This window comes from Panicum virgatum, chromosome 1N, assembly GCF_016808335.1.
Source record: "Panicum virgatum strain AP13 chromosome 1N, P.virgatum_v5, whole genome shotgun sequence".
Taxonomy (NCBI): Eukaryota; Viridiplantae; Streptophyta; class Magnoliopsida; order Poales; family Poaceae; genus Panicum; species Panicum virgatum.
Genome location: NC_053145.1, coordinates 66,006,376 through 66,074,344, shown reverse-complemented (window position 1 = coordinate 66,074,344; position 67,969 = coordinate 66,006,376). Strand labels below are relative to the sequence as shown.

The window sequence follows — 67,969 nt, the reverse complement described above, 5'->3', positions numbered from 1 at the left end:
CAGGAGTACAAATTAAAATGTGGCAAATAATGATAACCAACCAGAGGACGTTGGTGAAGAACACACACCATAATGTTGCCCGTGAGGACAATGCAAGATCCAAACGGCCAAATACTTGGGAATCGAAAGCTGGTGCAGTTAGCAGGTTCAGTATAGAAATACGTGGCGTGTATAGGCATACATGTGAGTAGGACCGGCTGGGGCAATTATCTAAGCTAGTTACATGGTGTCTGGTGCTTGTTCCCTTCCCCGCACCAAGAATAGATCGAGCATCTCGCTGCCCCAATAATTGCGTCCTTGATCATTGCGTTAGTTGTCACGATTCCTGTGCTTCATCACACGCTGACCTTAAGTCTTCAACATTATAATACTCCTAACCGCATTACTATACCAGTTGCAACAGCATTGTATTGTTATTCCTTGGATATGGATTTGTTTTGGGCAACACGTGTCGACCTCACAGGTCCCCCAAACAAGCTTCGTTCTATACAATTATTATTAAACAAGTCCAGCTACAAGGCAACCAACTGCTTATACCATACGAACAGCATGACAGAGCAACAGACAACAAAGGTGAATCCAGTGTTCCAGTTCCTCTAGTTACAGCAACAGTGCAAAGAGTCCATCCAACACACGCTGTGTGATCGTTATACAGTGCAGAATTCGCGACACCAGGATCAACATACTTTGCATTCAGGAAAGTGAGTTCACAAAGGTATAATATACTGCATCGTAAGTCGACCGGTACATCAATTTCCAGCATGTTCTTCAACACACCAAGCCAACATACGGTTTCCTCGGGGATGCTTCTACCTGGTCAAGTAATAAACCAGCAGAAAAAGCGCAACGAATGATGCGACCAGGGTTCCCATCCTCCGACTTGATTTGGTCTTGAACACCTGTATCATGTTCATTTAGACATGAATCGTCTTATAATACAAGGGCCGGATGGACAACATATTATTTGTTTCCCTTGTCGCTTACCATCTTGAATTTGTCTACAGTTCCAGAGAGAAAACCCCTTGATGTATCCATATCATTCCCCTGAATCAGGCATGATGGTAAGGGAGTAGGCATAGTAGATTCAGATCTTACAGCAACAACAAAAAAAAAAGGTTGAATGCAAATACCATTCGGTCTAGCATTCTGTTATGAGTCTCCACCTCCTCATGGATGTCACCTGACAGCTACAAGCAGGTAAACAAACTTCAATACCCAACGGATATAATTGTCTACAGACCTATCCAGATTGACAAATGCAGAAAAGATTCCTGAAGCAAGAGTAACCAAAACAAGCTCAACATAGTCAAATGGAAGGGATGCTAGAAATTCATAGATTTGAGCAAATCACCATAAACTGTGAAGACACTACTATTAATCATATTTGTTCATTTGGAGCGGCCCAGATATTAGACATATGTAGCTCCTAATGTTGGGCACGTCTACTCTGGCATTATATAAGCAACATTCAGAGAGACAAGACCACGGTTACAGCACAATTATGAATATCATAGGGCCAATCAAATATCCAGATAGCACTAATGCAGCCACCAATGTCATTGCAAGGACCATCAGTCAGATTCCTTCTTGGTAAATTGAAGTATAAAACTGATGCACGAAAGTTATGCTGAACTACTTTTCAATATTTCAAAACAAAATGGTCCAGGGAGGCACATGGTTGACAGCGTGACATGACTCAGTGATGAGTCCCATATCTACACTACTATCTACCAAAGTTTCAGTGCAGAAAGGGACTAATTTAATATAATACTAAATTGTCTTAAGATACATATTTTAAGATCTTATCTATGCAAGACAGCTTGAACTGGTGCATGAAATATAAGTGAATTGCGAAGATTGTTCCTTCACACAAAATCAATGGAATTAGAACATTAGAATTAAAGTGGCGCAATACCCGCTTAAGAATGCTGACACGATCCTGCAGTCCATCAATAGCTCGATCATTTTCATGTTCATCTATCTCATGGGAAGAATAGGATGTTGCTCGGATTCCACCCTCCTCAATGCCATCGAAGAGAGAAGTTCTGTTGCTTCGGTAGCTGCAAAAGGTGCAGAAAATAGTGCTATAAGAATTGATACAGAATTGATCGGTCATAGATGCAAACATAATTTGTAAAGCCAAAGAGGGGTTCAGAATATGCACATCAGCACATGCAAATTAAAATTTCCAAAAGGAATTTCATCTTGTCACAATGGAACATTTAACATAGGATGTAGATATAAAAATAGAATCACACATTATTACTAGCATGAAAGGATTTAGAAATATGTTGAAGAAGGAACTAACATTTCTATGTTTTCAACTTCGCAAGTTCAAAGATTATGAGCACATGATCACCTAGGTACATGTATCAAATCTAGGAATAAGGAAACAAAGGCGTATGCTTACGCATTTGATGAAGTAGCTGAACAAATATGTTGAAATAATTAAAACTATAAGCATATAAACTGAGAGAAACATATATGCTTCCCTACAGGGTCCATACTTCTGAATTTTATCTCTAACTTTGACAAAGGTCAGATCAGCTAAAAAATAATCAATATCACAATGTTGTTATAACTTATAAAACATATCTGACCCATAAATTGGACACGAGGTACTTGCGTACTTTGATATGAAAAAACAAACAACATTTCTATAGGCCCATAACACAAAACAAGTCGAATCATTGTCTGCTGAAATATTTAGTACAACATAAAACTACTATAAACTAGTGCAAAATGAGGAAAAGGAAGCAGAATAAGAACTAGGGCTATGTAACAATGCAGTCAGTTGGCCACCAACCATTCCTAAATGATCCAGAAACTGATGCTCATGTGAGCATGAATATATCTGTTCAATTCATCAAACAAAACAAATGTCCACTAGTTGCCACAAACTTAATCCACAAACCGAATACCAAAATTTCAACATTGCAATTTAGCTATATTGCTCCAACAGATCCTTTTCATCCCCTTCCTCTCGTGGATTATTTGTAAAGATGCAGGATTATGCACAATTGAGAAGCTTAGGAAGCTTGGGATAGAGATAGAGAGGGACAGAGAGAAAGTTGAACAGAAAGAGTTTTGACCATGACACGGTGAGAGTCTAACATGGCACCTAGTGTTTTTACCACCCTATAATCATTTCTAAAACAATGTATGATTTGAACTATTTTTACTTCCCCACAAGACTGACAGGATATCACTATCTACTCAGTACACCCACTACCACAGTCCACAACCACTTAAGCTTGTAGCAAAGTTTCAAGCTGTCATGACAGAGAAATATCAGCAGGGTTAAACAAAGAAAATCATTAGCTTCAGAATATTAGTCTAGAGTCCAAGTTACAAATACATTGGTCTGTTGGGATAGATAAGCACAGCAAGTCAATAATCATGTGAAAATCAACATCCATTTTGTATAAAGCTGTATTCATGAACCTCTACCAGCAGTACAGATAACTTTAAGATGACAACTTGTCATTGATGATATGCAAGCACACAGACAAATGCGACGGAGCTGAGGAAATGAAACTATCCTATATGAGAATCAATTAGTCTTTGGTGGGAATTCCTCAACCATAACTAAAAAACAACAACAGTAACTGAATTATCTAAATGGGAGGTACCTACACAACAGCACTAATCACTCATCTCAATCCCTAACAAACGCAGTGTACTTATCGCACTAATCACGTGCCGCTCTACCCTACAGCACTTTATGATCCCTACGGTGAGACAGCCACATTGGTTTCTCCTAGCAAATCGCTCGCGCCCGTCGACCCTAAATCCGAATAGCATCTCACAAGATCCAAAGCTCAAACCAATAAATAGGCGGAGAAACTTACCCTCTCGGGTTCATGGCGCTCGTCTCGATTCGAATAGTGCCCCCTGGCTGCAGGAATCAAACCCCAAACCTATCAGAAACGAAGCGCCGAAGATTGCCCCAAAAGCGCGAAAAATAGAGGACAATGGATGTACGACTGTGGCCTGTGGGGGATCCGCGGGGGGAATCCAGGGAGCTCGCCTCTCGGTTGATTCGAGTCGGATCGGCGCGGATTTGGGATTCGCCGCGCTGCGAGAAGCGGAAGCGAAGGAAGGGGAGGAAGAATTAGGGAGGAACACCGAACACCGCGTCGCCGACGTGAGATTACAAGTAGTGGGTCAGGATCCTTGGTCAAAGACACGGGACCCACTACCAGTGACAGGAGCCGGTACTGATAGGTCCCTGTCGGCCGTGAGCACAGGTGGCAGCATCTCGAGAGGGGAGGTGACGTGGGGTGCTTCGATCGGACGGCCGGCGTCGACTCCACGCAATTCCTCCTCCCCCTCCTGTTTCTCTTGCCGACGCGGGATTTTCTTACAGGAGCTGCCGCCGCCGCCGCCGGTGACCGCCTCGCCGCGTGAATCGCACGGAATCGCCGGCGTGAGATGGCGGTCTCCTCCGCGTTCGAGCCCTCCGCGGAGATGGAGCGGTTCCTCTGCGAGCGGCTGCTGGACGCGGACCAGCCCATCGCGGAGCGCTTCCGGGCGCTCTTCTCCCTCCGCAACCTCCGCGGGGACGCCCCGCGCCGCGCCCTCCTCCAAGGTCTCACCTCGCTCCACTGCCTCATCTATGCTACCCCTCAAAGCTTGGTGGTCGGTGTCGGCGGTTAGTGGCGGGCTGTAGGCTCCACTGCACGAGGGTTTGAAGGCTTCGGCAGCTTATGGATTAGTTTCAGCAGCAGATTTTTAGTCCCTAGAGCATTCCCGAACTAATTGAGTATATACAAGGTGGGTTGTAAGTAATTCACTAATATGATTGCAGCACTATTGGTCCTAGGCACTTCGCCGGTTTAGCTCCAAATTTCAGTGGCCTCACGGTCTCTAGTAGTGCTGAGGTGATGAACTGATGATACTACAAAGATTTGATTCAGATAGATTCTTTGCATTATCCATCGAACTGATCTAGACAGGCTGCACTAGCTCACTATCTGCTAGCATTAGTTGTCTAATATTAATTATAACACCAGTTTTAGGTTTAGGCTGAGTTTCAGTGGGTAAAACATCAGCTGACACCTATTTTTTTGGGGGGGATATATCCATAAATTCTGCAAAATTTAGCACTTACCACCTACCTCTTTGTAAGACTTACTAGAAGTATGGCATCTGATATATTTGTTATGTAGAGTGCTTATCAAATTTTTTTTGTATTGTTTCATTGTGTGAGGCTATTTAATAATTATTTCCATGTAGTACATTTAGTTTCCAGAAACTTCTGATACCCTTGGCTTTTTGTCCTTGTTGATGTGTATAGTACTGTGATTTTGTTGTTTACGCCTGTTGTCAACAGTGATCACTTATAGACAATGTCTGCTAGATTTTAATAAAAAGGACGTACCCAGTGCCACGGCTCCCGCACTGTGCGTGGTCTGGGGGAGGTTATTAGCGGGAGGTCTTTCCCACACACCGTGCAATGTGTAGAGACCACCGCTCGAACCTGTGACCTCTCGGTTCACAGGCGGCAAGCACTACCACTTGCACCAGGCCGCCCTTTTGTCTGCTAGATTTTAATGTCTGTCAAAAAAATTTTAGTCAATTACTGAAAAAAGAAAACTGTAAGTGGCACTTCTTTGCTCTTCTAAGAAGTGAAAAGCACATTAAGGGCCTGATTTTTAGCCGTGTAGTTTCAGATTTTTGCAACTTAGTGTTTGAGAGATCAAACTGTAGGGATTAAGAGAACCTGACATATTTTCTACAATGTTCAGCTGCAAGGGATCCTTCTAACTTGCTGACCCATGAGGCTGCATTTGCACTAGGGCAGATGCAGGATGCTGAGGCTATTCCCGCATTAGTGGCAGTTCTCAAAGATCTTTCTCTACATCCAATTGTACGCCATGAGGTAGTAACTGAATTTGAAGTTACATTCTGCTTATGGTGATTGGGTGCCTATGTTGAGCAATTGTATATGTTTATTGATTAGGCTGCCGAAGCTCTTGGAGCTATTGGCCTGGAAAAGAGCATTCCCCTGTTGGAGGAAAGTTTAACAGCTGATCCTGCTGTGGAGATACAAGAAACTTGCGAGCTGGCACTAAGACGGATAGAAGAGCAGAAGAAAGTTAATGGGGCTGAGAGTACGACCACTTCACCGTATCTCTCAGTTGATCCAGCACTGCCTGCGAAACATGGACTTTCAGTAGACCAATTAAGGTATTCCTTTTCAACTTTCAAGGGGTTCTTACATGTGTCGATTGTATTTTATGTACATGGCCTTTCCACTGTCAACTTGGTGGAAATTTTCCAGGGATCTTCTCCTCAATGAGCAAGAAAGTATGTACGAACGTTATGCAGCTCTTTTTGCACTTAGGAATGATGGTGGAGATGTTGCTGTTTCTGCTATTGTTGCAGCTCTAGGCGTCAAAAGTGCTCTTCTACGGCATGAGGTTTCCTTGAAATTTAGCTAATCCTTGTTTGCGTCTCTTTTCTACAATCATGAATCAGGCAACACAGAAAGTATCCTTTAAATTGTTCCATTTTTTTACTCAAAATTATTTCTGAATTCTAAAAGGAATCTGTTTGTTAGTCCATGACTTGTGTTTTAAGGTTCTGATAGTCTAGCTTATTATTTGTCATTTACACTTGAAAATGTGAATTTTAGCATGATCAGCATAATCTGTTGAGATGGAGTTGAGGACAGACCTTACAACCTAGTTTTTCTATGTACGTAGAATGTCAACTGGGTTGTCAGTTGCACCTGTCTTGTTGCGTTAGAAAGGACAAAATGACAACATCCAGTTACAATTTATCAATTTATTGGCACTAGGATCATCATGAAATTTTTCTGCTATATTTATTTAGCAATGGAGTGGAAATCTGGTGTTTCCCTTTTCTTGAAAGATATCAGGGCAGGATACTAGTATTTGTGTTGTGAAACTACTTCATATCTAGTGGGCACGTTGCCTGATTTATCGAGGTCATAATATCATATTCCTTGAATTAAGTAATTTTTTATCTTGTCATTTCAATGCCTTTGGTTTTATCCAATGTAATGCCTTTTTCTCTGTATTCTTCTGCAGGTTGCTTATGTGTTAGGTCAGCTGCAAAATAAAGCCACTTCAGATGCACTTTCTGCAGTCCTGAAGGATGTCTGTGAGCATCCAATGGTCAGGCATGAAGCTGCTGAAGCCCTTGGTTCAATCGCAGGTAATTAACTGCAAGTTTTGGTATAATGCCATTTACCAAGTCCAGTCCATGCATAGACATTGTATAGTTACCTGAGATTGTGGTTTGTTGTGTTGTAGATCAAGAAAGCATTACGCTTTTGAAGGAGTTTGCAAAGGATCCTGAGCCCATAGTTTCGCAGAGCTGTGAAGTAGCTCTCAGTATGCTCGAGTATGAGAGATCAGGGAAGTCCTTCGAGGTACATTACATGCCTAGATAGCCACAAAGAACTATCTGTCAAGTAAGACCTTTCAGGTGAATTTAAACCAATGTTCACTTTCCATGCAGTTTCTCTTCCTTCAGACTCCTCATGCGCTGTAGGAGCTCTCTCCGTTGTTGATGCTACTCAGTCGAGCCACAAGTGCATAGGCTCCTTTTCATCGACGATCACTATTGTTGGGGCGACTAAAAGCTTGGTTAACGTAAATGCACCAGTTATATTTCCATGGGCTTTGATGGCACTCTATCCTGATAGGATTTTCTTTTTCTTTTTGTCAATCGCGGTATGGAGGCTGAAATATTGAGCAGCTGAAGAGAGCAGGAAACAACTATGTAATCTATAGAATAGAAACTTATAAAGTTGGGCAGTTTGCATTTTTCTGCCAATGGTTTGTTTCCCATTTATATACTTGCGATAAAGAAAATGGGGTTGGCACCAATGAGATTCTGCTTGACAACAGATAAATTGTGCGGTCTGCTCCTTTAACGAATGCAGTGGCAACCTCGTAACCATTCATGTAATGGTGCCTCTTGCCTCTTACGAATCTCCAGCGCCGCATTTAGACAGCAAGTACTCGGCATGTTGGTCTGTGATGTTCACATATATTTCCTCTGTTTCAAATTATAAGTCATTTCAAGAATTTTGGAGAGTTAAAGTTTTTCAAGTTTGACCAAATTTATATAATAAGATAATAACATTTATGATACCAATTAAGTATCATTAGATTCTTTGTTAGCTATATTTTCATAGTATACCTATTTGATGTTATAAATATTTGTATTTCTCTCTATAATTTTGGTCAAACTTTGAGATGATTTGACTCTCCAAGATTTTTGAAATGACTTATAATTTGGAACGGAGGGAGTACCATGCTAAGTTTTTTTAGTTTGGGAAAGCCATTGAAGTTGTCAGGGAGCTTCAGAGAGACAGAAGTAAGTTGGAGGCGCTGCAGCCTGCAAGTATGAACCGTCACTGCTGGCACCAAAGAGGTGACAAGGAAAGCTGTATGGTTCCAAACTAAATACAAATGCGCTCTCTCGCTCGATTGCTGATGGGGGTCCTATCTCGTGGAAGATAGATAAGCCATTCATCTTTAAAACTCATGAGGTCTAAATTAGATTCAATATTATCTAAAAATATTTCAACATTTTGACATAATGGATTCAACATCTCTTATAAACTATTTCAACATTTGGATATAATAGATTCAAAATTTATTAAGCCTAGGTCAACATTTTTTTTGAGGGGGGCGGGGGCTTCTCTCCGGACTCCGACGCCGGCGGCAGCGCTCCCCACGGCAGCCAGGCGCGGCGGAGAGGCGGCCGGCCGCGAGGGCGCAACGGCGGCGGCGGTGCAGGGGAGGGCCGCGGGCGGCGCGGAGCACCGGGAGCAGGCGGCGGCGAGCGGAGCCGCCAGGAGCAGAGGTGGCGGCGATGCACGGGGTAGGGGAAGGAGGAGGAGGCCGGGCTAGGGGCGCGGCGGCGCACGGCCGTCGGGGCCGCGGGGCGGCGGCGCAAGGCCGCGGGGAAGCCCCCGGCGATAGGTGGCGGCGGGCAGTGGGAGGGAAGAGGGAGAAGGAAGAAGAAGGTGGGGATTAGAGTTTAGGTGGGATCCAAGGGTTGCAGTTGATTTGCACGAATCTCAAACACTGGAAGATATTAGAAAAAAAAAACTTCCGGAAGATATATAGGTTCCACGATTGTTGATGACCGAAGCAAAAATCCAGGCCCAAAAACAAACACCTGGATTTTGGCCCGGCCGTGTTCAATTCCTATGGCCCATTCGGTTCAATGACCTACCTGAGGCTGAGCTCCTCCTCCGAAGCCCACCAAACCAAACCACCTGTCATGTCTTCCGACGACCTCTTCGAAGGCCTTCCTCCGCCCGCCGCCGCCGTCCCGGCCTCCCTCGCGCCGCCACCGCCTCCCGCGCTGCCCCCGCCGCCGCCGCCGCCGAAGCCCGCGCTGAAGAGCTCCCTCAAGCGGAGCAAGCCCTCCTCCGACACCACCACCTCTCCCCCTCCCGCCCCCGCGGCTGCCGCGCCCGAAGCCAATGGTGAGATCTCTGCAGCTCTGCTCCATCACCTCTTGTGCTTCCCAACCTGGAGCATGCTTTCGTTTCTGCTGCTCCTCCCGTCGCATTGAATTGGAATTGGAAGCCAGAATAGTTTAATTTAATTGGCCACCTTTGAGTTGACCTCAGGTGGAGTAGCACATTAGGATTCAGCAGCAACTGGCCTGTAGGAGGCCTGAATTGCTGGCTGCATAGCTCGATTTACGAGCTGGACCACGCAGAGGATGGGATTTGTTGGAGTACTCCAGTACCCATCTCCCAGTCCCAGGATGAGCTTAATGAGGGCAAAGGGGGTGACATTTGGATGGATGGATAGGTATCTAGTGGCTTGAGATTTTTTTGGTTACTAAGGCAGGCAGAATTGCTTAGTCCTGGATACTACCCTAGGTCTCATGTAAGTCTCAAATCGCGATAACCTCCTAGTTTTGCTTTTGTGCCAGGATAATAACCAGGAGCTTCTTTCTCGCTTTTTAGAGCAAAAATATTGTAGGCGTATGCTAGAGTTACAGATGCACTTAACTCAGCCAGAATGTTCAGGAAAATTGTAGGAATTTGCACTCTGATTGACTTAAGCAGAGGCACCTGCGTGAATTTTGTCATTACCAATTCCCAGATCCTGCTCACTGAGTTTTTTGCTCTGTTACTTGCAAGAAGGCACCTATTAGTGATGCCATTCCTTGTACTTATTCTTTGTTCCTGTATTGGTATATGAAATGTCTGTATGGTCTCTTCTCAACTATTTCTTGTTGTAAGCAGTAGAAAATAAGCAAACTCCTTTTCATGTTTTCTCGCAGTTCCCGAGAAACGTCTTCGGTTCAGAACAACTGTTGATGCTTCAGAAACACAAATACTTGAGGCTATGCAGAAGATAACTTCGCACATAGGGAAACCTTCTAAATTTAGCAAGGCATCAAAATTAGCTCTGCAGCTTATTCAAGCTGGAAGTGTCAAGCCTGGGACAATCAACCACTTCTTTGCCATACTAGAAGCTGCAATGTCTTCCCCAGGAGCATGCAATGAGCCTTCTGTACGAGCAGATTACCACGCACTATTCAGTGCTGCTCAGGATGCGACAGAGGTGAAGTTTCCACTGTCATTAAAACAAATAGTTGTCTAGTTATGCGAAGTCAGTACGTGATGCACTTACAAACTGCGATCAATGTGCAGTTATTCAGCCAACAGCAGAAAAATCAATTCGACATATGGGTGCTGCATGCAGTGGTGGCCAATGATCTTTTCACTGATGACAGTTTTGTGGTCAGTATATTTTTCTGAACACACATGTTGCTTATCTTGTCAATCTAAGTACTATAGTTAAATGTGACTGATGCATTAGATATGCAGTCAGACTAGCCACATATTCCGTTGCCCTATGCATAAACCAAGGGTTACTCATCTGCTTTCATTGTGTAGTTCTCCAAGGCTGTTGGAAAGATCAAAGATGCCATCTCAGCTCTGCCAATGGCAACGGCAGGTGATGACAATGATGAAGCCGCAGCTATTGCAGCTGCAAGCAAAACTGACACGACGACAGATAATAAGGCAGGTGATAGTGTTCCAACTGCACCTTCCAACTCTCTGCCAGATGATGATGCATATGCTGCAGCCTCAGGGTCAGGAGAAGAATCGTCTGATCCTTTTGGTTTAGATGATCTCCTTGCAAACAAGCCAAAGAAGTCTGAGAGAGCTCGAGAGAAGGATATTGCAGCTCTGAATAGAAAAGCAGATGAGGATGATTCAAAGAGATTTCTGAAGTCACAGAGGGAGGCCCTTCTGAAATGTCTAGAAATAGCTGCTCGGCGCTACAGAATTCCATGGTGAGTTATCTGGAAAAAAGAAAAGAATTGCACCATCCATATGCTTAGGGCTTGTTTTTATATTGTTTTATATCATATCTTGCTTGCCAGGACGCAAACTGCCATTGACATCTTCGCGAAGCATGCTTACGACAACGTGAACCGGTTCACACTGCAGCAGCGGGATGCGATCGTGAAGCTGTGGAACTCAATCAAAGAGCAGCAGATCCGACGGAAGCAGGGCAAGTCGGTAAGTGGGAAGCTTGATGTGAATGCCTTCGAGTACCTCCAGGAGAAATACTCCCACGAGAAGATCAGCATCCGTCATGCTGTTGGCGGCGGCGGCGAGCGGCGGGCGACGCAGTGGCTCGGCTAAGTCGGCAAGCTGATGCCTTCTGATCCTGCTACTCTGTGGCGTAGGGGCGTGCCCAATCTAATGTTTGGCCTGCAGAAAACTGTAACATTATTATCTGATTGAACTGAATTCAACAAGGACGGCCATCGCCTGATCCGTTGGCTCCGTGGATTTCGGTGTAGAGTGTGTGATGTATATGTATACGGGGATGACGCGAGAGTTCCTTCGCTTCAGTGACAAGCTTGCGGCCTTGTACTTTGTTTTTCGTATATGAGTTGACATGTCCATTCTCATGATCTCATTCGCATCTGGTTTGTGAGCTGTTGTGACTGAATGTGAAAGCTGTTGTGTTGATCTGGGTGCATCCCCACGAGTTGCGTTGTTGATGGCAAGCATGTGCACGTGTGGGTGATTCTTTTGCATTCTCGATTTCTCATTCAGGCGGCAGGATCGCTTGATTCTTTGCGTCGTCTCCTCGTAACTGCAAGCTTGATTGACTGTTGACAAATGTGCCTGTGCTTGTAAACGTGTGATATTGGCAAGGTAAGCCGTCCTGTGTTTGAATATAAGCAGGGTTTGGTAAGCTGTGTGCCTGTTCACTCCTTGGATTCCAGAGGTTGGTCTGGTTCCCTTTGCGAGGAGCAATGGTGCAGTGACAGTTGAGGCGGCAGTGCGCTGTCGGTGAAGAAAGAAACATCCTAAGCTAGGGCCAGCAGGTTTTCAGTCTCAGTTGCCACATGTAATGCAATTGTTTCGTTTTCTTGACCAGTGTCCCAGAACTGAAACAGTAGTAGTAACTGCCTGGCAAGAGAAACCACTGAAAACTAGTGACGAGCATGCAGAAAACGAGACGAGAGGAACCCGGAGAAGTTGCTTTGAAGAGGCAGAGGCAAGCAAACTGAACTGAAAACCAAGGAAGGGGGGAGCAGTAGAAGAGGCCAAAATGAGATGAGACGAGAAGGTGAAGAGGAGGTAGTAGGAGCTAGTGGTCAAAGCCTCAAAGGCGACGATTAAGCAAGCAAGGCCGCAAGCAATGAAGTAGTACTACTGTACTAGTAGTAGCACAACACAAGGAAGAATCCAGCAGCGGCCGGATCGGAGCGGCGGGCAGGTGGGCGATCTGGCGAGTCAGCAGTCATCGACGAGACGAGTGCGGCCGTTCGGCGCGAAATCATTTGTTTATGCCGCCGGGCACAATCACGCACTGTAGTACGTCGTACGTGCACAATCACCTGCAATTTTTTTATTTTAGATGTTTTGTAAAAAAATTTGTGATGGAATCTTATTAATTTGAAGTACTAAATGAAGTACATTTACAAATTTTTTTGCACAGATGGGTTGTAAATCGCGAGACTAATCTAATGATGCTAATTAATTCATGATTAATTAATAATTAGCGGATGGTTACTGTAGTATCGCTGTTGCAAAATCATGGATTAAGTAGGCTCATTAGATTTGTCTCGCGATTTACAACCCATCAATGTAAAAAGTTTTATAAATAAACTCCATTTAGTACTCTATATATATGTCGAAATATTTAATATGATGTTTTTTTTGTATTTACGGGTTTATGGAGTGGAAATTAAACATGGTCTTTATAAATAAAAGAACCATCACATCGCTATCGATGCATCTCCTCCTTCCTTCAATCCGTCCCGTCCATCCATTTGTAACAATCCACTGAACATTGATGTGATAGCAGTACTCCGGTACCTCACTGGAAGCAACCGGTCCGATCGGTATTCGTAGGTCCGATTGGTGTGAAGTAGCGGACCGTCCGCGGCCACCGACGGACCATCTGCAAGTCAGAATGTTCGGATATCCGAACGTTCTGATATCGTTCTACTGGTAATTCTGAAGGTGCGGAGCATTCGCGTCCCATGTAGAGATCATCCGTAAGTTCGAACATCCGAACGTTCTGATCTGTTCACAGTGGAATTCGACGATCGAACATTCGAATCAAGACGCGGACTGTCCTGACTGTTCTAACCGGTCCAATGCAAAATCCGAGTACAATTAAAATTTTTTAAAGATTTAGATACGTAAAATAATTTTTTGTGAAGCAAGTCCTCTCCACCCTATAAATATAAAGGGTCACGGCTCATTGAAGACATCTAATCGACTTTATCAAACCCATTTATCTTTTTACTTTTTCTCTTTGCCCTAAACTTTTTCAACCTTTCTAAAATTGGAAACTCTGGATTCCACAGCAAAGCAGCAAGGAGTGCTGCTGCGGGTGCACGTTCAGTGCCCAAGTATTTAGCGTGATACATTTTTGCGTCAACACCCATATAACCACGTCCTCCTCTGTGTTTCATCAGTCACCACTGCAACTTAAACTTTTTTTCTTGCCAATTAGCAGTACTAGTCTATCAAACTATGCTCCCGCACGACGGACTAATCAAAATTAATATAAAGTTGAATCTTATAGCTTGTTGCAATAGATTTTATTTTATATCACACCTCCATATGTGTTTGATATATATTTAATTGAACCATTTACTTATAAATTGGTATTCTTGTCTCTTCTATCACACATGAGTATATGGTGACACATATCGTGGGTATTATTTTTATATAAACAATACATAAATAATATACTAATAATAATAGAAATATTAGTTTAAAATTTATATTGGTGCATTTAATACTTTGTTATAATTATATAATTTGGATTCCGATTTAGAGGTTATTTTATTTTTTATTATAATATAGCTTTTATTATAATATAGCTGGATAATTTATATGCAAATTTAGGGGGTTGTTTGTATTATTTTTATAATAGCATAGGTGAGTAATTTACAGGAAGACTCGAGGGTTATTTTAGTCTATTTTTATAATGAAACATCCAATTAGTAATAGTAAGATAGAACTATATATTTGTTACCGGAAATGAAGCCACTGTATTTGAAGACCATGCCACACAACCAAAAAACTTCTGAATCTAAGACTAGATAAAAATCAAACATTATCCAAGACTATCTATTCTAGCTGACGAAGAATTTCTGACGATGAGTGTGGCTTCTTCATCCAAAGCCAAAGCTAAAGCAAGCCGAGCAATGGGCTCTTTTTCTTCAACACAGCATTAACACGTTTGTTCCCTTCGAACCAGACACCCAGCCCTACATGTACCATGTCGACCCTGGCCTTCCCCTCCTCTTCTTCCTATAAATCCATCTCCTCTCGAGTTGCACCGGTAGTAGTAGAAGTCCACCACCACCACCACACACACACAGTTTGCGCGTCGTCCTAGCTAGCGAGCTAGCTACTGCTGGTGACTAGTGAGTGATCGATCGAGACCGACGATCGCCATGGCCGGAGCTACTTCTGCTAGTGGAGGAGCTGCCGCCGCAGCCGCCGCCGCCCCGACGGGGGCCGGGTCGCCGTGCGGGGCCTGCAAGTTCCTGCGCCGCCGCTGCGTGCCCGAGTGCGTCTTCGCGCCCTACTTCAGCACCGACCAGGGCGCCGCGCGCTTCGCCGCCATCCACAAGGTCTTCGGCGCCAGCAACGCCTCCAAGCTGCTTTCCCACCTCCCCGTCGCCGACCGCTGCGAGGCCGTCGTCACCATCACCTACGAGGCGCAGGCCAGGCTCCGCGACCCCGTCTACGGATGCGTCGCCCAGATCTTCGCGCTCCAGCAGCAGGTCGCCATCCTGCAAGCCCAGCTCATGCAGGCCAAGGCGCAGCTCGCATGCTCGCCGCCGGTCAGCAGCCACCACTGGCCGGCGGACCACGGCAGCATCACCGCCCTGCTGCGCCAGGACACCGCGTGCAGCGCCAGGACTAAGCCCGGCGGGCCCCTCGACGACTGCTTCATGCCGGAGCTCATGGCCTCAGGCTTCAGGGACGACGTCGTCGCCGCGCAGCATTGCGCCGCCAAGGCGGACGCCGGCGACCTCCAGTACCTGGCGCAGGCCATGATGAGGAGCCCCAACTACTCCCTGTAGAAGCGTAGAATATATAAGGCCATGCTTATCATTTTGGAGCCATGCCATCTCACACTTGGCTAGCAAGTGCGAGAGCTAGAATTCGGGGGAAAACAAAGGAAATTAACTTCTACTCCGTCCTCTCCTAGTGAACTCCTTTTCTTTTAAATTATCAGTGTTCTGATCTTAGTGAGTACTGGTAGAAATCATATACTGTAGTGGGAGAGCCTGCATCATGCTTTTGATGATTACTAGCAATAATAGTCTCTGTCTAAATAAGAAACTTAATTTAGTCATCAGCAGATGAGGCAGTCAAACTGTACTCTGAACTTCAGTGCTGCTAGCAGTATTTGCTCTGGTCCTGAAAAACAGCCTCGCCTCCAAGTTTTGTGCCAACATTCATTCGTGTCTTGATGCGTGAGACAAGGAACTAATGTTTTCCTGGCTTATTGATGCACAAAAAGCGCTGATTTGATGCTCCCATGCAAGCCATCAAGAAATACTGTCAGAACTTAGAATGAAGCCGTTCTTTAGTGGATACTGGACACCGGGGGAGTACTAAACTGCCACTAGAACTAGAAGCTTCAGCATCAAAAGTGGAGTCAATATTTTTTTTTTAAAAAAAAGGTCGAAGCAGCAAGAGTTATTGCACTCATCAGCTTTGAGTTGGCACCAAGTTCTTGCTCTATATATAGAGACCCTAAAGTTACTTGTATGCATTCATAGGCTGCTGCTGCTGTTGCTGCTGCTGCTGCTAATCCTAGTTTTGAGTAGTTTTCCATGCCCTGCAGAGTGACTGTCCCCTTGATCAAGGACAGGTCTGAACTCTTGAGCCGCAAGCACCGTTTACTTTTGCCTCCTACAACCGGAAGAGTATGTTTTCCGTGCATAATCGTTGACCTTTTAAACCTAGTAATAAGCACGTATGCACAGAAACAGAAACACGGTGAAGCTACTAGATAGGTCACTGATCCCAATGGTTAATTTCTTGGCATGGTTGACTGCTGTGATTGGAAGATTGACCAGCTAGGTTACTAGTAACCAGTAATTTATTTCCTCAAGCTAGCAGTACGGAGTACAAGCTAGTGGGTAGTACTGCAGAGAGAAAAAGATTCAGGCACTCCAAATGACCAAAAGACTGGATAAATTTTTCTTCTTCTACCAAACCGATAAACACACTAGCCGTGAGAAGGTTTGATAACTCAATGTTAATCACATTGCGACAATTGAGGTAGACAAGCCAGATGAATACAACGGCGTTTCTTTACTTGAGCCATCAGATAAGGACAGGGACAGTACTTACCACTGCAGTAGGTTTTATATAGGGTTAGTATCTTGGAACTCTAAAATTTCATTCAGACATGCGTGTCTCACTGAATCCATTACAAAGGGGAAGGCTAATGTGTTTATCAGAAGCTATACTAACATCTACTAAATCATTTTTTACAGCTATTAAAATAGACAAGGCTCCTGACGCCGAAGAACAGCTAACTGTTCAGATGTTCTAAAGCTGCTGCATGCAAATTAAGCAAACAAGCTAGAGCCTCAAATTAAATCTTGAGCTATATATCTGCTGAACACGACGAATGTGTAGCTGATTTAACAAGAAGGATAGGTCAGTGACTTTTGCGATCCGCCCTCTTTATCGATCGATGCAAAGCCGTAGATTTAACGCGTGATTAATGTAGATTAGTATAACAGCATCTACACATGGTTAGGTGGCCTAGGATGCTAGCCAGTCATTAGGCGGCCCTAACAGCGTGTCAAGTTTGTTCTTATCACTCTCTCAAGATAACAAGCTACTCATCCATCCATACCTCCCAAGCTTGTCTAACTCTCATCAAAAGTTTGTGTTGTGCATCCTTCTTTGCATTAGGTTTACTATTGCAGATCAAATGACCTGAGAAACAGACCCCACAAGTTTAGATGGGGCTGTCTCATAAAGCTGAATGCACCTTCATTGTTTTTTGTGTGCTTTGGCCCTGTGTGTCTTGTAAGTTTTATATCCACAAGTGTTCATTTGGATTGAGCTGGTCAAGAAGCTGGCGGTCATCGGTCAAACAAAGCTGAGCACACAAATGAATGGCAGGCTTATTATGGCACTTGAGAGTGATTAGACCCCACTAATCAACCAACATAATTTAGCACTGATCCCCATGCATAAAAAGCACGTAATGGAAAGCAAAACTGGTGTTTTTGTTTTGTGCATGCAGCTCCTTTAGAACAAAAGAAGGTGATGTCTTTGGCTCTTTGCTACATGGTTTGTAGTGGAGGAGTCAAACTATGCAAAACTTTGGTTTCCAATAACAAGTGTGATCACCATAATAGCACTTGTTCCGCACACGATAAAGCTTGAAAAGCAAAGAACACAAGCTATAGGGGATGCATTTTTGGTACCGGATGATGAACAGATGCCTCGGAATTTGTGCATGTGGCGCCTCTCCGTCATTTCAGTTCAAGAGCTTTGTGTTTTTTGTTCTTCTCCAAAGGAAGAGCGTGTTTGGCTTGGCCGGGCGGCTGTGTTTTTCATTAAAAATTAAAAAGAGAGATACCGCTGCATATTCTATTTCCAAAAAATGCTACATTGTTTTAGAGGATGCAGGTTATATATTTGCTTGAGAGAAAGGTATTTGGAGGCATTTAGTATGGTTTATGCCCAAATCGCTGGGCCTAAAGTAGTGAAACACAGGAGTGCTGAAACAATATTATCTGCTCATTGTTCCAACTGTCAGCCATTGGGCCCTTCTGATGCTACTAAAAAAATTTCAGAGGTTCTGGTAACAATGGTTGATGCCCATGATTAATCAATGCTGAATAAGTTTTCATTGGGTGATCAATTATCAACATTTCATATTTTTCTTTTCGAGATGTGCAATCTAATTTCAGTAGCACTTCCAATGCCTGATGAACCTCCTCAAGGACATGTCACAAGTGACAAAGGTGTTTCTTCCTATTCTCTCATATGGCCAACCTCCCGAACGGCTGGTTGATTGAAGCATTTGAGTACAAGCTCATTCAATTAAAGTACACCGTGATTTCACCATTTCCATCTTTGCTCTCGAAGATTAGTTCTTGGCTCTCTATGAACCTGAAGGCTGATAATTTCCTGACAGATTTAGATGCTTTTTGTGGCTTTTTATTTGATTCTGGAGAGGCACCGTTCAGTTGGGTTTGTGCTCGTCTAGGGGCTAGGGCTCTAGGCTCCTGTTTTTTGAAGGCCATAGCAGGTACATTTGTTGAGCAAATTCTCTCTCCATTTCTGATTTCTCCAACCATATGACGGTTAGCACATGGCTCCGACACACATTGACAACCTTTAAACCTTTTTATCAATCAGAGAGATAACTCTTCCAAAACTTTCACTGCACTTTTCTGTTGATTCCGGCACTGGAACCAGGGTTTCATTTACCGACCGGACCGGCCAAACCGCCGGGGTCCGGTACCGGTATACCGGTCCGGTTTGGCCGGAAACCGGTCGGTACCGGTCGAATTCAAATTTGAATTCAAAAAACTCAGTTCAACCGGTTCATACCGGTATACCGACCGGTTTGACCGGTTTGAATTCAAATCCAAATTTAAAATCGCATGTGCAACCGGTTTGGAACGGTATACCGGTCGGTTTGACCGGTTTACCAAGTGGACCTTAATGGGACGTCTCATTTTTTTCCTTTTCTTTTTTGGTTTAACTTTAAATGCCCGAAAAGTATGTTAAACGAATGAATTTTTGAGAAAATTTGACACCATTAGATTTGTCGCACCTTGGAGTATTTTAGGAAATTTTTTTTGGAAATTTTTCATTTTTTTAATTCAAATTTAAATTTTGAATTTGGGCCGGTTTGGTACCGGTCCAAACCAGAACCAGACCGGACCGGTTCCCACCGGTTTTGTAAACCCTGACTGGAACACGGATAGGTAGTACTGAAGATCTTAACACAACAAATTGGATGGCTGAAAGGATATGCAGGTTCGAAATCTTAGGCCAGAGAACAAAAATGCGTAGCGGAAATTTTGAAAATGGTGCCATTGGATGCCTGTTTGACAGAGGCACAAGGCCCTTGTGATGGGATCAACACTGAAGCTGGCTCATGAGTCATTACCTGAGTGTGCAAATTAAATACCTGACTGATTTGACATGTCTGTTGGTATTTGCACATTCATGCTCTGAATCTAGAATTTCACAGCTTACCTGAGTACTTTTTTCACTTTCGCTGGGCAACTAACGCCGACTGTCAGGTGCTTGTCATCAGCTTATTCTCTGAACCGAAGCTTTCCTAGTGTCATCAGTAAATCCTCTGCATTGCTTTGTTGCAAGTAAACTATAAATTCAGTACGACAGTAACCATATCACTTGTTGGAGCTTTACGCCTGTGCCATTCAGTTTATTCTTCGGCCAGGAGTTTTGTTACTATTAGTACGGCACAGATTAACATTGTAATAGATGGAGGAGAGAAATCATCATATTTTGCCTTTGTATGTGGATACAAACATAATAAGGCTTTGGGCACGATATTTGTGCTCACTTTACAGCTATGGTTTACCGATTTCTGCATTTGTTTTCATTTTGTTTTAGAGTTTTGACAACAGTCCCCTGTCCATCTGCATTGCGTAATCAGTCTCTGCTCTCATACTTTGGAATTACTAAACATACTGACATGCCTCAAAGCTACTCCCATCATACACTGCATAGTAAACACTTCCTTTGTTAGGTTGGTGTGCGTCTGCTTGGTTGTCTATGCCATGTCATCAAAGCAACTTCCTTTGTTGATGTGTCCACAACCAGGACCTAACACATTCTGGTACTGTCAAGTGACCATCATTTTCTCAAGCCCACAACAGCTACTACATTTGGTGCAAAGTTTTCCTCTTTGCAATTGCTCCAACCCCAACAGTGATCTGGAATGTCTTATGGTTTGGGAGGTCTTTACTTGCATGATTTCTATGTCCATTCAAGTTCAGGATTTATTTTCAAGGTCTAACCTTCTGTTAAATTATTGTGAAATTAGCAGGATAAAGCTCTATGCATCTCTCTTGTTTTATATAGAAATGAGATGCAGAACATGATCCAGATAAGCGAATCAAAGTGAAGTCCTCTGAAGCTAAAGGCATCTTCCACTCCGTAGTACTGCAAGTCCTCTCTGAACATATTGACAGCCCTTTTTCAATAAGAGAGCTGACTCTTCCCCAAATCGCCTCTTCTTCTGTAGATTCCGAGGGCTTTACTGGAGCACGGATGCGTAGTACTGCAAGCCTGCAACCCTTAGTTAGCAAAAAAATTTCGGGCAAATTTTTTTGGCAACGTTTGCAACACTAATTATAAATATTAAACATAGACTAATTATAAACTAATTACATGGATGGACGAGAAATCGCAAGATGAATCTATTAGGCCTAATTAATCCATCATTAGAGATTGTTTACCGTAGCACAACATTGTCTAATCATTAGATTCGTCTCGCGATTTCACCCGGGGTTATGGAATGAGTTTTGTCAGCTATACACGTTTAATACTTCTAATTAGTAGTCAAATGTCCGAAGTTACTATAGCGTATGAAAAATTTTAAGAACTAAACAAGGCACATTTAATACTCCTAATTAGTATAATGAATTGGATGCGAAGGACATGTGGGTTCAAAAATCATAAGCCAGAGAACAGAGATGCTTAACAGAAATTTTGACAATGATGTCATTGGATGGCCTGTTTGACATAGACACATGGGCGACATCACTGCTGATCATGGGATCAAACGCTGCCTCTTTACCTGAGTGTGCAGATACCAAATTACACCATTCAACTATCGCAGAAGTCCGATTTTCAACTTTCAACTACAAAACCAAATAACATAGGCCATCCATCTGTTGAAACCGGACAAATTTGGTCTTTGGGGTGGTTTCCAAGATGGTTTTGTATTTTTTTTAAAAAAATCTAACTAGCTTTAAAAAAATTAAAACTAATTCGTTTTGAATCAAAAAAATATGGAACTAGTACCAATTTTTTTTCTAAAAATGTAACCTATTTATTATTGCTCAATTTGAATTTCAGTTATTTAAAAACAATAGACATAATTACAAGTAACTAAATATTATGAAAATAAAAAAAAATTGGATCTGATTCTGAATAACAGAAAAGTATGGTACCAATGGATACGTTACATTAGAAAAGTTTTTATACCCATTTTGTATTTTTTTATTTAAAATGAATTACTTATGAATCTTTTAGTTTAAATTAGAATATTTTAAATTCTCACAAAATAGAAAACCACCTTCAAAACAACCTAAAAGGACAAATTTGCCCGGTTTCAATAGTTGGATGGTCTTTGTTATCCAGTTTTGTAGTTAAAGGTTGAAAATCAGACTTTTCCTTATTTCTTTGATAAGGAGATACCGCGTTGATTTGGCATGTCTCTTAGTATTGCTGTATTGCAGGTTCATGCTCTGATTCTAATCACTGTGTTCGCTTGGCTTGTCAGCCAACCAGCCAGCAATATTGTTCTCTCATACTAAATCAGCATCAGCCACCAGCCAGTCGGCAGTACTGTTCTCTCATAACAAATCAGCACCGGCCATCAGCCACAGCCAAGTGAACACAACGAATGTTGTAGCTGCACTAGATTTTTCACAGTTACTGTCGTTTCTCTTTTTCCACTGAGGGGCAGTTTAGTTCCCAAAATTTTTTGGGTGAAAATTTTTGGACAACGTTTGACCACTAATTAGAAGTACTCCCTCCGTCCCACAAAACTAGTCATCCTAGAATTCAAAAGTTGTCCCAAAAAAACATGTCATTCTATCCTATTTGGAAAGTGTATGTGCATGTAAGAATCAATTAGTACTAAATATGGATACTAAATAGGGGCAAACATTGTCATTTTACATTCTTACTAATCTGTCCTAAAATTCCTATGATAACTAGTATTTTGGGACGGAGGGAGTATTAAACATAGACTAATTATAAAATTAATTACATGGATGGACGGGAAATCACGAGACGAATCTATTAAGACTAATTAATCCGTCATTAGAGGTTGGTTACTGTAACACGACATTGTCCAATCATGGTCCAATTAGACTTAAAAGATTCGTCTCGCAATTTCACCCGGGGTTGTGGAATGGGTTTTGTCAGTTATTCATATTTAATACTCCTAATTAGTAGTCAAACGTTGTCAATTATTGTAGCACCTAAAATTTTTTGGAAACTAAACGGGCTCTGAACATTTCTCTTGCTGGAGCTTCGTCTTCGTGCCTGTGACTGTCAGTTTATTCTCTGACCGGGAGTGTCGTTACCGTTACCGCCTGCTGACATGTTTCAGAGAGAAATCCGACAATCAGGAAGCAGCAGCACGGGGAGGAGACGAGGCGGATTTTGGTCACATTTCCAACCACCGCCAGGCGGCAGGCACCAAAAAGCCTCTCTTGCTTCTAGTGCTTGTGTTTGGTGGATCTGAATCACCACCCTTCCTCTGATCTGCCCTCCCTCCCCTTCTCCGAAGCAGAGGAGGGGCGTCTCCGATTCCCCATGGCCACCACCAAGGTTCTTGACAGGCTCACCGTGCCGGCCTCGCCTCCGGCGCCCGGCGGCGTGCTCCCGCTCACCTTCTTCGACGTCCCCTGGCTCTTCACCGGCCCCGTGGAGCGCGTCTTCTTCTACACCTACCCGCACACGGCGGAGCAATTCACCGCCCGCCTCCTGCCGCCCCTCGTGTCCTCCCTCTCCGCCGCGCTGCACTGGTTCTACCCGCTGCTCGGCCGCGTCCGCCCGTGCCCGGACGGGTACGAGTTCTTCTCCGCGGGTGGGGATGCCGGCGAGGGCGTCGAGCTCACCGTCGCCGAGAGCTCCGACGACTTCGACGAGCTGTCCGGCGGCGGCCCGAGGGACGTCGCCCGGCTGTACGCGCTGGTGCCGCAGCTTCCCCGGACGGAAGACGGGACCTTCGCTCTCGCGGCGGCGCAGGTCACGGTGTTCGCCGGCCGGGGGATCGCCGTCGGCGTGTCCATCCACCACGTGGCCTGCGATGACTCCAGCTACATGCACTTCGTGAAGACCTGGGCCGGCCAGTGCCGGGTGGCCGCCGGCGAGGAGTCCACCCAAGGCGCGCTGCCACCGCCGCCGTTCTTGGACCGTGGCGTGGTCGCCGATCCCGAGGGACTTGCCGCCAGGACGCTCGACGAAATGCGTCAGCTGGCAGCCAACGCTCCGCCTCCTCCGCCGCCGCCGCCACCGCCGCCGAAGCTGGTCATCGCGTCGTTCGCGCTCACCCGCGACCGCATCGATAAGCTGAAGCAGCGCATCGTCGCCGAGAGCGTCCACTGCTCGGCGTTCACGGTGGCGTGCGCGTTCGCGTGGGCCTGCCTGGCGCGGGTCGACGGCGGCTGCGCGGACGCGGCGCGGCGCGCGCACCTGCTGTTCTCGGTGGAATGCCGCCGGCGCCTGGCGCCGCCGATCCCGCAGGAGTACCTCGGCAACTGCCTCCGCCCGTGCTTCGTGGAGGTGGGCCTGGGCGAGCTGCTGGGCGCCGACGGCGTTGTGGCCGCCGCCGCGGCGATCGGCGCGTCCATCAGGGCGCTGGACGACGGCGTGCTGGCCGGCGCCGGCGGGTGGTTCCACAAGATCCTGTCCCTGGTCCCGCAGCGGCCGATGTCGGTGGGCGGCTCGCCGCGGTACGGCGTGTACGAGACCGACTTCGGGCTCGGCCGGCCGAAGAAGGTGGAGCTGGTGTCCATCGACAAGACGCCCGGCACGGTGTCGCTGGCGGAGGGCCGCGACGCGCAGGCCGGGATCGAGATCGGCGTGGTGCTGCCGGAGGCCGAGATGGCGCGCTTCAGCTCCTGCTTCGCCGACGGATTGGAGCAGCTGTGACACCTTGGCTTGCAATTGCTGGTTTGGTGCTGCTTGTCAAGTTGTTTATCCGCATGCAAATTGCAATTGCTGGTGACATAATTTGGCTGTTAAAGAATAGTAATATATATAGATAATCCAAGGAAGTGTATATTTGAGCAAGAGATGTATACATACACATATATATCTTGGTAATCTCTCGCAGGTATGTGAGAATCTTTGTTAAATGATACTGTATAAACCTGAGTATGATCAAAATGCAGACTGTTGGACAGGCATAGTTACAGAACTGAATCAGGTTGGACTGATGAAACTCTGAACCATCTGAATCTCTCTCTTCGCTTTTGAATGCCATCTTGTCTCTTCGACCGATTCGCTTCGCTGATGAAAACGACGGTTAGGTGAGACGCTTCTGTTGTTATTCGTCTTCCAACCAAATTTTAAGGTCTCGAGTGTTGTCCGGGCATTGACCTCGGATCAAATTCAGAGGAACGTTGCTCTGCAGACTGCAGAGGTCAGATCAGGTCCTTTTCAGGTTAGGCCACGGCAAAATGCAGATCGATTCGCTCGTGTTCTTGTCCAAGATTTCTGGTTGGTTCGTTAGGTTTAGGTGTCTGCATCATGGCATGAGCTTTTTCTTGGGCTGTTGCTGGTGCCGCCAGCTAAGCAACCGCAAATCCGCAATAGTGCTACATCAACTGCGTTGTTTCTTCTTGGCGCAATCCCCCTTTTCGGTGGTTGTTGACCCTTCGTCTGTGGAGACGTAGAGCACATGTTTCCCTAGAATTCTATTTAAAAAAAACTTAGCAGTGTACAAAAGTTGAGAAATGAAAATCATTTCCAGCTCAGGGTTTTTGGCCCTGTTTGGTTTTAGGGTGTACAACTTTGCGTGCAAAAATTTCCACGTGTTTGGGTAAAAAATTTGCAGCCACAGTGAAAAAATGCTAGATGCACACATCATCTTGTCCACTAAATCCTAAAATTGCTAAGTGCACACAAACACATTGCAACCCATCATACAGAACTTATTCCTTTGCAACAAAATTACTGATCTAGTAACACAAATGTACATCAATCAAATATGCCGGCCCAACACACACGGTCTCAAGGTTCACAGGGCAAACTGCATGTCTCAACAACAAATATTAACGACGATACAAACACATTATTGGCACAACGCATGGCACATACGACATACAGCACAGGTTTCTCAACGATGCCTACGTGCCAACAAACATGCATATGCAATTTCATCGCGGACAGCATTCATGTTTACATCGTCTTCAACTTCATCGGCATCACGCCTGTTCTCCGCATCATTCTCGTCTTCTTCGATCAGTGCCATTCCTCCAAATGCCGAAGACAGAGCAAAGTCCACATCCTCATCATCATTTTCCAAAATAAAATTATGCAGCCCACAATATGCAAGAATAATTTCTGCTTGTGTACGCTCAGGATAGCTAGGATGGCCAACAACATTCTCCACTTCATCTTCAGGACCCCAAATGACTGCTCTATGACCGACCTAAGTGAAGAATGCGCTTTGTTAAATACTTCTTGTGTACCCGAAGGTCGTGGTCCCTGTCTCCATGCGGCTTAATGGTACTTGACCCCCTGTATGGTGATAGATACCCCGGCTTGTTGGGGTACCCTGCATCCACCAGATAAAACTTCTCTGCATTGACATCGACATTGACATCGACTCCATGCGCGGGCAGCTTCTACGGCGGACGCACAAAATGCTGCCGCAGATCCGGTGTATGGGGGGTGGCGGCCACCGGATCCAGGCAACGGACGGCAATATTGCGACCGGCGGCGGCAGATTGCGGCGGCGCGTGTAGGGACGGCGGCGCGTGCGTGAGAAGCCGGATGCGGCTTGCGAGGGGGAGGAGGGCGCATCTTTGCGCAGGGACAGGCGACCAGGGGACGCATATCTCGGCCGCCCGTGGGTCCCACGCCTGGCGCCGTCCCTGAACCCAAATTTCCAACCAAACACGTGGAATCCTTTCTACGGAATTTTTTCCCTCACTCAACCAAACACGGCCTTTATTTTTGAGAGGAAGGTTGGGCTTTATTCTTTTTTTTATGGGTGGTTGGGCTTTATTCGTTAAGCTTATTTAGGAGTTCAGAGAACAGTTGTTTGTTCGATTTGGGCCTTATTATGGTCTTGTTTCTCGGCCCAGCCCAGTACGAATATCTAATGCTAAAACCAGGAAGCCCAGCCCACCGCCCAAATTCCTCCCCTCTCTTCGCCCTCACCGCCGGCCACCGCCGCCGTCAGCAACCGCCCGATCGCCATGGCGCTGCGGCGAGCCGCCTCGCTCCTCCTCAGGTCCCGCCTGCGAGGCCCAGTCCCGACCCCCGCGCGCAAAACCCAAAACCCTCTCCCTGCGCCGCCCTGTCGCCACTTCTCGCCGCGACCGCCGTCTCCCGTCCCTCCCTCCTCGGCCGCCGCCGCCGTCGCGGAGGCCGCTGAGGAGGCGTTCGAGACGGCGAGGACCACGAACGACATGCTCGCTGCCTTCTCCCGCCTCGAGGCCACCGTGCCCGCCAACGACAAGCGCCTCGCCCTCGCCTGCCTCAAGCTCGGTCAGCACCTCGAGGCATCAGGATCTGCCGACCCGTCCCGCGTCCTCTCCCTGGCGCTCCGATGCCTGGGCATCCTCGAGGCGACCCCCAACGCCGCCACCTCCACCTCCGTCTCCGCCTCCGATGCCGTCTCGCTCGCCATGGCACTCCACCTCGCCGGCTCCGCCTCCTTCGACCTCTCCCGCTTCCACGACGCGCTCTCCTTCCTCGCCCGCTCGCTACGCCTCCTCACACCGCTCATCTCCGATAGAAGCGTCGCATTTGGGGTTGGGGAAGAACCGGAAGGGTTCGACGTGAGGCCTGTGGCGCACGCGGTGCGTCTGCAGCTGGCTAACGTGAAGACGGCGCTGGGGAGGCGGGAGGAGGCGCTCGCCGACATGCGCGCCTGCCTCGACCTCAAGGAGTCCATCCTGCCGCCGGGCAGCAGGGAGCTGGGAGCAGCGTACCGAGACCTCGCGGAGGCGCACGCCACTCTGCTCGACTTCAAGCAGGCTCTGCCATTGTGCCAGAAGGCGTTGGAGCTGCATGAATCGACGCTCGGCAAGAACTCTATGGAGGTTGCGCAGGATAGGCGGCTACTTGGGGTAATATACACTGGGCTGGAGCAGCATGAGCAGGCGCTTGAGCAGAATGAGATTTCGCAGAAGGTGATGAAGAGCTGGGGTGCAGCTGGCCCTGAGCTCCTACATGCTGAGATTGATGCGGCAAACATCAAGATTGCATTGGGAAAGTTTGATGAGGCTATCAGTGTGTTGAAGAACGTCGCTAATCAGGTGGAGAAGGACAGTGAGATGCGTGCTCTAGTGTTCATATCAATGGCGAAGGCCCTTGCTAACCAGGAGAAGGCTGGGGATACAAAGAGGTGCTTGGAGATTGCTTGTGCTATACTGGACAAGAAGGAATTGGCCGCACCCGACAAGGTGGCAGAGGCGTATGTAGAGGTATCTTCACTGTATGAGATGGTGAATGAGTTTGACAAGGCGATATCTTTGCTGAAGAGGAGCCTGGCGATGCTTGAGAGGATCCCTCAGGCACAGCACTTGGAGGGCAATGTCGCAGCAAGGATTGGGTGGCTGTTGCTCTTGACTGGCAAGGTCTCGGAAGCTATCCCGTATTTGGAGGATGCAGTGGAGAGGATGAAGGACAGTTTTGGTCCAAAGCATTATGGAGTAGGGTATGTGTATAACAATTTGGGTGCTGCATACATGGAGATGGACCGACCGCAGTCTGCTGCACAGATGTTTGCCCTCGCCAAAGAAGTCATGGATGTTTCCTTAGGGCCTCATCATTCGGATACTATTGAGGCCTGCCAGAGCCTTGCTAACGCATACAATGCTATGGGAAGGTACCATTTCACAAATGCATGACAATATAATTTTTTTTCTCTCAAAACAATCATTAGCATAATTTTCTTAGCTACTCAAATATAAGCAGACACGAAATTAGATATTCTAAGATAATTCACATGCCATTGTGCATATTTTTGTTCTTGAGATAGTTTGGATGGGTTAGATATTTTGTGTTCTTAAGATATACTAAATACAGCTTACGCTCAAATACACTTCATTTCTGCTGTTGGATTTTAGATACTGGAATTACAAGGTAGGCATTGGTGCCTTGTTGTCTTGTATACACAAACTTGGTAGGCAGCATGTGGCCGGTTCAGACATGCTGTAAGCAGGGGAGAAGCTGTGTACAGGCCAACATGTGGCATGCCTATGCAACCTTCAAAGTAGCGTACTGTACTAAAAAAATGTCAGGTCTAGACCTTATAATCCAATCATGTGATATTGGCCCCCTCAAGATTTTAGATCAAGATCACCGGCTGTAACATGTTAAGTTCTCCTAGTGTTTTATTTTTTTTCAGGAACGCAAGCTGCTTTGTTTCCAACTTTAATATGTCCTTATGTTTCTGACTACAGTTATGCCCTGGCTATGGAGTTCCAAAAGAGAGTGGTTGATTCATGGCGAAGCCATGGCCCTGATGCTAGGGATGAGCTCAAGGAAGCTATTCGACTGTACAACCAGATTAAGACAAAGGCCCTCGCATCCCTATCACCTGGAGGTTCAGCAAATGCATTGCCTGAACCTCAGGAACAGGAAACAGACTCAAATTCTGCCAAAGCTGTGCAACAGTAATCTCTAAGTTCAGTCTTGAGGAAATATACTTTGTGTCCAGTTCGAGGTACAAGTAATTTTTGCTCAATATGTAGCTATTTCCATTAAGAGGATTTCAGTACCATCTAGAAGACTTGACAGTCTATCTAAAGTGATCAAAATGTGGTTTTTCCGCTTCATAAAGAATAGGTACTCGATGTAATGCAGGTATTGGTTGAAGAATTTGAGTTTTCTTGTTAGTTGTTCCATGTAGTAGTATAAATTTTGTATTCCAGAAATCAATGGTTGGTGAACTGTCAGTTCCCTGCAGCAAGGAAGACCCCTGATGAGTCAAGATGTATTTATGACAGATTTCCGCACAGTTTGCCTTTCAAGAAAGTTTTTGGATGGGACTTTTAGGTCTGATGTTTAGATAAATATAGTTGTAAATTCGAAATGTTTATCCTTCTGTCATTCCAGTTTATGTTTTTTTGTCCTTTAAAAAAAAGTTGAATGTTTCAGCTTCTATGCTAAGACTTAACGCTGTCCCTTCATAGTTTCATCATTAGATGATTTACTTTTTGTTATACTTTGCTGTCCTAGAATCCTAGTCTCTTTCTTACACATACCTGTGAGATATGAAAGTTGAAATTGCATGGTAATCATTTTCTTATCTAGCCAGGGAGCCTCATTATAGTGTGCGACCATTGTATTTTTTTTAAAAAAAATGTGTGGCCATTCTGTGCTCCCACGTGTCTGCAACTTTAAGACAATTTTCACTGTCCGTGCATTTTTTTCATGGACTTATGCAGGCTGGAAGATATTGATATTTCTGTGATGAATGTTCTAGTATAAAAATGCACATCTTGAGTTAAACCATGAAACATTTGAAAATCATCCTTTATAACCATACCATATTGTTTCTATATATCTTGCATATTGCTAACAGATGAACAGATGATGAAGGAAGAAAACCTGCACTGCACACACGACACACACGGTGCCCCCAAGGTATCACATTCCTCATTGAAGAATTTTGAGCAAACTAAAAGCCCTACACACTACATTGAGCTGCTGTCACCATCATCCCCATGGAAGTGAGTATTCCTCTGCAAAATGTTGTGAATCTGCAGGTGAACCCGCCCACCAGCCATTTCGCCCATGGAGAAGGATCTCCTTATCAAGGGAAGAACATCTCTGTCCCGCCTCTCCGTGATGCACTCATCTGCCTTGCTGCTGATATCGATATCACGCCATGCACTATTGCTGCTCTTCCTCCTGTCACTGCTGTTATCCTGTTGATCTGTTGCGGTGTCTCCTGCAGATTCACAAGACGCCATAGCCGTGCTGGCTTGCTGCGGCTGTGCCCGCGAGGCTTCTTGACCTTGCTCGGTGGGGGGGATGACCTGGATGGCCACCTCGTCAGGAGGCGGGAGCTGATCCAAATGCAATGGTGGAAGCAGGCAGTAGTGGCATGTGATGGCCGCTCTGCAGAGCGGGCAGTTGGCGTTGCCCTGGAGCCAAGTGTCGATGCAGTCGACGTGGAAGACGTGGAGGCAGGCGGGCAGCATCCTGACCCTCTCCTCGTCCTCAAACTCACCGAGGCACACCGCGCACTCGCTCGTGGTCGTGGGGGCAGAATCAGCAGCGGCAGCGGCATTCTTGATGATGGCCTTCTTCCTGTACCTGAAGGCCGGCAATGCCTGGATGACGGCTTGCTCGAGCCCGCGTGGCTCTGCGGGTGGGGCACCGCCGGAGACTGGGAGGCTGCTGGTGCCGGAGGTGGCAGGCTGGCGCCATCCACGGTGGCCGGCGGCATCGGAGGGGGAGCTGTGGTGGTGCCACTTGAGGCAGCAGCGGATGATGAGGACGTAGTAGGCGAGGAGGAGCACGGAGGCGGTGAGGATGCAGAACACGGTGAGCACGAGGATGGGGAAGCTGGTGATGGATCACGCGTGGTGGGACGAGGCGGAAGAGAAGTAGGAGTAGGAAGATGGCAATGGTGGTGGTGGCGGCGGCTGTGGTGGTGGGAAAAGCAGCGCTGGAATCTGCGGCATCGGGAAGATGGTGCTGCCCCGGCCGGCATCCATGGATTTGGCTGCAGATAGAATCGGCAGCAACAAGCGGTGGCGGTGGGTGGATTCTATCTACAACCTGCAGGCTCCTGCAGACTGGAGGTGAGCAACGAGGGAATTACAGGCTGCTGCAGTCCTGCAAGAGCAAGGGATGCACATGTATGTATGTAGTGTGCCTGGCTCGGAAGGTAGGAGGGAAGAATGGATGGTGAGGTTGGAAAAACGCAGTGATTGAGGTACGGAAGAGAGGAGACGAAAGGCATGAATTGAAGCAGACGGGAGAAACGCCATCAGTCTAGAATGCCAATGCCATGCCAAAAAGGTGTCTTTGAAAAAAAAGGGGGGAAAATCAGCGTAAAAAGGTCGCGATCAAAGAAAGGTGAGGGGGCAGTGATGTGGGTGTGCCGTCCATTTCTGGCTTGATTGCTGGAGCTTGCAGCGGCTGTGGTGGGTGTGCTGACGAAGCAAGCTGATGGTACATACGGTCGAGCGAGTGAGACAAGAAGACGACGTGCGACGGCGGTGTTCCCGGCGGGACTTTGGCGGGCTCACACGACAACTCTTCTCTCCGGCGGCTTCCATCATTCAGAGCTGCCGTTGCTTAAGGCGTTGCCTTGGATGGCTCCGTTTGTTTCTTCTCTGTCTCTGCTATGTAGTAGTTGTAAACGTGGAGCCTAGAGAGGCGGGGTAAAAATGAAATGAAATTGGGCATGACTCCTTTTGCTTTTGGTCCGTCTTTCTTTCCTTTTGAGTCCCTGCACACCAATTATTTGCTTTTATTTTGATGGAGCACACCGATTATTTGCTTGTTACAGTGCTTCTGAGTTCTGATGCTTTGCATGGTTAGTTTGTATGCTTTCATCTGCACTACAATTATTGAGGGCTGGCATTTCACTGTGGGTTCAGGCTATGAGAGAGCCTGAGAAAGTGCAGCGATTCTCAGATTACATGCATGCGCAGTGCTTATATTGCTTGCTTGCTTCCTGACGATGAATGAACACGAATGGTTTCAGTGGAATGATGGAGTCAGATAACGCCTGGCCATTCCTCTCCTTGTCACTTGGCAGCATGCATGACGATGCTGGTCGCCTGTGAGATGTTGGCTTGTTGCCGTCCCGTGTCCTGCTACCTGCCTCTGCTAGCCTGCAACAGCTCGAAGTCTCGGCCCGGCACGGTCCAGCAGCTCAGCCCAAGGCCGCCAGAAAGGAAAGTGCTTGGTCTGCCGTCTGCGTCAGCAGCTAGCAGGACCATCGCCGGCCGCCGGCCGATGCCGTCCACGCAGAAGCCAGCGGAGATGCGGCGGCGCTCCGGCCGGCGGTGGCTTGAAGCGCGACAGGCGACGGCCAGGGCGGTCGGAGACCAGATACCGTCCACCCTTTGGGTATGGTCGAGCCCTACGATCTGATACGTGCGGCGGAGATTGCGCCCGGCCTCCGCCTTCCCCCGCTCGCATCTCTATAGCAATAGCTACCGCTCGCGCGCGCCACTAGCGCTCACCGCGCCGGCCCCCACCGACGCCGAGTCGTCGCCGACGAGACAACCTCTTCTCGATATTGATGCCCTCCAATCAACCGTTCTTGCATCGCGTCAACGAGTACGCGACATTGATACTGCTAGTTAGTCACAGCTTACAGCTCAGACCTGCCAACACAGAAAACACACTGAGGCGACCGAGGCGACGAGCGGTCAGGTCAGTCCTTGTTCTGGAAACGTGCCAGCACGGCATCCCTGTCGGCGGTCGCCGCAGCGTACGCGGCCATGAACTCCTGGTACGTGAACGGCCTGTACTGGGGGGCCTCGCCGTCGGGGACCATCCCTGGCGCCGCCGCGACGGTGCAGCCCATCGCGGGCATGACGAACGTGGCCAGCGACGTCCGCGCGGCGCGCGCGTTCGTCACCACGCGGTGCTCGCCGCCCCGCAGGGCGCCGTTGCTGACCACCTCCATCTGGAGCCCGAAGTTGACGACGAGCGCGCCCGGCAGCGCCTCGACGTCGACCCAGCCGCGGACGCCGTTGTCCGCGAGGACGGTGACAACGTTGGGGGTCGCCGTGCGGCGCCAGGCCCATCGTCAGGCTCGGGTCCGGGCACGCCACGTAGTGGTTCACGTTCATGATCACCGGCCCGGCGCTGAGCTCCCCTTCGAAGTGGCCCTCGTCGAGCCCCAGCCCCGCTGCCGTGAGCCGCAGCAGGCGCAGCGCCACCGCCCTCACCGCCGTCGTGTGCGCCTCCAGCGCCGCCCTGCATGAGTTGTCGGAATTTCTTAGCAACCGCCGGTTTCCCACGACACGGTACGAGCTCAGGACGTCTGGCATCTACAAAGTTACCTGAGCCTGGCTGGCTTCTGAGGCCACTGGTGCCTGAATTGCTCCAAGGGGTAGCAGCCAAGCTTGAGGCAGTCCCTCCAGTGGAGAAGCTTCTCCTGCTCGTTGCCGATGCTCGTGTGGAACCGTGGAAGCTTCTTGCTGTCGGTGGAGTAGTGCAGCATCTTCTCCTCCGTGGGGAGCCCGAAGAACTCCTCCGCGCTGCTCATCATCTGGCCCATCACCTGCCCCGGCACGCCATGGTTGATCACCTGCATGTCACCCAAGGTTTCAGGCTTTCAGCTAACGAACATGTCATGCTTTCACGACAGGCTAGAATGTCAGAAACTGAAAGATTTGCCATGGTCTTTTTTGGTTCAGTTGTACATGTTCAGGAAGAATTTAAGATCTACTACTGCCAATTAATCTGCCACATCAAGGTGCACGACAACGAGTTGTTAGGTAAATGTCGCATCTTTCCTTCAGATCAGACAGTTGTTGAGACTGAAAGGCGACTGAAGAAGGATGAAATTCAGAGTGGCGGAGCCAGAACAAAGAATTAGGGGGGCGTACTAAACCAATAAACAGTGTCAAATTACTATTCATCTAATGGATTTTTTGCATGGCAAGGGGGGCCGTGGCCCACTTTGGCCCACACTTGGCTCCGCCACACTCACAAATTCACCTGAAAGAAACCGAACTCTCTCCCGGCATCCATGATCTGCTTCACAATCCTGTCAGGGTCATCGCCGCCGAGGTCAACTACAGGTATCGCTGCTGCAGAAGACGGCAAGCTCCCCGGTCTCTTGTCCGCCGGGAGCACGTAGGATTCAGGCACTGATTGGTAGGCAGCGCCATTGGAGAGGGGCTCTGCCATTGCAAGTCGTTGGATTTCTCGCGTTGCTTCTACCCGTCTGCTACACCTTTTATGCAACGATGAACAGAAACATTTTGTCGTGGTATGGGTACAATACAGGAGACTGCAGACTACTCAATCCGCACAAGTTGACTTTTCTTAAGAAAAAAATTCAGTGTCGGCACTTGTTTGTTTGGCTGGCCGGCTTGATGGTATTTCTTTTTTTTTTCTCAAATAGCCGGCTTGATGGTATTGGAAGCAAAACAAATAGTACGGGACGGATGCTGATTTGTTTTAGACTTTTTCATATTCTTAAGTTCAAAAGAAAAAATAAAAAAGAGATCTTTTTCAGCCTGACGATGGACGCTGATGATGGCAGCAAAAGCTTTCATCAGATTGGAGGATTGTTTATGTGCTTGGCCTCGCTTCAACTAACACTGAATTTAAATACATTTGAGCAGGTTCGTGCGGGATTAATTTAATTTAGTTGTGAGATTAATTAGTCCCTGGCATGATCATGTCATTTTTGTTATATTCTGCGAGGAAAAAAACTGAAAAAAGAACAAGGTCTAAGAATCCTAAGAGCATCAAGATAAATTGCATAATGCAGGTTGGTGGTGGCCAATTAAGGTGCCAGATTGCCCCCACTAACTAGTATCCTGTTTGCCATATCTGCAGCAAATGGAAATTGTGCATCTGGGAGGGAGGCACGCAGATCATGCTGGAGAATGCATGCCAGCACAAACTCTAGCCTCTTCATGATCAGCTAGCTACTACTTGTGCGGATGCCTGAATTTTTTAGCACGCCGAGCCTCCAACTTTGTTGGAATTTCGAGAGAGAAAGAAATGACAGCTATCTAGTTGCTCCTTACCTAGTTCCTCTTCTGAGATATGCTCCAGGCGCCCAGTTTTCATGACACAAAGTCGTCAATAGCCTGATGACAGAATATGAAATGTATGCATACCCCGCGCAGAGAATTTTTTTTAACCCTGTAGATATCTTTTGTAGCAAAAGAAAACAGGAGTGAATTTTTTGGTTGTGTGGACACCAATGATTAGTAGTTCTCCTTTGGAAGAAGTTTCCATGGCATGAATCCTTGTGGACTTGTGGTCGCTCTCTCTTCTTGTGCACTCTCGTCGCCAAGCTTAGCTGGTGTTTCGTTGCCGCAGGCATGTTCGAGCTACGCGTTTGGTAGCTTCATTAGGCTCGTAGTTTCTCTTGTTATGTAGCGGGTTGCTCTCCTTACTTTGAAAGTTAGTGCACAGTACTATTAGTGCGTGTTTGTGTTTGTGCAGTGGCTTTAGCTGCTTGTATTGTTGTTTTCAACTCTCACTAGTCACTTCTTCTTAATGAAATGGTTGCCCAGGCAAGTTTTTGAAAAAAAAATTGGCATGGATCCTCGTGTTCAAAGATTCCAAAGGCAGGGAGACACAAAGAAAAACATGCAGGTACGAAACCACTCGTCAGTTTCCGGTCATCACCATCCAGTTTGTTTTGTCAGAACGTGTGTATGATCACACATGAGAACTGAGAAAGCACACCAACCTCGCTCCCATTGAGAGACAGAGGAAAAAAAAGCAAAAGGTGGGTCCAATGTCCCATTGAGAAACATACTCCAGGCTGCATCAATGAAGGTAGTTCGCTACAACTACTGCTGATGCAATCCTAGGAATAGACTACTCTGAACAATAGGTACACTCGCTACCTTTCTCCTAGTGGGGGCAGTGGTTGTAAAATGGCTGTCCCTGTTTAAGGCCAGGAAACAACGCAAGTTTTCCCATCTCTTGCAAATTAGAAGTGATGGAGTGGAGTTTCAATACATTCCTTCTGCAGTGGCAAAAAGTCTTTTGTTTTTGCATGAAAAGGATCATTTTCCTTTTTTTCACAGCATGTTCGTATTTAGAAGCTATTGCTATAAACCAATGTAGTATAATATTACTCCCTCCGTCGCAAATTATTACTCCCTCCATATCTTTTTAGATGTCGTTAGAACATTAAATTTTAGTTTGTTTTAGTACAATTATTTGGTTTGAAACGACATCTAAAAAGATAAGGAGGTAGTAGTTATTTTGGTTTTTCTAGATACATAATTTTTGCTATGCACCTAGATATATATCATGTCTAGGTGCATAGTAAAATTAATGTATATACAAAAGCTAAAACAATTATTAATTTAAGATGGAGGGAGTAGGCTAAAATGACTAATAATTTAGAACGGAGGGAGTAGTTTCCAAGAGAAGCCATCGCAGACCACAGTTATGGCCTAGCATACCCTGAAATAGTTTACAAGTCAAAACCATGCCGACTGAAAAGTATATCCCAGCCTCAACACTTCACACATTACAAGTGTCATTTTAAGCGTTTGAATTCGTTCAGATTTATAAGACAGTTAAATTGGCCCTTGTGAAGCTCATCAGCTCAGTGCAACCATTGTTTCTATTTGGACGCCGATAACTAACGGCTGTGGTGGTACTCAGAAAAAAAAGAACTGAAAAAAAAGAGAGAGAAAAACTATTGTAAGGACAAAAACAGTACGGAAAAAGAACAAGTCTTTCCAATCCATAAATTCTTGTAGCCATTTTTTCTACAAACATCAGTGTTGGTTGGCACTGACTGACTCGACTCTTCTCGGTAATGGCTTCCTCCATCCAAAAGGCCCCTAGATGTGTACTGGTACACCAAGGACCAAAATCAGGCAGGCCCAAACAACGAACTGTCAGATGAAAGGGAGATGTGGGGGAGGACCTGGGAAGAAGAAAAGACAATCATCCAATAATGTTCTTGTAATCTCCAACCAAGGACGCAAACATGATGGATCAAGTAACTGGAGGGCTTAACCATAAAATGGGTTAGCTTTTATTCCAAAGTCCAATACAAGTCTTTGGGGAATTGACACAGGGGAAGGAGAGAGACAGGCACACAGGGCTAGAGAGAGAGAGAAAGAGGGGAGACCCATTACCAATGCCAAGAACAAGAAATCAGAGAGGACAGTCGCGAATCCAATCCGAATCCCCTCCCAAAAACCACCAAACAGCCTCCCCTATCTGCAAGAACAAGAACAAGAGAGCATCCTAGGAAAAAAAAAGAAGCCAAGAAAGACCAAGAAAAAGGTACTAGCATCGTTGTGCCCCAGATACACCCGATCACAAAACTGAATCCCTCCTCTTCCAATCCATACCGCGAGCAGAGCAAACAAGATTTCTTCGATCTGTACTCGAGTTTTTCTTGTAAAGATTTCGTTTTTCTTGACTGTTACTAGTCTTGAGTTGTTGAGAAGTTTCGAGAAGAGTGGTGGGAGGGTTGAAGAGCTCGGAGAAGGAAGGAGATGGATCCGGCCTTGCTGGACGACATCATACGGCGGCTGCTGGAGGTGAAGAATCTGAAGCCGGGGAAGAACGCGCAGCTGTCAGAGTCGGAGATTAAGCAGCTCTGCGCTGCCGCCAAGGAGATCTTCCTGCAGCAGCCTAACCTTCTGGAGCTCGAGGCCCCCATCAAAATCTGCGGTAATTTCCCTTACTCTGTGGCGCCTGAACAATTTCTTCATGCCGGTAGCACCCGAGATGTCACCTTGGGATTGATTTGGTTAGTCAACGGGGTATCCCGCTGTTTGGTATGTGCCTTTATGGGTCTTACTGGTGTACTAAACCCGATCTTCTAATTAAAACTAACCATTTCCAATCCTGCTTAGTTTTTTTCATGGATTGAAGAATCGATCGAGGATTGAAGTAGAGGTGCATATATGCTGGTCACGCTTAGCTGTTCGTAGTGATTAGACATATTTGGAACAGAAACTCTGGTTGTATTTGTTGGAAAAGAAGGCTGCTACTTTTTTACCATCTATTTGATGGTACAGATTTTGCACGTATTTTCAACTAGCAACGCTAAATCTTGAAGAATCTATGCATTGGGTGACTGTTGAATCAGTATGGAGTTTGTATGATTAAATGGTGATTTTAAGATCACATTTCAGATGTTCCAAAGATGAAGCATGCCCTCAATCTTTCAGCGGGCTTTTGTTACTTGCAGAAGGATTCTAATGCTTTACATGATGAATCTGTTCTGGATATAATAATGAGAATACTTTTGAGGAGAACAACATAGATGTCTATCACCATGTGGACATGTAAATAACATCCTATGGGAGATTAAAGTGGTGCACTTAAATAAATCTCACTAAAACAAACGATTCGTAAACTGGATAAAAGCAAACGGTTTGTAAACTGGATAACTAGCATTGTTGTATTGTACGGAAATCTTGAGCATGTAATAGTTCATTTGTGTTGTTGACAAGATTGCGTGGTAAGATAAATCACTGACAGGGACCCATAACCCTTCAAGCAGTATCTTATCAGCAAAATTGAATCTCAACTCCATTTGTAATGATATCTATAGTGATTTTATTGGTTTAAGTTAGCCTCAAACATCTTTAACAAAACTTCATAACAATTGTTGAGTTAGTGTATTTTCTTCTGATCAGGCGATGTCCATGGCCAGTATTCTGATCTACTGAGGCTATTTGATTACGGTGGCTATCCTCCTCAGGCCAATTACCTTTTCTTGGGTGATTATGTGGACCGCGGAAAGCAAAGTCTGGAAACAATATGTCTTCTTTTGGCTTACAAGGTCAAGTACCCAGAGAACTTTTTCCTTCTAAGGGGCAACCATGAATGTGCGTCAGTAAATCGCATCTATGGTTTTTATGATGAGTGCAAGCGCAGATTCAGTGTGAAACTCTGGAAAACATTCACAGACTGTTTTAACTGCTTACCAGTGTCAGCACTGATAGATGAGAAGATACTCTGTATGCATGGTGGTCTTTCCCCCGAGTTGAACAAGCTGGATCAAATACTCAATCTGAATCGTCCCACAGATGTTCCTGATACTGGATTGCTCTGTGATCTTCTTTGGTCTGATCCTTCCAATGAAGCACAAGGCTGGGCCATGAATGATCGAGGTGTTTCATATACATTTGGGCCTGATAAAGTTGCTGAATTCCTTGAGAAGCATGATTTGGACCTCATCTGCAGAGCTCATCAGGTGTGCTGTACTCCGAAAGAATGTGACCTACTTATACCCTTATCAAGCAAATTGATTGTTAACTAATGGTTGCCTTGTTGAAATTCAGGTTGTTGAAGATGGATATGAGTTTTTCGCTAACCGCCAACTTGTAACAATATTCTCGGCCCCTAACTACTGTGGAGAATTCGATAATGCTGGTGCCATGATGAGTGTAGATGAGACGTTGATGTGCTCCTTCCAAATACTGAAGCCTGCGAGGAAGATGTTGGCTGGTTCAACTAATAACAAATCTGGTTTCAAGGTATGCATGAATAACATGGAAACAGTTCATATGCACCTTCTATGGATTATGATTGTCGAAAACATTACAAACTCATTGTGGTATACTAGTGTTACCATTAACTAATACTGTAGCCATTTAAATTTTGGATGTATGATTATTCAAATAATTTCTTAGTCTGAGCATCAAACCATTCACCAACACCTGCACCTGATGAGCTTTCTTTATTGTATATATATGATAGTATCATTACTAGTGTTCAGCCTGCAAATCTGAGCACTGTCATTTATATTTTGTTTTTGTGTGGCTGTGTACATGTTCTCATATTAGAACTTCAATTGCTTGATGGCACTTCCAAGTTGTGTCAACTATATGTTATGGTGATTTGTAGATATTGGTTAAAACGATCTCTTTGCAGCTACCTGTTATATCAAGTTATTAACAGACAGCTGCAACCTACTATTATACTGGTACAGGAATATGTTGGCCTGCACCATTGAAATTAATCTTGCATGTTTGCTCTGCCTGTTTTTTTTTGTCATAAAAATATATGCATAGTTGCATGTTCTATCAGATTGCTTTAGAATATATTTTGGCAGGTTTCGTTTCTCCCAACACATCATTTATATTTTTCATGCTGTGGAAGTGCATGTCATTATCACCGAGGGAATAGCTGGTTTTGGCAGTGACCTGTCCTACAGTTCAACTAGTACTTAAGGTTACGGAACAGTGGAACCTGTATTTCAAGTTGACCTATCTTGTTTTGTTCCCCACTGAGTATGGCAGAACAAGAATATGACAGATGGTTAGGTGATGTAGAGATCTTATTTGCTAACCCTCCATGACTACATCAGATATGATAATCATAATGTAAGGAAATAGTGTGATATCCTTAACTAGTCGGATGAACCGTCCAATCGTCTATGCACACTGTGTTGGATTTTTCAAATGTAATCAAATAGAAATGAGGAACTCACCTAGCTCTGGCCATCTGCCACACGAACACAATGTCATAATTGAGATGGTTAGCTTGGAATTGGAGCTTTGTCAGGCACTAGGGACAAGATCATTCAAAATCATCTAGGCACTTGGTTAACTTTGTGATATAATAAATAGGTGACACCACCATGCAACTAAATTTTTTCTTGCTCTTATTTGACAGTCATTAAGAGGATGGTGACAATGGTCCGATGGCGAGCAAGCTGCGATGAACAGGAGCGGATCTTACAGCGGCTGCAATTAACAGGCATTTTCACCGAAACCTCAGGGCCTGAGAGCATAGCAGATGTGTACAACTCCCCTCGCAAAGGAACTGTACATCTTCCATGTTGGATTGACACTCTTGTAATGTATTGTTGGCTTTTACTGTGCGGATCTCCTATGATATGAGAGGATGTGAATGACGACTGTTGTTTCCTTTGCGTCCTAAATTGGAAAGATTCAGGCAGGCATACGCCAATAAGATCGCTTGAGCCACCCACTTGGCATGGGGTGACCACAGTAGTCAGCACCATTTCCTTGTTATTTCAATCTACACATTAGAAATTGTTGATTTCTCCCTCCCTCGTCAATCTTTTTGGTGGTTGAGCTGTTTGACCTGGGTTCTGCATGATTTGAGCCTCTGGCGGCCTGGCAGGAATATGCAAGGTCGTCCATGATGCAAAGCAGCATATTCAGATTTTTTTTTTTGGTTCTGTGGTGTTCTGAATATATGTGTAGCATGTAAGCAGCCTGCCAAGAAAATTGAAGACATCCCAGAAGGTTTCTATTCTCTTTTCAGGAGAAGCTTTGTGCTGTTGGATTCCTTAAAAGACTTGTGTTGTGAACAAACTGGAAGCCTAGCTACTAGTGGAATTCGATTTTTGTGCTTCCTTTCCGAAGCATGGGAATCAGGTTCTCTGGCGTCGAAAATCAAAATGGTGATGAACCGTGGACGTGGCTGCGCTGCGCTGGGAGAAGAGAAATCCCAATCTCCCACAGCAGCAGGCAAAAGCATCAGCATTCGATTCCTTTCTTCCCCGACGTCTACGACATGCCGCCGTAGGCGACCAACGATTAGGATTGGGTGCTGACGCTGCCTGGAGATGAGTTTCTCTCCGTTCAATGACCAAACCAATTAATTCATGCATACACGCAGCATTGACAAAGTTGTACCATCTCCCGGAAGGATTTCTTCTTCCATCGGTAACAAGTGTACATCTGCCTAATCATAGCCTGCCTAATTGCACAAGATTTTTGCCAGCCAAAGCTGCAGAATCTCTGTTTGAATACCTACTTTTTTTATGGTGTCTGAATACTTACTAGTATGTCTGTATGTCACTCCTCTGTACATCAACAATAAGAACAAGAGGAAAAAAACAAAGCACTAGAATCTACTGTAGTGGAGTATTATGTAAACCCTAAACTCCTCCCAGATTAACAATCAATCAATTCGAGTTCTTGCTCAGCGGTGGTCGGAACACCTCTACAGCACACTGCCATCTTTCTATCAGTAGTATCTCAACTCTAGCACCCGCTAATCAATCATGGCAAGATGAGCAAAATCTGGCAGCCGTCGCCGGCGTCGGGAACCACCACCACCACCACCTCACCTGGGGGCGATGGAGATGGAGATGTCGGTGGGGACACGGAACCTGGCCGCCCACTCCTGCGCCTCGAGGAACAGCTTGGACACCTTGCCGGCCACCCACGACATGTCCGGGCGCGCCAGGGGATCCTTGGCCACGCACCGCAGCGCCAGCGCGGTGAGCGACTCCGCCGCGTCCACGGGGAACGAGTCCCTCAGCCTGCGGTCCACCCACCGGCGCACCCCCTCCCCGCCGCCCTCCGCCGCCGCGGCCTCCGCGGTCTCGATCAGCGACGTCCTCTCGTACTCGCCCGTGCCCCCCCGGTTCACCATCTCGTACCGCACCGGCTCCTGCCCGGACACCAGCTCCAGCAGCACCACGCCCAGCGCGAACACGTCGGAGCGCCGCGACGGCGGGCCGCCCGCCACGAGCTCCGGCGCCATGTACCCGCGCTTGCCCTCGATGCGCCTGCTGCGGTGGCGGTGCGCCCCGGAGCTGCTGCTGTTGCCCCTAGACTCTTCGACCGGGAGCTCGCCGGCGAGGTCGGCGGCGCCGAAATGGGCGATCTTGGCGCGGGGGAGGGGCCCGTCGCCGCAGACGAGGACGGAGGACGCCGAGAGGCGGTTGTGGATGGTGTCCGCCTGGAGGTGGACGTAGTAGAGCGCGTCGCAGACGTCGGCGGCGAGCTGGAGGCGCGAGTGCCAGGTGGCGAGCGGGGTGAAGGACGGGTTCTTGGGGTTCCGGAGCAGCGCGGAGAGCGGGGCGGCATCGGGGACGAGCTCGTAGGCGAGGAAGAGCGTGGGGCGGTCGGGCGACGCGGCGGCGCCGAGGAGGCGCGCGATGGCGGCGTGGTGGCAGTGGCCGAGGACAGCGAGGCGCGTGGTGACCTCGCGCGCGTCGCGGCGGAGCGGGCGGCGGAAGACCGCGGCTGGGTGGCCCCGGAGCGAGCAGCGGAAGGAATTCGAGGAGGAGGGCGCGGCGGGGACGAGGCGGTGCGAGGCGGAGAATTTGGCGGTGGCGGCGGCGAGGTCGTTGAAGGTGAAGAGGAGCGGCAGCTCCGAGAGGGAATCGCGAAGCGCGGCGAGGGAGGCCGCGGAGGAGGAGTCGGTGGAGTAGGAGGTGGAGTAGGAGTTGGCGCCAGGGTAGGAGCTGGTGGCGGTCGCGCGCGGCGAGCGGTGGTTCGTCGGGGTGGCGGCGGCGGCGGCGGCGGCGGCCGTGGTAGAGGAGGAGGTGGAGGCGATGGTGGCGACGGCGCTCTTGGATTTGCACATCCGGTTGGCCTTGGGCTTGGGGCCGACCATGGGGATTGGGAGCCAGCGGCCGATCGACGCGGCCACCACCAACCACCTGATGCGAATGCGATGCTGGTGTGTTGTGTCGATCTCGTTCTCGCGATCGCGAGTAGAGGGGCGGTGATTGAAGATAGGGAAAATTGGCTAGAGGACACTCTTTAATGGTGGTTTTTTTATTTAGGACACTAAAAAATTTGATCTTTGTTAAGCACACTCAAATTTTGTGTTTGTTTGCCATAGCACACTATGGATGGATAGTCAGAACGGTGTTAGCTACAGTAAATAAATGCCCACATGTCATTGTCTTGAACGTTACCTTCTTCAATAGTGACCGCCGCGGCGAGCTCACCGCCCCGCCGCCCAACTCCGCCCCCCAGCTCGCCGACGGCCTTCCGCGCCCAAGCTCGCCGACGGGAGAGCGTGCCGCCGACCCGTCGCGCCCGAGCTCGCTGCGCCGCTGCCGCTGGGCCTCCGCCGCGCAGCTCCGCGCCGAGCTCATCGCCCCGGCGCCCAACTCCGCCCCCGAGCTCGCCGACGGGTTCCGCACCCAAACTCGCCGATGAGCGAGCGCGCCTCTAGCATCCTGTACGTCGACACCGGCGGCGCGTTCCTGGAGTCCAAGAGCGGTGCGTTCAGGGCTGCCATGGTCAACCCCGGGAAGCAGCAGGGCAGGTTCTACCTCGTCGTCCTGCACGCCCCGTCCGCCACGGTCGTCTGGTCGGCCAACCGTGGCACGCCGACGACGTCGTCGGGCCCGGTCCAGCTCACCGCGCAGGGGCTCACCGTGTCGGACCCCAGTGGAAAGGTGCTGTGGTCCACGCCGTCGCAGCTGGGGTCGCCCATCGCGGCGCTGCGGCTGCAGGACAGCGGCAACCTGCAGCTGCTGGGCGCCGGGAATGCCACGCTGTGGCAGTCGTTCAATGCCGCCACAGACACGCTGCTCCCGGGGCAGCAGCTGCGCGCCGACGCGTACCTGGCGGCGGCGGAGAGCGCCACCGACCTCGCGGAGGGGGACTACCGGCTCGCCGCGACGACCGCGGACGTGGTGCTGACCTGGCAGGGCTCCACGTACTGGCGGCTGTCGAACGACCTCCGGTCCTTCAAGGACCGCAACGTCGCGGTGGCGTCCGTATCGGTGAACGCGTCGGGGTTGTTCGCGGTTGCCGCCGACGGCGGCCTCGTGTTCCGTGTTGACCTCGCGGCTGGAGCGTTCCCCGTGCTGAAGCTGGGATACGACGGCCGGCTGCGCATCACGGGCTACCCGCTGGTGAACTCCTCGGCGTCGCTCGGAGGCGACTTCGTGGTGCTGGCCAACGACTGCGATCTGCCGCTGCAGTGCCCGCCTCTGGGGCTCTGCTCGCCGACCGGCGACGGTGTCTGTAAGGTGGGAGCAGACGGAGGGAACGGCTGGCAAACGGCGATGTGCTGTGGCAAACAAACACAAATTTTGAGTGTACTAGAGCAAAGACTAAATCTTTTAGTGTCTTGGAACAAAAGTCACCGTTGAAGAGTGTCCTCTAGCCAATTTTCCCTTGAAGATACCCTTTTTTCTCAGCAACGGAGAAGGTCGGGAGGAGGAAGGGGAACGGAGATGACACATGAGGACGAGGGTGGCTGGCTGGCTGGCTGGTCAAAGTTAGGTCAAACACCCCACTCCATAGGCTAATGCTAACAACATAACTTGATGATGGATCAAGTGCCTCGTCACGCACACGATTTTTCAGGGTTTTTCCCCCTCCAAATGCACAGACACTTGTATCATGGGATTGTTTGACCATTGCACAGTTTTCACTGATCATAGGGTAAGGTAGTCATTCACTTTGGCTTGGTTTGTCAATCAATTAGCCAGTAATATTTTTTTCTTACACCAAATTAGTACCAACTATCAACCACCAGCCAGCCAGCAGTACTTTTCTCTTATAACAAATCAGCACCAGCTACCAGCCACAGCCACAAATCAGCACCATCTACCAGGGTACACCATCTACCAGCGTAATTGTTAGTAAATGATTTGTATGTAATTTAGCTCGATGTACTATTGTAGATGGAGGAATGGAACTGGTCTAGAGTTGCTTGGCGATGGATCGATGATCAGACCATAGAATACACACTTACACACGCGAACTCTTTTTCCCATCTGTCATCTGTTCGTCGGTTGGTATCAGGACATCGTCTTTTTCCATGCAGCATTGTGCTCGTGTGGGAAGCAAAAGTTTTTTTATTAGGTTGCTAAGTCGATTCAGTTATTTGATTATGATCGATGAGCCTAAGAAATGGATTCATGAATGGTTCATGGTTTTTATCTACGGTTTGACGGCGTACTAATAATTCATTCGTTCCATCTTGATGAGTTTGTCAATTGCCACGCATTCCTTTAATTTACAAAATTAGGATAGAACTCGTTCGTATGGTTGACTTTGACACGATCGAGTAATTTAAACATGGTGCCTAAATAATCAAATAAGATAAATGGACTAATTGAAAGGAAGAGAACAAATAAATTGTATGGTTATGCATGAGAGCGACGCGACTGCGACATATTCACCATTTCTATCTATCTATCTATCTATCTATCTATCTATCTATCTATCTATCTATCTATTTATCTATCTATAAATAGTCAAATACAACAAATGCAAACCATCTAGCAAACAATGCAAGTTAATTGATGATTATGAATTTATGATGATGATTGGTCAGCTAGCCCGTTAGTCTATCTGTAAGGAGAAGCAGCTTGCTTAACAATGGACAAATTAAATAATAATTGTGCGTCAAGTCTCCGACGCATTTTGTTGAAATGGTAACACTAATTAACCAGCATGAACGTTACGTATGCACTTACTCGATCATTAGCTCCTCCCTACTCATTCTCGGATCAACAAGAACCTAGCTGGTCTTCATCCGTCTGGTACAATACAATACAAACTCACTCTTTTAAAAAAAACACTATATATATATATATATATATATATATATATATATATATATATATATATATATATATATATATATATATATATATATATATATATTACAAACAAAGGGAGCCCATACTCTTTTCAAGAGCCCAATAGCATACTAGTATGTATCTTCGTAAGCATCTCGTTAGAGCATCTCCAACAGATTTGCTATAATAGATACCTATCCCTAAAAACTGCCAGGATACCTAAAATTCACCAAAAAAACAGCTCCAGCAGATTATGTATATGGATACCTATCCCTAATTTTTTTTTATCAAATTACCTAAATTTCTCTCTCCTTGACCCAAATATGCCAATCCAACACTGGATTGGTAAAACTGAAGGCGTGTGGCGGGAGAAGCCAACTGCTCCTAGTCGGAAGTTTCCGCGCCGCCTCCGTCCCTTCACGCGCCGCGTCGCCGGCGTTGTTCTTGCCTCCGGCGGCCCGCCGCCTCCCCGCGAGGCCGCGCCACCGCCCCGAGATGCCGGTGCGGCGCCCGCAGGCAAGCTCGAGGCGCAGGAGAGCGCCACTGCACGAGCTCCATGCCACCATGGCTGCTGAGCGCCACGGCCCTGTGCCGCCGCGGCCCCATGGATTCGCTCCCCGGCGTGGATCCGCTCTTCCTGGAGCGAATCTGGCGTCAGAGAAGGTGGATGAGGAGGAAGGGCCGGGGAGGGGAAAAGGAGGCGGCGCGGGACGCCAGAGAGGAGGAGGGAGGAGGTGGATCCGCCCACACCTGCCCACCTCGACCCGCCCTGTGCCTCGCCATGGAGGAGGGGATTCGCCGCGGTCCCAACTCCTCCCCAGGACGCCGAAGAAGAGGGGAGGTGTAACACCCCGGGTGTTTACACAGTAATTAAATAGGTGTCTGCACAGTAATTGTGTTTGTTGCTATGCATCTTGTGCTTGAAATGCGTAAAAAGGATCTTTTTGTAATTATGAAAGGTTATATGTGTAATTATGATTCTATGCAAGGTCCTTTTTGCAGTTGTGTTGAATGGGTTGTGTAATTATAGTTTTAGTGGAGGGTGTTTGTGCAAAATTTCAGTGCATTTAATGCATGGTAGTCATTTTGCTTGTAAGTCTACATTTGAAGTGATTTTGCATTGAAAAAGACAAAATTCCTAGAGTTTAAAATCCCTCTTGTGTTTTCAAATTTAGCTCTCTATCCTTTGGTCAAATAAATTTTTGCACAACATCAAAGTTGTAGCTCTTGAAAAATTGAACAACTTTCATGTTGGGCACTTTTTCATTTGAGCTTTAGTTTAAAAGTTATTGCTTGTTTACAGAAAGGTCCCTGGAACTTTTGGAAATTGGAAAATCGCCCTTATGACCATCTCCCCTCCCTGCTCTGCTTCTCGCCGCCGGCCACCGACAGCGTCGCCGTGGAGCGCCTTCCCGGCTTTCCCGGCCATTACTTCGCCGTGCGCTGGCTTCCACGCGTCGCCGGCGAGCTCCTCCCCCTCCTGTTGCCTCGCGCTGGAGCCCCCACCCCTCGCCACGCACCCCCGCCGCGCCCAGAACCTCCCCGGCGGCCGCCACCGCGACGCCGCCGTGGAGAGCCCAAACCAGAGGCCCAGCTCTCGATCTTTCGCGCGCCTGAGCACTACAAGAACCCCAGGATTCAATTTCACTCGCTCCTTTGCTTTCTCCTCGCTCCCACGCTGCAGAACACCACCGCCGCCCCGCTTGAACCCCGGCGAGCTCCACCCCGCCGCGGAGCCGCCAACCCAGACCCGCTCCACCCCTACATCCCCCACCATTAGCACCGCCTCGACCTCGCGCAGCTCCCAGGCCATTTTCCCTCACCCGAACACCACCGGAGCCACCCCGCCGCCGTGCTCCGAGCCCGCAAGCCGCCGCTCGCCGTCGACACCCCCTCTCCGACCGCCCTAGCTTCGATTCCAAGCACCCAGAGGTGCGCCTTGAACCCGTGAGGCTCACGCACCCCTCCACCCTCGCCGCCGGTGAGCCCCTCGCCGGGAAACCGCCGGTCAAACCTCGCCTCCCCCTTTGACCCGACCCGAGGACCTTGGTTTTGAATTTGAGAAAGCTCAGGGGGTTGTCTGCGATGTCAGTGACTCAGAGGAATAGTGCTCTAAGGACTTGTTTGAAATAGTTTGTTGTGATCTTTGAAATTCAATATCAATTTGTAGAAAATTCGTAAAATAGCAAATCTTGATGTTTTGGAATCCTCTTGAGGAGCTCTATGCAGTAGAACCATAATATGTTAGGTTTTAGTTGCAAGTTTTTGCTGTATAAATGGTTTTGTGTCACTAGGTAAATAAATACTAGTTATTTAATCTTTTTCTTATCTGATGCTTGGAAGCTGATATTGCTATGAAATTTTGATGGTAGTTTACTCATGTAACACTAGATTTGCTATAAAAATTTCATGATCAGTTCTTTGTTTTAGCTATTTATTTGATTTAATCTTTGTTTAATAGACTTTATTCATGGTAAATAGTTTCGGTTCTTAATAAATCATGAAAATATTCCTGAGTGTTCTTCTGGAGTATGTTAGCTTGTCCAGGAAGTTTGAGCCTTAGTTCATGGCTAGATCAGGGGCTAAAATATAAATCTTGCTAATCTGTTGTCTGTTTTATTTATTTTCTCAGAATTATTTCGGTGTAGATAAAATCATGAAAAATTCACAGTAGATAGATCTTACCTGTGTAGATCTCCTGTTAAATTTTGAGCTTCTGTTTTGATCTATTTTGATCTGTATAATTCAAGCTTGTACTAGGTGTTGCCGGCATAAATGATTTATTGTGATTAAATGATTACATTTCTTGACATGATTTTTGTAGGGTAGATTACTTTGTTCATTTTCTGTTTAGAGTAATTTTGGTAGATTTTATTACTGTTTGTACTCTAATTTGTTGATTTATTTACAAGCCATGACTTAGTGGTATAGTAAATCACCACCACTCATTTTATGAAGTTAGTTAACTTCTCTTGTGCTGTTGATCATGATGCCTTGTGTAGTTAAATTTGTTATTTAACTACTCTATAAACGATTGCCCATGTTTGTTTTTAATGTTGTTCTTGCATTACATATAGATACGACTACTTTGTCAGACGGGACGTACGAGTTGATTCCGGAGTCTGACGGAGGTGATCTCGAAGCTCAAGTAAACACTGCGGAACTAACTGAAGCCCCAGACCAAAGTTCGGAAGAGCCTAGGGCTGAAATAGTTAGCAACTACCGAGAAGGCAAGCCCCGGACATAACCTATACTTCAAATTAATTTTATTTACTGTATTATTTTACTTGTGCATTTACAGTTCATAGGAGTTGAATTGAAACTCTAGATGCATGATCCTAGGAACCTATGTACTGAACACTAGACCTGAGTTCGACTGTCTGCTAAGCTTATAGGAACGGTAAAAGTCGAGTGATTGCCTGTCACTCGCGAGCTTTATAGGAATTGCTTGTTTACTTTCTGTTATCAATATAAGGACGACGGACGGGGTTGTGTTCGATATCATGTCCTATGTGAGACCCCGTCTGTGTTGATGAACTTGCTAAGGTCGCGGTGTGTGGTAGTGCTGGTTAAGTTTTTGAAAGTACTAGTCACATGCCGTAAATATGGTACGCGGCAAGCCTAGTAGCCGATTGGACCGGGGAGTGGATATACCTTTCACTCTCTCAGTAGAGATAGGTTTTATTATATGTTGCGCAACACTACGACTTCTAGGGACAAGGTTCGGCCTTGGAGCCCTGTAGTCGGGGAGAGTGACCCTATCCACAAGCCGGAAAGAAAGGTCAACGGTTGTTTGGGAATGACCCGACGGTATTCCAGACGTGTGTGCTAGGTTACCCTTGCAAGGTTGAATTTCGATTCAGAATCGTCCGCCTCTCACGATGAAATGAGACTGCTTGATCTCTTTGCCACACAGAGTAATAAGAGCAACAATATTCTTATTAATCTTGATGTTTGCTTAGAAGTTCCACCATGTTTGGTTAGTAGATGCATACATAGAATGGTTAATCAACTAGAATCTTGAAGCTAAAACTTGAAAGTAAGGACCTACTCTTTATTGCTTTTCAGCAAAGGAAAACCAGAGCCTTACAAAGCCTTGCATAGTCTAGCTAAGGTGGGCTACTTATACCCGTTGTCGGTTAAGTCTTGCTGAGTATTAGAATACTCAGCCTTGCTGTTGAAACCCTTTTTCAGGTATGACTTTTGAGGATCAGGTCGCTAGCTTGACCTATCCTTGCTCGTTGCCTCCTGGCTGGTCTGTAGAATGGGATACGTCTTCGGCCGGCAATGACTATGACGAGTGATACCAGGCTTGGGCTAGCTTGGTATACTTTTGGCGATGTGTTGTAGTGATCGTGTTTCATCTTCCGCTGTTTAGACTCTGAACTTATAATCATGGCTTGTATAACTGCTTTACTTAAGTTGGTTTTGTAATAATCTTTTGAACTGGTTTGTAATCTTTAATATGCCTGTGTTGTAAAATTGTGGTTGTAATATCTCTGAACTCGCCTTCGTGCGGGGTATGCTTGTTCGATCCGAGATTCGGTGGTTGTATCGGGACGTTACCCGACAGACCAAAAATTGTTCCGTTTGAAGTGCGTTTAAGCTAATGTTGCCTTTATGGTGATGGTTTACGCACTTGAGCCGGGATAATTTAGGCGGTTCTGCCACAGCTGGTATCAGAGCTGCAAGCATACACCAGAGGTGTTGGAACCTTAAAAACTGGTTTTCTTATAAAAAATTAAAAAAAAACAAAGAATTTCGGAAAACTACGTTGGATTCGTTAAGAGTTGTGTTTAGAACGTAAAGTTCTAAGGAATTTATGGGAATTACTAGGTGGTTATTTTTGTATGGTTTATATTATCTGACTTCCAGCACTTTACTTTTTGTCAAACCATACTCACAAGCAACTCTTAATTCCTGTAACGACGCACCTACGTTGAGGTAAGATGGTAAGGATCCTCAGTCAGCTGAGGGAGTCTGACCTTCCCGTCGGTGATGCGAGCCGAACGCTGCCCTCAAGCAGTGGCTTACTTGAGGTGCTTCCAATATGCCAACTATTAGTTGACTATATTGGAAGTAAAGTGTGCTCAGTCAGCTGAGGGAGTCTGACCTTCCCGTCGGCGATGCGAACCGAACGCTGCGCTCAAGCAGTGACTTACTTGAGCTGCTGCCAATATACCGATCTCGGTCGACTATATTGGGAGTAAAGGAACTCGTGAATACGCCACTAAGTAGCGTATGTTAACGTTGGCCATACGGCGGAAATTGTATGGCTGCCGCTTCTATAGTGAGCGGTAATGTCTGTGAACGCTTTCATGAGTGCTGGCATGAAAGGTTCATTGGGGTTATATATTTATGTTCTGTCAATCTTATGCAGGTACGCTAACCACGATTCGATAAGATAAGAACGGTTAGAATGTATCGACTAGCTATTTAGGGAGAGCCGTATTTATGTATGCCACCGTGCTAACCACGTAAGCCCAACGATAGTTGGCAATTGTTTATCTTGTGAGGAACGAACAGGACGTGCATGCATATCTAGTTGATGTTTGATTTGTTCCTAGTACTTGAAGTTGCTACATGAGCTTGTTAAGGAATTTCTAGTATGAATCCTTATAAGATAAGTGTTAGTGTGCTTAAAACATGAGTGAGTGAAACTCTGATGTTAGTAGCATGTTTGTAAAATGTTTAGGTTTCCTTAGATGAAAAATATGGTTTCGAGTCATGCCTTCCTCCTAAGCCCCATCTTGTTGTTATAAGGATCTTTTCATTCCTTAGAATCTCAAATGATGAACCAGTACCGATTGTGGTTTATTATTCTTTGAGTTTGGAATCATATCATCTTGTGAATTAGAATCACATTTGTTTTACCGCAGTCTTCTTAAAGCTTTATTTGAGAAGTCTTGAGATAATTGTATTACTCACATTTGAATCCTTTTTGATTCAGATGGCGACTTGTTCCCAGATCTTTTGGGATGAGGAGGGAAATGCTCATACCGATTGTCTGTACTGGGAGGGTTTTCCGAGGATTCTTTGGGATTCACTTCGTATCTTCCACTACCCAGATCCACCCCAGTACACGGGACGCCAGTTTACGGAGGATGGAATTAAGAAGAACAGAGTTAAGATGATCATTCCTCAGCACCCCACCTTGGAGTGGCCACCAATTGAGATTGAGGTGATTGGGTATCGTCTTGTGGATGCGTTTGAGAAAGCAGCTCTCAACGCTATCACCACTTTTTGTGAGCACCATCCCGAGGAGGTAGCAGCATATCCTATTGGTTTGTTTCCAGCAGTCAGTGCTGGCAATGCAGAGTGGCTGTTCAGGGTCACACACTTTGGGCACTTGATTGGTGATGTAGCGGATGAGACTATCGAGGCAGTAGTCAGATATATGAATGCCCAGTCTCACTACCAGATACTTCAGCAGCGACACATGGACCAGGTGATAGACTTGGCCCAGAGTTTTCAGCGAGGCCTTCGTCTGAAGGATATTCAGATTGGGGGACTTCAGGATGCCGTTGCTGGGAGGGATACTGCTATTGCACAGTTTGAGCATCAGGCTATGGTGTATGGTGCTGAGATAGAGCAGCGCAACACAGTTATCGGTTTTCTTCAGGCGCAGGTGAATGAGCTGCAAGCAGATTGGGCTGATGCTTTAGCACATGTTGGTATGCTCCAGGAGCAACTAGATGCCCCAGCTGAGCCTGCAGCAGCAGAGGAGGACCCAGAGGAGATTGAGGGAGTATCTGACTTAGATTCAGAGCACGCACTTGCTAAGCCTAACCCTCAGCCGGATGACTCTTCTTCCGGCAGTGCCTCTTCTGTGGGCAACCTCGACGACTTCTAGGCGTCTTAGACTTGTCCTAGATAGTTGTGTTCTCTTGTTGTAGCATATGTATATAGGGAAGATGTTATTGTAAAATAGCCTTAGGGAGGAGTACCACTTGTTGTATTATATGTGGTAAGGTTAAGCGATGTTAGGTTGTAAGAACAAGGCTGCTTTGGATGTAATATAAGTAGCGACTACCAGTTTGGAAATAATAATCTTCTACTTAGCAAATCTCTTTATTTGTGCATTTTCACGCCGTTTGATGAATACAAGAGGTTGCAAATTTTTGTGGCATATGTGCTCATCAAATGTTAGCATGTTGAATCAATGAGACTAAATTTTAGTCCAACCCCTTCTATGATCTCTGTTGTTTAGCAACATAGCACATAGCGATGAAGAGCGAATTGATAGATTATTTCCTTTACCCTTTGCTCTCAGCATTGAGTCTCTATACGATGGAGCATGAAGCTATCTAGCAGCTGACCAATTTTGATTTTTGTGGGTTGCACATTTATGTGTTGTGCACATTGTGCTACACCGCATCTAGTTACATTTTTTGCTGATTTTGTTTTATCCAAATGTATGATCATTGCATGTACCATTGATTTTGGAAGCGAGAAATATGTATCTAATGGATGTCTTCCATGATTACAGATGGTTGGTCATACATGCGGAACTCCTGATGGCTTCGGTTGTGAAAATGGCAGTGGATCTCAGCAACCACCGCCACCCCCGTCGAATCTGGCCGAGTTAATGGCCATGCAAACAGAGCTGCTTCGCCAGCTAGTCCATGGGCAACAAAATCAGCCACGTCAACAGTATGGAGGAAGGGAGGCACAACCAGCGGGTTACCAGGAATTCTTTGGTACCCAACCTCCACTTTTCAGCAAAGCTGATGACCCATTGGATGCCGATGCTTGGCTTTGTACAATCAATTCCAAGTTTGCTTTGTTAGCGGTACCATGTATTGATGCGAACAAGGCCCCCTTTGCCGCCCAACAGCTTCGCGGTCCTGCACGTATATGGTGGGATAATTATTGTGAAATGCAGCCTGCTGAACATATCATATCTTGGGAGGAATTCAGAACTGCATTCAGATCACATCATATTCCGGAAGGACTAATTGAAAGAAAGTTGAATGAATTCTTGGCTCTAGATCAGGGAACCCGCACTGTTCTTCAATATGCACAGACCTTCAATCATCTGTGCCAATATGCGGGCCATCATGCTGATACTGATGCCAAGAAACGTGATCGTTTCCGTCGTGGCCTCAATACTAAGCTCAAAGAACGTTTAAACTTGGTTCAGCCCAATACCTATAATGAGCTGGTTAATATGGCCATTACACAGGAAGATTGTATTGCTGCACATCGTGCTGAGAAAAAGCGGAAGGCACCAACGGGACCCTCGAGTGCCCAGCCACCGAGGTATCGCCTGGTGCAAAATACTCCACCAAGGCCTCCACAAAGAAATGCCCCAGTGGGTAGGTTTGTCTTTAGGCCGCCTCAGCAAAAAGGAGGATTCAGACCTCCAGTGCCTCAGCAACAGCAACAGCAGCAGTTTAGCCCAAGGCCGAATGCCCCACAGTTCAATAGTGGGAATAGTAATAATCGATGTTTCAACTGCGGCAGTGCTTCTCATTTTGCCAAGAATTGTCCACAACCCAGAAGGAATAATCCAGGGCAAAACTCTAATCAGAACAACAACAACAACAACAACAACAACAACAACAACAACAACAACAACAACAAAGGCAAGGGCAAGAGGCAAATGGTGCAAGTCCGGCAAGGGCGAGTTAATTTTACTACTCTTGCAGACCTTCCAGCAGGAGCACCAGTTATGACGGGTACTTTCTCTATCCACAATAAACCCGCAGTCATATTATTTGATTCTGGTGCAACTCATAGTTTTATAAGTGCAAAATTTGGAGCAAGAGTAGGATTGGACTTTTGTCATACTAAGGGATCTTTTATGATAACAACTCCTGGTGGGAAGATAGCTTCCAATCAAATCACTAGACATGTGCCAATTAATCTGGGTAGTAAATTGATCAAGACAGATTTAATCTTAATGAATTTAGAAGGCATGGATGTTATTTTGGGCATGGATTGGATGACTAAACATAAAGTACTGTTAGATATCTCTTCCCGAGCTATCGAGATAGATTCACCACATCAAGGAGCCACCATACTCTATCTGCCGCAACGAGAGTGCATTAACTCTTGTGCTTATGCCACAAAAGAAATTAAACTTGAAGATATCCCTATCGTGTGGGAGTATGCGGATGTATTTCCAGAGGATTTACCTGGAATGCCTCCTGATAGGGACATCGAGTTTGTTATCGAACTTCAACCCGGTACCGCCCCTATTTCTAAGAGGTCGTACCGAATGCCTCCAAATGAATTAGCAGAATTGAAAGTCCAACTCCAAGACCTTCTTGACAAAGGTTTTATACGTCCAAGTTCTTCACTCTGGGGATGTCCAGCCCTGTTTGTGAAGAAGAAAGACAATAGTTTGAGGCTATGTGTTGATTATCGACCACTCAATGCGGTCACTATTAAAAACAAGTATCCTCTTCCCCGCATTGATATTCTGTTTGATCAGTTAGCTGGAGCTAAGGTTTTCTCTAAGATTGATCTTCGTTCTGGCTACCATCAAATAAAGATCAAGCCTTGTGATATTCCAAAGACTGCTTTCTCTACCAGATATGGACTATATGAATATTTGGTTATGTCTTTTGGTCTTACCAACGCCCCAGCATATTTTATGTACTTGATGAATTCAGTCTTCATGTCGGAGCTGGATAAATTCGTCGTGGTTTTCATTGACGATATCTTGATCTACTCCAAGAATGAAGAAGATCATGCTGAACATTTGCGTATCGTTCTCCAACGATTACGAGATCATCATCTCTATGCCAAATTCTCCAAGTGTGAATTTTGGTTGGACAGTGTGAAATTCTTAGGTCACACTATCTCCAGTGATGGTATATCTGTTGATCCAACTAAAGTACAAGAAGTGATGGATTGGGAATCTCCTATTTCAGTTCATCAAATTCGCAGTTTTCTTGGTTTAGCTGGATATTATCGTCGATTCATTACTGATTTCTCCAGAATAGCCAAGCCTATGACGGAGTTATTGAAGAAGGGAGTGAAGTTTGTTTGGAATGATAAGTGTGAAGAAGCTTTCCAAACTCTCAAAGCAAGATTAACTACCGCTCCAGTATTGTCTACACCGGACAGTACTAAACCTTTTGATGTCTATTGTGATGCGTCGGGTACGGGACTTGGTTGTGTGCTTATGCAGGACAACCGGGTTATCTCTTATGCATCAAGAGCTCTCCGGGATCATGAGAAGAATTATCCAACCCATGATCTAGAGTTAGCAGCTGTTATTCACGCTCTTAAGATTTGGAGACATCATCTTATGGGAACTCACTGTAATATTTACACTGACCATAAGAGCCTCAAATATATCTTTACTCAAGCTGATCTCAACATGAGGCAGAGACGCTGGCTAGAGTTAATAAAGGATTATGATCTAGAAGTGCACTATCATCCAGGAAAGGCTAATGTGGTTGCGGATGCACTCAGCCGCAAGTCACAATGCCATTGTCTATCTGTAGAACCATTCAATGAAACTCTATGCCAGGAAATGATGAAGTTAAACCTAGAAATGGTACCTCAAGGAAGTTTGAACCATATATCCCTTGAGCCTACACTTCATGATAGCATCATCATGGGGCAATTACATGATGAGGGTATCAAGGTCATCAAGGAAAAGTTATCACAAGGTGAAGCAAAGTATAAATGTTTCAGAGTGGATCATAGAGGAGTTTTATGGTTTGAATCTCGACTAGTTGTACCCAAGAATCATGAGCTTTGAAAGCAAATCCTTGATGAAGCACATCTTTCGAAATTTTCGATTCATCCCGGTGGTACCAAGATGTACCATGATCTCAAACAAAATTTCTGGTGGACTCAAATGAAAAGAGAGATCGCCAGATATATTTCTGAGTGTGATGTCTGTCAAAGAGTTAAAGCTAGTCATTTGAAAGTAGCTGGTACTCTCCAACCTTTATCTATTCCCTCCTGGAAATGGGAGGACATCAGTATGGATTTTATTGTTGGTTTACCCACTACTCCTCATAAGCATGATTCTGTTTGGGTAATCGTTGATAGACTCACCAAGACCGCTCATTTTATTCCTGTACACACCACTTATTCTGCCAAGAAGTACGCAGAGATTTATCTCGATCAGATTGTTCGTTTACATGGCATTCCAAAGATGATTATTTCTGATCGTGGGCCTCAGTTTATAGCACGTTTCTGGGAGCAAATGCAGGAATCCCTTGGAACAAAATTGATTCGTAGTTCAGCTTATCATCCACAAACAGATGGGCAAACTGAACGAATCAATCAAATCCTTGAAGACATGTTGAGGGCATGTGTTATTCAATATGGCAAGAATTGGGTTAAGTGCCTAGCACTGGCAGAGTTTTCTTACAATAACAGTTATCAATCCAGCTTGCAAATGGCACCATTTGAAGCATTATATGGTCGAAGGTGTCGAACTCCTTTGAATTGGTCCCAAGCTGGAGAACGCAAAATTTTTGGGCCAGATTTAGTCTCTGAGGCAGAGGAGCAAGTCAGAATTATTCAGGTTAATCTTAAAGCAGCTCAATCAAGACAGAAAAGTTATGCAGACAAAAGAAGAGATCCTTTGCAATTCGAGGTAGGAGACTTTGTATATTTGCGAGTATCCCCTACTAAAGGTGTTCAACGCTTTGGCTTAAAAGGGAAATTAGCACCCCGATATATCGGACCATTTGAAATTATCGAAACTTGTGGACCCGTTGCCTACCGACTTCGTCTTTCATCTCAGTTGGCCGCCGTTCATGATGTCTTCCATGTATCACAAGTTCGAAAGTGCACCAGGGTACCTACTGAAATCCTTGAACCACAGGATATCGAGATTGAATCCGATCTATCTTATACGGAGTATCCAATCAAGATTCTTGACACAAAAGAAAGAAGTACTAGAAGGGAGAAAGTTAAAATGTACAAAATCCAGTGGAATCAGCATACTGTAGAAGAAGCTACTTGGGAAACTGAAAATTTTCTCCAAAGAAACTTTCCCGACTTTCTTAGAACCAGTCCAGGTACCAAGTCGTTGCACCCTTTTCTTACTATAATCTCGGGACGAGATTCCTGTTAGGGGGGAAGGCTGTAACACCCCGGGTGTTTACACAGTAATTAAATAGGTGTCTGCACAGTAATTGTGTTTGTTGCTATGCATCTTGTGCTTGAAATGCGTAAAAAGGATCTTTTTGTAATTATGAAAGGTTATATGTGTAATTATGATTCTATGCAAGGTCCTTTTTGCAGTTGTGTTGAATGGGTTGTGTAATTATAGTTTTAGTGGAGGGTGTTTGTGCAAAATTTCAGTGCATTTAATGCATGGTAGTCATTTTGCTTGTAAGTCTACATTTGAAGTGATTTTGCATTGAAAAAGACAAAATTCCTAGAGTTTAAAATCCCTCTTGTGTTTTCAAATTTAGCTCTCTATCCTTTGGTCAAATAAATTTTTGCACAACATCAAAGTTGTAGCTCTTGAAAAATTGAACAACTTTCATGTTGGGCACTTTTTCATTTGAGCTTTAGTTTAAAAGTTATTGCTTGTTTACAGAAAGGTCCCTGGAACTTTTGGAAATTGGAAAATCGCCCTTATGACCATCTCCCCTCCCTGCTCTGCTTCTCGCCGCCGGCCACCGACAGCGTCGCCGTGGAGCGCCTTCCCGGCTTTCCCGGCCATTACTTCGCCGTGCGCTGGCTTCCACGCGTCGCCGGCGAGCTCGTCCCCCTCCTGTTGCCTCGCGCTGGAGCCCCCACCCCTCGCCACGCACCCCCGCCGCGCCCAGAACCTCCCCGGCGGCCACCACCACGACGCCGCCGTGGAGAGCCCAAACCAGAGGCCCAGCTCTCGATCTTTCGCGCGCCTGAGCACTACAAGAACCCCAGGATTCAATTTCACTCGCTCCTTTGCTTTCTCCTCGCTCCCACGCTGCAGAACACCACCGCCGCCCCGCTTGAACCCCGGCGAGCTCCACCCCGCCGCGGAGCCGCCAACCCAGACCCGCTCCACCCCTACATCCCCCACCATTAGCACCGCCTCGACCTCGCGCAGCTCCCAGGCCATTTTCCCTCACCCGAACACCACCGGAGCCACCCCGCCGCCGTGCTCCGAGCCCGCAAGCCGCCGCTCGCCGTCGACACCCCCCTCTCCGACCGCCCTAGCTTCGATTCCAAGCACCCAGAGGTGCGCCTTGAACCCGTGAGGCTCACGCACCCCTCCACCCTCGCCGCCGGTGAGCCCCTCGCCGGGAAACCGCCGGTCAAACCTCGCCTCCCCCTCTGACCCGACCCGAGGACCTTGGTTTTGAATTTGAGAAAGCTCAGGGGGTTGTCTGCGATGTCAGTGACTCAGAGGAATAGTGCTCTAAGGACTTGTTTGAAATAGTTTGCTGTGATCTTTGAAATTCAATATCAATTTGTAGAAAATTCGTAAAATAGCAAATCTTGATGTTTTGGAATCCTCTTGAGGAGCTCTATGCAGTAGAACCATAATATGTTAGGTTTTAGTTGCAAGTTTTTGCTGTATAAATGGTTTTGTGTCACTAGGTAAATAAATACTAGTTATTTAATCTTTTTCTTATCTGATGCTTGGAAGCTGATATTGCTATGAAATTTTGATGGTAGTTTACTCATGTAACACTAGATTTGCTATAAAAATTTCATGATCAGTTCTTTGTTGTAGCTATTTATTTGATTTAATCTTTGTTTAATAGACTTTATTCATGGTAAATAGTTTCGGTTCTTAATAAATCATGAAAATATTCCTGAGTGTTCTTCTGGAGTATGTTAGCTTGTCCAGGAAGTTTGAGCCTTAGTTCATGGCTAGATCAGGGGCTAAAATATAAATCTTGCTAATCTGTTGTCTGTTTTATTTATTTTCTCAGAATTATTTCGGTGTAGATAAAATCATGAAAAATTCACAGTAGATAGATCTTACCTGTGTAGATCTCCTGTTAAATTTTGAGCTTCTGTTTTGATCTATTTTGATCTGTATAATTCAAGCTTGTACTAGGTGTTTCCGGCATAAATGATTTATTGTGATTAAATGATTACATGTCTTGACATGATTTTTGTAGGGTAGATTACTTTGTTCATGTTCTGTTTAGAGTAATTTTGGTAGATTTTATTACTGTTTGTACTCTAATTTGTTGATTTATTTACAAGCCATGACTTAGTGGTATAGTAAATCACCACCACTCATTTTATGAAGTTAGTTAACTTCCCTTGTGCTGTTGATCATGATGCCTTGTGTAGTTAAATTTATTATTTAACTACTCTATAAACGATTGCCCATGTTTGTTTTTAATGTTGTTCTTGCATTACATATAGATACGACTACTTTGTCAGACGGGACGTACGAGTTGATTCCGGAGTCTGACGGAGGTGATCTCGAAGCTCAAGTAAACACTGCGGAACTAACTGAAGCCCCGGACCAAAGTTCGGAAGAGCCTAGGGCTGAAATAGTTAGCAACTACCGAGAAGGCAAGCCCCGGACATAACCTATACTTCAAATTAATTTCATTTACTGTATTATTTTACTTGTGCATTTACAGTTCATAGGAGTTGAATTGAAACTCTAGATGCATGATCCTAGGAACCTATGTACTGAACACTAGACCTGAGTTCGACTATCTGCTAAGCTTATAGGAACGGTAAAAGTCGAGTGATTGCCTGTCACTCGCGAGCTTTATAGGAATTGCTTGTTTACTTTCTGTTATCAATATAAGGACGACGGACGGGGTTGTGTTCGATATCATGTCCTATGTGAGACCCCGTCTGTGTTGATGAACTTGCTAAGGTCGCGGTGTGTGGTAGTGCTGGTTAAGTTTTTGAAAGTACTAGTCACATGCCGTAAATATGGTACGCGGCAAGCCTAGTAGCCGATTGGACCGGGGAGTGGATATACCTTTCACTCTCTCAGTAGAGATAGGTTTTATTATATGTTGCGCAACACTACGACTTCTAGGGACAAGGTTCGGCCTTGGAGCCCTGTAGTCGGGGAGAGTGACCCTATCCACAAGCCGGAAAGAAAGGTCAACGGTTGTTTGGGAATGACCCGACGGTATTCCAGACGTGTGTGCTAGGTTACCCTTGCAAGGTTGAATTTCGATTCAGAATCGTCCGCCTCTCACGATGAAATGAGACTGCTTGATCTCTTTGCCACACAGAGTAATAAGAGCAACAATATTCTTATTAATCTTGATGTTTGCTTAGAAGTTCCACCATGTTTGGTTAGTAGATGCATACATAGAATGGTTAATCAACTAGAATCTTGAAGCTAAAACTTGAAAGTAAGGACCTACTCTTTATTGCTTTTCAGCAAAGGAAAACCAGAGCCTTACAAAGCCTTGCATAGTCTAGCTAAGGTGGGCTACTTATACCCGTTGTCGGTTAAGTCTTGCTGAGTATTAGAATACTCAGCCTTGCTGTTGAAACCCTTTTTCAGGTATGACTTTTGAGGATCAGGTCGCTAGCTTGACCTATCCTTGCTCGTTGCCTCCTGGCTGGTCTGTAGAATGGGATACGTCTTCGGCCGGCAATGACTATGACGAGTGATACCAGGCTTGGGCTAGCTTGGTATACTTTTGGCGACGTGTTGTAGTGATCGTGTTTCATCTTCCGCTGTTTAGACTCTGAACTTATAATCATGGCTTGTATAACTGCTTTACTTAAGTTGGTTTTGTAATAATCTTTTGAACTGGTTTGTAATCTTTAATATGCCTGTGTTGTAAAATTGTGGTTGTAATATCTCTGAACTCGCCTTCGTGCGGGGTATGCTTGTTCGATCCGAGATTCGGTGGTTGTATCGGGACGTTACCCGACAGACCAAAAATTGTTCCGTTTGAAGTGCGTTTAAGCTAATGTTGCCTTTATGGTGATGGTTTACGCACTTGAGCCGGGATAATTTAGGCGGTTCTGCCACAGCTGGTATCAGAGCTGCAAGCATACACCAGAGGTGTTGGAACCTTAAAAACTGGTTTTCTTATAAAAAATTAAAAAAAAACAAAGAATTTCGGAAAACTACGTTGGATTCGTTAAGAGTTGTGTTTAGAACGTAAAGTTCTAAGGAATTTATGGGAATTACTAGGTGGTTATTTTTGTATGGTTTATATTATCTGACTTCCAGCACTTTACTTTTTGTCAAACCATACTCACAAGCAACTCTTAATTCCTGTAACGACGCACCTACGTTGAGGTAAGATGGTAAGGATCCTCAGTCAGCTGAGGGAGTCTGACCTTCCCGTCGGTGATGCGAGCCGAACGCTGCCCTCAAGCAGTGGCTTACTTGAGGTGCTTCCAATATGCCAACTATTAGTTGACTATATTGGAAGTAAAGTGTGCTCAGTCAGCTGAGGGAGTCTGACCTTCCCGTCGGCGATGCGAACCGAACGCTGCGCTCAAGCAGTGACTTACTTGAGCTGCTGCCAATATACCGATCTCGGTCGACTATATTGGGAGTAAAGGAACTCGTGAATACGCCACTAAGTAGCGTATGTTAACGTTGGCCATACGGCGGAAATTGTATGGCTGCCGCTTCTATAGTGAGCGGTAATGTCTGTGAACGCTTTCATGAGTGCTGGCATGAAAGGTTCATTGGGGTTATATATTTATGTTCTGTCAATCTTATGCAGGTACGCTAACCACGATTCGATAAGATAAGAACGGTTAGAATGTATCGACTAGCTATTTAGGGAGAGCCGTATTTATGTATGCCACCGTGCTAACCACGTAAGCCCAACGATAGTTGGCAATTGTTTATCTTGTGAGGAACGAACAGGACGTGCATGCATATCTAGTTGATGTTTGATTTGTTCCTAGTACTTGAAGTTGCTACATGAGCTTGTTAAGGAATTTCTAGTATGAATCCTTATAAGATAAGTGTTAGTGTGCTTAAAACATGAGTGAGTGAAACTCTGATGTTAGTAGCATGTTTGTAAAATGTTTAGGTTTCCTTAGATGAAAAATATGGTTTCGAGTCATGCCTTCCTCCTAAGCCCCATCTTGTTGTTATAAGGATCTTTTCATTCCTTAGAATCTCAAATGATGAACCAGTACCGATTGTGGTTTATTATTCTTTGAGTTTGGAATCATATCATCTTGTGAATTAGAATCACATTTGTTTTACCGCAGTCTTCTTAAAGCTTTATTTGAGAAGTCTTGAGATAATTGTATTACTCACATTTGAATCCTTTTTGATTCAGATGGCGACTTGTTCCCAGATCTTTTGGGATGAGGAGGGAAATGCTCATACCGATTGTCTGTACTGGGAGGGTTTTCCGAGGATTCTTTGGGATTCACTTCGTATCTTCCACTACCCAGATCCACCCCAGTACACGGGACGCCAGTTTACGGAGGATGGAATTAAGAAGAACAGAGTTAAGATGATCATTCCTCAGCACCCCACCTTGGAGTGGCCACCAATTGAGATTGAGGTGATTGGGTATCGTCTTGTGGATGCGTTTGAGAAAGCAGCTCTCAACGCTATCACCACTTTTTGTGAGCACCATCCCGAGGAGGTAGCAGCATATCCTATTGGTTTGTTTCCAGCAGTCAGTGCTGGCAATGCAGAGTGGCTGTTCAGGGTCACACACTTTGGGCACTTGATTGGTGATGTAGCGGATGAGACTATCGAGGCAGTAGTCAGATATATGAATGCCCAGTCTCACTACCAGATACTTCAGCAGCGACACATGGACCAGGTGATAGACTTGGCCCAGAGTTTTCAGCGAGGCCTTCGTCTGAAGGATATTCAGATTGGGGGACTTCAGGATGCCGTTGCTGGGAGGGATACTGCTATTGCACAGTTTGAGCATCAGGCTATGGTGTATGGTGCTGAGATAGAGCAGCGCAACACAGTTATCGGTTTTCTTCAGGCGCAGGTGAATGAGCTGCAAGCAGATTGGGCTGATGCTTTAGCACATGTTGGTATGCTCCAGGAGCAACTAGATGCCCCAGCTGAGCCTGCAGCAGCAGAGGAGGACCCAGAGGAGATTGAGGGAGTATCTGACTTAGATTCAGAGCATGCACTTGCTGAGCCTAACCCTCAGCCGGACGACTCTTCTTCCGGCAGTGCCTCTTCTGTGGGCAACCTCGACGACTTCTAGGCGTCTTAGACTTGTCCTAGATAGTTGTGTTCTCTTGTTGTAGCATATGTATATAGGGAAGATGTTATTGTAAAATAGCCTTAGGGAGGAGTACCACTTGTTGTATTATATGTGGTAAGGTTAAGCGATGTTAGGTTGTAAGAACAAGGCTGCTTTGGATGTAATATAAGTAGCGACTACCAGTTTGGAAATAATAATCTTCTACTTAGCAAATCTCTTTATTTGTGCATTTTCACGCCGTTTGATGAATACAAGAGGTTGCAAATTTTTGTGGCATATGTGCTCATCAAATGTTAGCATGTTGAATCAATGAGACTAAATTTTAGTCCAACCCCTTCTATGATCTCTGTTGTTTAGCAACATAGCACATAGCGATGAAGAGCGAATTGATAGATTATTTCCTTTACCCTTTGCTCTCAGCATTGAGTCTCTATACGATGGAGCATGAAGCTATCTAGCAGCTGACCAATTTTGATTTTTGTGGGTTGCACATTTATGTGTTGTGCACATTGTGCTACACCGCATCTAGTTACATTTTTTGCTGATTTTGTTTTATCCAAATGTATGATCATTGCATGTACCATTGATTTTGGAAGCGAGAAATATGTATCTAATGGATGTCTTCCATGATTACAGATGGTTGGTCATACATGCGGAACTCCTGATGGCTTCGGTTGTGAAAATGGCAGTGGATCTCAGCAACCACCGCCACCCCCGTCGAATCTGGCCGAGTTAATGGCCATGCAAACAGAGCTGCTTCGCCAGCTAGTCCATGGGCAACAAAATCAGCCACGTCAACAGTATGGAGGAAGGGAGGCACAACCAGCGGGTTACCAGGAATTCTTTGGTACCCAACCTCCACTTTTCAGCAAAGCTGATGACCCATTGGATGCCGATGCTTGGCTTCGTACAATCAATTCCAAGTTTGCTTTGTTAGCGGTACCATGTATTGATGCGAACAAGGCCCCCTTTGCCGCCCAACAGCTTCGCGGTCCTGCACGTATATGGTGGGATAATTATTGTGAAATGCAGCCTGCTGAACATATCATATCTTGGGAGGAATTCAGAACTGCATTCAGATCACATCATATTCCGGAAGGACTAATTGAAAGAAAGTTGAATGAATTCTTGGCTCTAGATCAGGGAACCCGCACTGTTCTTCAATATGCACAGACCTTCAATCATCTGTGCCAATATGCGGGCCATCATGCTGATACTGATGCCAAGAAACGTGATCGTTTCCGTCGTGGCCTCAATACTAAGCTCAAAGAACGTTTAAACTTGGTTCAGCCCAATACCTATAATGAGCTGGTTAATATGGCCATTACACAGGAAGATTGTATTGCTGCACATCGTGCTGAGAAAAAGCGGAAGGCACCAACGGGACCCTCGAGTGCCCAGCCACCGAGGTATCGCCTGGTGCAAAATACTCCACCAAGGCCTCCACAAAGAAATGCCCCAGTGGGTAGGTTTGTCTTTAGGCCGCCTCAGCAAAAAGGAGGATTCAGACCTCCAGTGCCTCAGCAACAGCAACAGCAGCAGTTTAGCCCAAGGCCGAATGCCCCACAGTTCAATAGTGGGAATAGTAATAATCGATGTTTCAACTGCGGCAGTGCTTCTCATTTTGCCAAGAATTGTCCACAACCCAGAAGGAATAATCCAGGGCAAAACTCTAATCAGAACAACAACAACAACAACAACAACAACAACAACAACAACAACAACAAAGGCAAGGGCAAGAGGCAAATGGTGCAAGTCCGGCAAGGGCGAGTTAATTTTACTACTCTTGCAGACCTTCCAGCAGGAGCACCAGTTATGACGGGTACTTTCTCTATCCACAATAAACCCGCAGTCATATTATTTGATTCTGGTGCAACTCATAGTTTTATAAGTGCAAAATTTGGAGCAAGAGTAGGATTGGACTTTTGTCATACTAAGGGATCTTTTATGATAACAACTCCTGGTGGGAAGATAGCTTCCAATCAAATCACTAGACATGTGCCAATTAATCTGGGTAGTAAATTGATCAAGACAGATTTAATCTTAATGAATTTAGAAGGCATGGATGTTATTTTGGGCATGGATTGGATGACTAAACATAAAGTACTGTTAGATATCTCTTCCCGAGCTATCGAGATAGATTCACCACATCAAGGAGCCACCATACTCTATCTGCCGCAACGAGAGTGCATTAACTCTTGTGCTTATGCCACAAAAGAAATTAAACTTGAAGATATCCCTATCGTGTGGGAGTATGCGGATGTATTTCCAGAGGATTTACCTGGAATGCCTCCTGATAGGGACATCGAGTTTGTTATCGAACTTCAACCCGGTACCGCCCCTATTTCTAAGAGGTCGTACCGAATGCCTCCAAATGAATTAGCAGAATTGAAAGTCCAACTCCAAGACCTTCTTGACAAAGGTTTTATACGTCCAAGTTCTTCACTCTGGGGATGTCCAGCCCTGTTTGTGAAGAAGAAAGACAATAGTTTGAGGCTATGTGTTGATTATCGACCACTCAATGCGGTCACTATTAAAAACAAGTATCCTCTTCCCCGCATTGATATTCTGTTTGATCAGTTAGCTGGAGCTAAGGTTTTCTCTAAGATTGATCTTCGTTCTGGCTACCATCAAATAAAGATCAAGCCTTGTGATATTCCAAAGACTGCTTTCTCTACCAGATATGGACTATATGAATATTTGGTTATGTCTTTTGGTCTTACCAACGCCCCAGCATATTTTATGTACTTGATGAATTCAGTCTTCATGTCGGAGCTGGATAAATTCGTCGTGGTTTTCATTGACGATATCTTGATCTACTCCAAGAATGAAGAAGATCATGCTGAACATTTGCGTATCGTTCTCCAACGATTACGAGATCATCATCTCTATGCCAAATTCTCCAAGTGTGAATTTTGGTTGGACAGTGTGAAATTCTTAGGTCACACTATCTCCAGTGATGGTATATCTGTTGATCCAACTAAAGTACAAGAAGTGATGGATTGGGAATCTCCTATTTCAGTTCATCAAATTCGCAGTTTTCTTGGTTTAGCTGGATATTATCGTCGATTCATTACTGATTTCTCCAGAATAGCCAAGCCTATGACGGAGTTATTGAAGAAGGGAGTGAAGTTTGTTTGGAATGATAAGTGTGAAGAAGCTTTCCAAACTCTCAAAGCAAGATTAACTACCGCTCCAGTATTGTCTACACCGGACAGTACTAAACCTTTTGATGTCTATTGTGATGCGTCGGGTACGGGACTTGGTTGTGTGCTTATGCAGGACAACCGGGTTATCTCTTATGCATCAAGAGCTCTCCGGGATCATGAGAAGAATTATCCAACCCATGATCTAGAGTTAGCAGCTGTTATTCACGCTCTTAAGATTTGGAGACATCATCTTATGGGAACTCACTGTAATATTTACACTGACCATAAGAGCCTCAAATATATCTTTACTCAAGCTGAT

At 45.9% G+C, this 67,969-nt stretch overlaps 9 protein-coding genes and 2 pseudogenes across 15 annotated transcripts; 7 read left to right on the top strand and 4 right to left on the bottom strand.

Annotated features, from left to right (window-relative positions):
- Positions 1–464: 464 nt before the first annotated feature.
- LOC120657650 (bet1-like SNARE 1-1) lies at positions 465–4,175 on the bottom strand. Of its 3 annotated transcripts, none has more exons than XM_039936038.1 (6): positions 4,031–4,175; positions 3,852–3,898; positions 1,916–2,060; positions 1,131–1,187; positions 985–1,044; positions 465–899 (listed from the first exon to the last, which is right to left on the bottom strand). In XM_039936038.1, the coding sequence occupies exons 2-6, from the start codon at positions 3,863–3,865 to the stop codon at positions 810–812; spliced, it is 366 nt and encodes a 121-aa protein (XP_039791972.1). In that variant the 5' UTR covers positions 3,866–3,898; positions 4,031–4,175; the 3' UTR covers positions 465–809. The 3 variants fall into 3 exon arrangements, with proteins under 3 accessions (XP_039791972.1, XP_039791973.1, XP_039791974.1); XM_039936039.1 differs by having other exon boundaries at positions 3,985–4,150; XM_039936040.1 differs by having other exon boundaries at positions 3,988–4,140.
- Positions 4,176–4,319: 144 nt separating this feature from the next.
- On the top strand, positions 4,320–7,880 carry LOC120657649 (deoxyhypusine hydroxylase-B-like). Of its 2 annotated transcripts, none has more exons than XM_039936035.1 (7): positions 4,320–4,591; positions 5,751–5,884; positions 5,966–6,192; positions 6,287–6,425; positions 7,059–7,185; positions 7,284–7,402; positions 7,492–7,880. In XM_039936035.1, exons 1-7 carry the CDS (start codon positions 4,435–4,437, stop codon positions 7,522–7,524), a joined length of 936 nt encoding a protein of 311 aa, XP_039791969.1. In that variant the 5' UTR covers positions 4,320–4,434; the 3' UTR covers positions 7,525–7,880. The 2 variants fall into 2 exon arrangements, with proteins under 2 accessions (XP_039791969.1, XP_039791971.1); XM_039936037.1 differs by having other exon boundaries at positions 4,333–4,591; positions 6,350–6,425.
- A 1,359-nt stretch (positions 7,881–9,239) lies between these two features.
- LOC120657648 (bromodomain-containing protein 3-like) lies at positions 9,240–11,951 on the top strand. Its single transcript, XM_039936034.1, has 5 exons — positions 9,240–9,478; positions 10,291–10,574; positions 10,664–10,753; positions 10,910–11,313; positions 11,404–11,951. The coding sequence occupies exons 1-5, from the start codon at positions 9,271–9,273 to the stop codon at positions 11,666–11,668; spliced, it is 1,251 nt and encodes a 416-aa protein (XP_039791968.1). The 5' UTR covers positions 9,240–9,270; the 3' UTR covers positions 11,669–11,951.
- Positions 11,952–14,801: 2,850 nt separating this feature from the next.
- Positions 14,802–15,885, top strand: LOC120654264 (LOB domain-containing protein 16-like). The gene has a single exon (XM_039931779.1). It carries the CDS (start codon positions 14,959–14,961, stop codon positions 15,592–15,594), a length of 636 nt encoding a protein of 211 aa, XP_039787713.1. The 5' UTR covers positions 14,802–14,958; the 3' UTR covers positions 15,595–15,885.
- Positions 15,886–22,853: 6,968 nt separating this feature from the next.
- On the top strand, positions 22,854–24,630 carry LOC120657647 (malonyl-coenzyme:anthocyanin 5-O-glucoside-6'''-O-malonyltransferase-like). The gene has a single exon (XM_039936033.1). The coding sequence runs from the start codon at positions 23,084–23,086 to the stop codon at positions 24,422–24,424; it is 1,341 nt and encodes a 446-aa protein (XP_039791967.1). The 5' UTR covers positions 22,854–23,083; the 3' UTR covers positions 24,425–24,630.
- A 2,009-nt stretch (positions 24,631–26,639) lies between these two features.
- LOC120657643 (protein KINESIN LIGHT CHAIN-RELATED 2-like) lies at positions 26,640–31,892 on the top strand. 2 transcript variants are annotated; one of them, XM_039936032.1, is made up of 4 exons: positions 26,640–28,337; positions 28,915–29,177; positions 30,039–30,100; positions 30,223–31,892. In XM_039936032.1, the coding sequence occupies exons 1-2, from the start codon at positions 26,701–26,703 to the stop codon at positions 29,129–29,131; spliced, it is 1,854 nt and encodes a 617-aa protein (XP_039791966.1). In that variant the 5' UTR covers positions 26,640–26,700; the 3' UTR covers positions 29,132–29,177; positions 30,039–30,100; positions 30,223–31,892. The 2 variants fall into 2 exon arrangements, with proteins under 2 accessions (XP_039791966.1, XP_039791965.1); XM_039936031.1 differs by having other exon boundaries at positions 28,915–30,100; positions 30,223–31,891.
- On the bottom strand, positions 29,976–31,203 carry LOC120657644 (annotated as a pseudogene).
- Positions 31,893–31,954: 62 nt separating the features above from the next.
- Positions 31,955–34,342, bottom strand: LOC120657645 (annotated as a pseudogene).
- A 2,848-nt stretch (positions 34,343–37,190) lies between these two features.
- LOC120657642 (serine/threonine-protein phosphatase PP1) lies at positions 37,191–41,145 on the top strand. Of its 3 annotated transcripts, none has more exons than XM_039936030.1 (5): positions 37,191–37,432; positions 37,600–37,825; positions 38,800–39,359; positions 39,448–39,642; positions 40,784–41,145. In XM_039936030.1, the coding sequence occupies exons 2-5, from the start codon at positions 37,648–37,650 to the stop codon at positions 40,799–40,801; spliced, it is 951 nt and encodes a 316-aa protein (XP_039791964.1). In that variant the 5' UTR covers positions 37,191–37,432; positions 37,600–37,647; the 3' UTR covers positions 40,802–41,145. The 3 variants fall into 3 exon arrangements, with proteins under 3 accessions (XP_039791964.1, XP_039791963.1, XP_039791962.1); XM_039936029.1 differs by having other exon boundaries at positions 37,198–37,432; positions 37,582–37,825; XM_039936028.1 differs by having other exon boundaries at positions 37,203–37,825.
- Positions 41,146–41,725: 580 nt separating this feature from the next.
- LOC120657641 (lysM domain receptor-like kinase 3) lies at positions 41,726–43,607 on the bottom strand. The gene has a single exon (XM_039936027.1). The coding sequence runs from the start codon at positions 43,487–43,489 to the stop codon at positions 42,209–42,211; it is 1,281 nt and encodes a 426-aa protein (XP_039791961.1). The 5' UTR covers positions 43,490–43,607; the 3' UTR covers positions 41,726–42,208.
- Positions 43,608–44,039: 432 nt separating this feature from the next.
- Positions 44,040–47,002, top strand: LOC120653779 (G-type lectin S-receptor-like serine/threonine-protein kinase At5g35370). The gene is made up of 2 exons (XM_039931450.1): positions 44,040–44,859; positions 46,785–47,002. The coding sequence occupies exons 1-2, from the start codon at positions 44,040–44,042 to the stop codon at positions 47,000–47,002; spliced, it is 1,038 nt and encodes a 345-aa protein (XP_039787384.1).
- Positions 47,003–67,969: the final 20,967 nt, after the last annotated feature.

What these genes read in the sequence shown, in the direction of transcription:
- LOC120657650 (XM_039936038.1), bottom strand. An exon ending in GTGTCAGCATTCTTAAGCGG is followed by an intron (nt 1,188 to 1,915) that starts GTATTGCGCCAC and finishes ACCTGCTTGTAG; the next exon opens with CTGTCAGGTGACATCCATGA. An exon ending in ACAGAATGCTAGACCGAATG is followed by an intron (nt 1,045 to 1,130) that starts GTATTTGCATTC and finishes TGCCTGATTCAG; the next exon opens with GGGAATGATATGGATACATC.
- LOC120657649 (XM_039936035.1), top strand. Translation starts at nt 4,435, where the DNA reads ATGGCGGTCTCCTCCGCGTTCGAGCCCTCCGCGGAGATGGAGCGGTTC. An exon ending in ATCCAATTGTACGCCATGAG is followed by an intron (nt 5,885 to 5,965) that starts GTAGTAACTGAA and finishes TTTATTGATTAG; the next exon opens with GCTGCCGAAGCTCTTGGAGC. An exon ending in GTGCTCTTCTACGGCATGAG is followed by an intron (nt 6,426 to 7,058) that starts GTTTCCTTGAAA and finishes ATTCTTCTGCAG; the next exon opens with GTTGCTTATGTGTTAGGTCA.
- LOC120657648 (XM_039936034.1), top strand. Translation starts at nt 9,271, where the DNA reads ATGTCTTCCGACGACCTCTTCGAAGGCCTTCCTCCGCCCGCCGCCGCC. An exon ending in CTGCTCAGGATGCGACAGAG is followed by an intron (nt 10,575 to 10,663) that starts GTGAAGTTTCCA and finishes ATCAATGTGCAG; the next exon opens with TTATTCAGCCAACAGCAGAA. An exon ending in TCACTGATGACAGTTTTGTG is followed by an intron (nt 10,754 to 10,909) that starts GTCAGTATATTT and finishes TTCATTGTGTAG; the next exon opens with TTCTCCAAGGCTGTTGGAAA.
- LOC120654264 (XM_039931779.1), top strand. Translation starts at nt 14,959, where the DNA reads ATGGCCGGAGCTACTTCTGCTAGTGGAGGAGCTGCCGCCGCAGCCGCC.
- LOC120657647 (XM_039936033.1), top strand. Translation starts at nt 23,084, where the DNA reads ATGGCCACCACCAAGGTTCTTGACAGGCTCACCGTGCCGGCCTCGCCT.
- LOC120657643 (XM_039936032.1), top strand. Translation starts at nt 26,701, where the DNA reads ATGGCGCTGCGGCGAGCCGCCTCGCTCCTCCTCAGGTCCCGCCTGCGA. An exon ending in GCATACAATGCTATGGGAAG is followed by an intron (nt 28,338 to 28,914) that starts GTACCATTTCAC and finishes TTCTGACTACAG; the next exon opens with TTATGCCCTGGCTATGGAGT.
- LOC120657642 (XM_039936030.1), top strand. Translation starts at nt 37,648, where the DNA reads ATGGATCCGGCCTTGCTGGACGACATCATACGGCGGCTGCTGGAGGTG. An exon ending in GGCCCCCATCAAAATCTGCG is followed by an intron (nt 37,826 to 38,799) that starts GTAATTTCCCTT and finishes TCTTCTGATCAG; the next exon opens with GCGATGTCCATGGCCAGTAT. An exon ending in TCATCTGCAGAGCTCATCAG is followed by an intron (nt 39,360 to 39,447) that starts GTGTGCTGTACT and finishes GTTGAAATTCAG; the next exon opens with GTTGTTGAAGATGGATATGA.
- LOC120657641 (XM_039936027.1), bottom strand. Translation starts at nt 43,489, where the DNA reads ATGGTCGGCCCCAAGCCCAAGGCCAACCGGATGTGCAAATCCAAGAGC.
- LOC120653779 (XM_039931450.1), top strand. Translation starts at nt 44,040, where the DNA reads ATGAGCGAGCGCGCCTCTAGCATCCTGTACGTCGACACCGGCGGCGCG. An exon ending in GCCGACCGGCGACGGTGTCT is followed by an intron (nt 44,860 to 46,784) that starts GTAAGGTGGGAG and finishes GTAAAACTGAAG; the next exon opens with GCGTGTGGCGGGAGAAGCCA.